Source organism: Leuciscus leuciscus (genome assembly GCF_965113295.1).
Source record: "Leuciscus leuciscus genome assembly, chromosome: 11".
NCBI lineage: Eukaryota > Metazoa > Chordata > Actinopteri > Cypriniformes > Leuciscidae > Leuciscus > Leuciscus leuciscus.
In genome coordinates this window covers 2,309,913-2,364,795 of record NC_138735.1, presented here as the reverse complement: position 1 = coordinate 2,364,795, position 54,883 = coordinate 2,309,913, and the positions used below count along the sequence as shown (strand labels likewise).

Here is a 54,883-nt window from a genome sequence, read left to right as displayed (position 1 = left end):
TTTTAGCTGAACTAACTCTTTAAGTGCAGAAACAGATGTTAACCAACAGAGGGCAGCAGCGGATTACAAATACAGTTTCTTACCAAAGCGATTGTCAACTAAATATCTAAATAAAGTGCGTATATTGTTAAGGGGGGGGGGGGGGGGGGGGGGGGGGGTATTTTGCTAACATACACATATGTGTGTATTTATTTGTTGATAATCAAGTGCATTCGTAGAGAGAAAGAAAAAGAAAGAGTCCTTTCTCCCAGAAACAACACAAGACAGTGGACAGTGTTAACACATCGATTCAGAGAGTTGTGGACTTATTGTTGCACAGATTCATTCATTATACACGAGTCTAGACTATGGCCACTGACAGCTAACGTCCACAACACACTGACAAGGCTACGTTTGTTCTATTCATTTACAGATGATTGTTGATCATTTACAGATTACCCTGGAAACAACACGCCATCGCATTTATCTGCTTTACCAGAGACAGCCTCTTACGAATCATACTAATCTTCAATGAACAAGCTCTTGCATACGGAATATGTGTTGTACTACATGTTATGTCAGCATTCAGCAAGTTATACTGGTTGTTTGTTCTTCTTTCTTACTTATCCAAGCAAATGAAAATGAAGTTATTGCAGTTCAGCTCACGCCTCAAATGACTCAGCTGCAACAACAACCACATATTTACCATCCATCTCACTGAGTAATTCATTTCATCTGAGCTATTTCATGCTCCATTGTTTGTATAGTCATGATTCATGCAATAACAATTGAAATAAGTTATGATTATGGTCATCATGAGGGTAATGCACATGTGACTCAGCTGTTGATGGTTCTTACTAAGGAATCCAATTTGTTGAGGAGGGAAAAAATCCAAGAGTTGGAATCTCCTAAAGGTGCATCTCATTCAAAGATAGGTCATATATCTCAAAAGAAGTGATATGGATGTCTTCACCTTCACCTGGTGAAGTGGTTATCTTCCCATATAGAGAATCTTGCTATCCACTGTTCTACACCAACCAAAGGAGATCTTACAGGTCTGTCTGTACACTTGTCACAGTGCTGTTCATTCCCAATTGTTCACAGATACAACAAATTACAGAAAACGTTTCATTTTAAATAAGTAGCCCTTTATTGAGTGTTTTTAGCAGCTTTCAAATCTTTAAAACCTTTACAAATCTCTTTTAATCCTTGACTAATGCTATCTGGGATAGAAAATAAAAGACTTAAAGACTTTTAGATCTTGAGACATTGTTCTGCAATTAATGCCCTTTAAAGTGCAAATGCCCATATTTTCCCTGGTTTTATTGAACCAAGATGGTCTCTTGAAGTCCGATATCGATTTTCTGAAGGAGTCTGGGACAATTTTATATTACAGGGACAGTTCAGCTTTCTTTCTTCTGTGGAAGCAACCTATGGAAGCTTGTTTCTGCCACAGAAAAAAAACAATTTAAAAGATAATTGTGAGTTTATATCTCGCAATTCTGACTTTATAACACACAATTGCAACTTGATATCTCGCAATTCTGACTTTATAACTCACAATTATGAGTTTATATCTCGCAATTCAGACTTTACAACTCAAAATTGCGACTTTATATCACGCAATTCTGAGTCAGAATTGTAAGATGTAAAAAAAAAAAGATGGTAACTTGCAATTACCTTTTTTATTTTTTATTCGGTGGCGGAAACTAGCTTCCATAGCAACCAATATATAATTTAAAGTTGTAATGTTTTGAATTGAACCATGTAATGTACAGACTCTAGACATAGACAACCAGCTAAAGAGCTTTTGTAGAAATCAAAACATAAATCAACCCAAACAAACATCATTCATGAAAACACCAGCTTACCATTGTACAGTGACAATAATGCATCTCTTTCATGTGATAAATATTATGATAGGCTATATATCATGTAGTTCTTTAATTGGCAAGAACATGGTACAGCTCTGGAAGAAGCAACAGGACTCACCAGATGTGTCTCAAAACCTCAAAAAGGAACTGCCTTTGAATGTCAAAATTGTGAGTGTTGTCAGTCTAATCTAATCTTCACGACACATTACTGTTACTGATGTTGTTGCCTATGAAGGCCATTTCAAATCAGTTTCAAGGTTGTGCTTAAGGTGTTATTTATGTAGACCAGGCGTGCCCAATCCTGTTCCTGGAGATCTACTTGTTCAGATCCAACCCTGATCCAACAATAAGTGCTCCTAATTAGTCATGTTTGATCTGAACTTTGCAGGACGGTAGATCTCCAGGAACAGGATTGGGAACCCCTGATGTAGACCGTTAATGTCAAAACTACTTTTGGAGGGCCTCCATTCTGCAAGTTTTGTTCCGACCTGCTCCAACACGCTTGCCCAGAAGTACCTAGTAATCCTGGAGTACTTTATTAGCTGCTTGAGGTGTGTTCAATTTAATTTAACTTCAACCTCAATTAAACACTCTTGAAGCAGCCAAGGTGGCCCTCCAAGAGCAGGATTAAGCACTTCTGCACAAGGTTTTGAGACACATCCACCATGTTGCATCTTTTCAGGCAGTCGTAGGAATGCATAAAGTATAAACATCTGTTTTTCAGAGGTCGACACCTCTTTCCCCTCAGTAGAAAGCAGGTATGGTGTGCTCGATCACACAGCGTCTGCAGTGCTGTCGGACGAGTCGAAGCGCCTCAGGTGGCACATCACACTCTTGTACGTTTAGTAGCTGTAGCTCGGGGCATCCCGCCGCTAGCGCCATTAGCCCTCTCCCCGTCAAACTCTCACAGCCCCTCAGACTGAGCCTTCGAAGGCCTTCGCAACCGCGTGCTAATGCTTCTAGCCCAGCGTCCGACACCAGCGGGCAGCGACCGACATCGATAGAGCGCAATCGGGGGCAGTTGCGAGCTAAATGGCTCAAACCCTGGTCCGTTAGCCCCTCGCAGCCCCGCGCATTCAGGTAGCGTAGCCGCGGACAGTAGCGTGCTACATAACGCAATCCAACGTCTGTTATGCGCATACAATGTGCTACGCTCAGATAGCGTAGGCGTCCCTCGAGGCGAGCAACCTCACGCAAGCCGAAGTCTCCCACCAGATGGCAGTCGCTGAGGCTAAGCTCGCGTAAAGAGGAGCAGCGCAGTGCTAAGTGTCTCAGGGACTCGTCTGTTAGGCGGCTGCAGCGACGCAGGTAAAGGTGTGTGAGATGCGGACAATGAAATGCGATGGTCCTTAAGCCTTCATCCTCCAGTGAGACACAGTCCGTCATGTCCAGGTGTCTCAGGCCGATCTGCTGTCCGTGAAGAGGAGTGAGCTGGAGACACGTCTCCTCGGTCAGGCTGATGCACGTCACTTTAGGGCAGCCTGAGGGGAAGGCAGGGAATGTTAGCGTTATTGTGGTTCATGAATAGAAAAGGAAAGTTAATCATGACAAACTTTAAAGGGTTAGTTCCCCCAAAAATGAAAGTTCTGTCAGTAATTACTCTCCCTCATGTTGTTCCAACCCCGTAAGACTTTCGTTCATCTTCAGAACACAAATTAAGATATTTGACGTAGTGTAACAGCGCAGTGCTTCTGGGTTGTACGTCAGAACGCAGGCTCACTATTGGCCGACGCTGGTCATGTGTGTGATGTGTGGGATGCTGGCCAATAGTGAGCCTACGTTCTGACGTACAACCCAGAAGCGCTGCGCGGTTACACTATGTGAACTCACTCAGAGAAACACACAGAAGAACATGAAGAGTTGAATAAAGTTGTTATTTTTGTTGTTTTTTGCGCACAAAAAAAGTATCGTCATTAATCCCATAAACCCCCATGTTTATGCTCTACTTTACAGCAGAAAATAATATGTTTATTGTTTACAGACTGGAATAAAAAGTGGTTTTGGTCTATATAGCTAATTTTGCCCATCATTACAATTGTGAGGGGGGTGAATATTTTTACAACTCATCCGTTTAAATTATATTAAGCCTTAAAGTTGTGTATAATTAAGGGCGTGGCCACTTGAGTGACAGGTGGATTGCCGCAGCTGTCACTACTAGCCGTTTGTCTGCTAGCGTTAGCATCACGTCACCTCAGCTAATCCGCCTCTTTACCCATTCTGTAGATCAAAAAGATGAATTTTTTTTAGAGAATAGAATTTCCATTTCATGTCAACTTTAAAGCCATACATTAAATACTTAAATTGTTGATAAGGTGTTAAAGGTTTTAAGTAGTTATTTGCCATTTGCTAGAGATTTATTGGCAGCTGCTAAGGTTTTGCTATAGGGTGAGTTGGTTATTATGGTAAATGAATACAAATTATAGCAATGGCTTATGATATAAGCTTTGTTTTGTCCCTATAACTATTCTGACCTTTTAAGACAGGGGGACATTAGTCTTATTATAACTTCCTGTCTAATATATAAATAAAAAACAGGCCATTTCTTGTTATTAAATATGTCCTCCTTAAATGTATGTATGAGCATCAGTTTCAGTTGTTTTGATCCTATTGAAGAGCAAGAGCATTGAGCAACAGGAAAACAGTCAACGTGAAATTACTTTAAAATTCTGAAGTTTAAAATCTACATCAGGTTTTCAGATCGAGGTGAATGAATGAAATAGACTAGAGTGAGAATAAAGGCCAGAGAAAATAATAGGGAAATAAAATCCAGAAACCTCATATGGAACCAAAACACGCTAGTATCTGTTTTTGCTCCTATTGCAGTTATACTACCTGCTTTTAAAGTTAATGTACCCAGAAGAAATTTGGGATACTTTTTTGCAACAAAGGGTGTATTGCTTGTGTATAGCAGAACGCATGCGGTGCCCTCTGCATGATGGATAACTGTACAGTGTGCGACTCGTACAATGAACTCAGCAGACGGACTCTTACACTTTGGTTGAGGTTAGCAGTCCATCTTTCAAACCGAGCAGACCTCACCTTCCCCCAGAGAAACACTGAAAGACTGGCAGTGATTCCTAGATCCCATAATGTTTTTCCCAGCCTTCCCAGAAAAACTTCACCACTATGAATTACTCCCTGAATAAATCCACAACCAAACATGCTATTCTGATGCATAATGTCGGCTAACCCATCACAAAAGCTCTTAAAAATAATCAAGACTTGATATGTTTTACTTGTTGACCAGGTCTCACGCGTAATGTGCCACAGAAATTAATGTTTGCAGCTCACCTGCGGCGCTTAACGTTACATTTACCTCAAGAAAGCTATTCAATGTCCATAAACTCATTAGTAAGCTAAAAAAAAAAAAAAACTCTAGAGAAGAGCATTTGGATAAATATATGCATTGTAGTAAGCAATGCAATGCAAAATAATTACATTTTCATTATATTTTTTTAGGGATGCACCGATATGAAAATTTACCGATAACTGATCATTTTTAATATTTGAAGGCTGATAACCGATATATTGGCCGATTAATCTAAATCCTGATTTTTTTTTATAATTTTTGAGAGCCTGATTACAAAAAGAAAAGTCTCACCATTAAAAGCCACGTCCCAAACACACAATTATAATGATGTACTTATTATAATTTAATGTAGCCGATATGACAGCAATTCAAAACCATCATGTTGAACAGTGCACATCTGAAGCGTCTCAGCTGAAGGAAATAATCCATTATTTATCGGCTTTAATATATCGGACTAATGTTTTTAACGGGCTGATAACGATAACATTAAAGATTAACATATATCAGCCGATGCCGATATATTGTGCATCCCTAATATTTTTACTTAACCTGTTAGTGATGTTTTTATTATTTAATGGTATAGAAAACAGGTTATTACAGTTTAATGTCACCAACAAACTATTTCACTAAACTAAACAATTCTGTTATTAAAAAGTTGATATAAAAACTGCCTTCTGTGCAATTTAAATGTTTGTACACACACACACACACACACATATCTATATATATATATATATATCAACACTTTTTACATAGTAATAAGAAATTGAAATACTGAAGATGGGGTTTTAATTTCATAAAAAATTGTCACAATGTAAAAAATGTTTATTGTTTGATCATAAATTGTCACTGGTTCTAAAATGGCCTTCATTCTCTTTTAAATTGTAATTTCTCATTTTCTCTTTTAAATTGGAGTAAATATTTCTTTTATCACATGTTCTTGACAGGTTTCATGAGATTCCCCCAATGGCATCAACAATTGCATTTTTTGCCAATTTTACCTGATACGTCTAAATGCTCCAGATTGGGACACTTGGACACCACATCAAACACGGCATCATTGGACACATTATAGCAGCCTGCGACCTCCAAACACCTCAGTTCGGGACAGCACCGGGCCATCACACGCAGCCCGCGGTCCGACAGCCTCCGACAGCCACTGGCCACCACCGTCTCCAGCGTCAGACACACGCTGGGAGTGTCCTGACACAGCCGATGGGTGAGCACCTTCAGGGCCCGGTCCGCGTTCAGCAACTCTCCGGTCAGACGGATGCAACTCCAGAGCCGAGGGTCCCAGGACAGGTTATACCAGCGACGACACACTCGAGCGCAGCGGCACAGGTGAGGAGTGGACAGGTAAGACAAGATGTGGAGTAACACAGGATCGGGAAGGATGTCGATGAGGGCGGTGTGAGGGGCTTTCGAAGGCCGTGAGCGAGTGCCTGGAGGCGGGTGAACCATGGCCACGGTTTCCCCCGGGACGGTGAAGGAGGTGGAGGACGTTTCATGGCCGTTTGGGACCGTTTGAGGGGAGACACGGGAAGGGTTTGGGTTCAGAATGAGGGCCGGACTGGGAGTGCTAAGCGTCCTCATGCTAAGGTCTGAATCTGAAACACAAGAGAGAGACATAGATTTACCCAGAGGAAAGAAAAAACAACTGTAACACTTTACAATAAGGTTCATTAGTTAACTACCTTAGTTGATGTGAACTAAGAATAAACAATACTTCTACAGCATTTATTAATCTTAGTTTATATACATTTCAACATTTACTAATACAATATTAAAATCAAAGGTTGTATTTGTTAACATTAGTTAATGCACTGTGAACTAACATGAACTAACAATGAACAGTTGGATTTTTTATTTACTAACATTAACAAAGATTAATAAATACTCTAACAAATGTATTGCTCATGTTACTTAATGCAATAACTAATGTTAACTAATGAACCTTATTGTAAAGTGTTACCAAAACAACAACTAGACATCAATGAGATTAAATGGAGAGTCCAGACAACTTTAAGCAAAGCAGCTTCACTGTAATAAACAGGAAAATAACAGAATCAATAATGCAAAGCATCAAATATGAGACAAATTCAAATTCTGCCAAATGTCTTTCAGATCAATTCAATGTTGATCCAGTTTTAAGTTCATCAATTATGAATTGAGTTCAATTAGCCATAAGCAGGTCTACAGAAGACAACGGTCTCGTTACTCAGCGTGAGTCGGTTCAATGTTGATTCAGTTCAGTTCAATAACACTGAATTTAAACATAAGAGTCAATTATGAAACAAAATTTGATTCAGCAGCTCTAAAGAAAACAGTAGTTTCATTATTCAGTTCAAGTTTTGTTCTCATTCAATAGAGTCAGAGCAGTCAAATCGATGATATTACTGAATATTAAGCGTATTTTAAACGCCAACTAAAGCAAGAGGCGGCGGTGGAAAGACACCCAAACTCCATCAGGCCACAGAAATGAAGAAGAAACCAGGCTCAGTTTTTAAAATAAAATTTGAACATGTGATTTACTGTAATAGGAAAAGCAAACCTGATTCCCATTTGGAGAGAATCTGATATCACATTAATCACCAAGAAGCACAAAAGACCTTAAATGTGGAAGCCATCAGTTGTTTTAAGAAACACATTTAGCACAAATGGTGTTAACTCATCCGACGCTCTCGGGCTCTTTGTTCTCAGAGCTGCAGAGATGTGTTTCTGATATATTGTTATTGGACGCTGATAAAAGTGTCAAGTTTATCTCAAATGCACTTGAAGTGCTTGCCATGGTTGAGACCCCATTAATGGTGAAGCTTTCATTCTTCGCAGATGGTTCACTGATTTAGATAAAGAAGTATGGGTGGTACGGTAGATCGTTTCATTGCTAGATCTCATCAAAACAGTGGCTTGCCACTATAAACCCTCTATTTTTGTTTTCTATTTGACACATGCTGGCTCGTAACTGGCTAAAATGTTTAGCTCAAAACTTTGACAATTTTTACCAACACCAAGGTTTGATTCCTAAGAAACGCATAGAGTGAATGTGCTGCAATTGTTTTGTATGAAAGAGTCTGCGAGATTTAATATATCCCACAATGCAACCTTCCATTTCCAAAGCTATATCAACCACAACTTCTTAACTTGGATTGACCAGAATTCAGGTTGTTATAGACCAAATGAAACCATACACTTTCAGTTTACAAAATGATAGCTTTTACTTTCAAGTTGATCAAAATGATCATTGTTTTGCAAATTTTCACGAACAAAATCCAATCATTTCTATAGGGCTTCACATGATTGAGAATTAAAGTTAGTGGCGAAAGATTTGCCCACGCAGACTTCTCAAGTTGTTTTATTCCACATGGTTTTGAAGAGAGCAATTATACATATAGAAATAGAAAATATATTACATCAGTTGTTAAACCTAACTTTAATTCCAATGTTTCTCTATAGGTCAGTGTGGTGATGAACAGTTTTACTGTCTAGATTTCCGTTTAGGAAACTGGTTCATAAGCCAGTCATAAACTGAAAGATAATGAGGAGAAATATTAAGGGGAAAAACAGTTTATAATAAGCTCTTGTCTTCCCTTCCTCTCTATTTCATGTCCTTGTCAAGCCTCCTCCACAAAAAGGATGAGGGAACGAGAGCAAAACATTTCCAAAGTCATGGATTCCCATCCCTAAGCTCTCGATTAATAGCTCTTTGCTAAGCTTCGAAATGGTCCTGCTGAGGAAGTGAGGGTTTATGTGCAATGATGCTTTTCGTACAGGAAATTTTCTTTAGTAAGGAACTTGGGCGGCTCAGATGCCTCTGACATGATGGATAAGCTTAGGCAAAATTTTCCTCTGCAAGACACTTTTTGCATGCAGGATTGCATTTAAAAACGCTACATTAACAGTCTTCGGTGTATATTTTTCATTCCAGATGAAGCGCGGCAAGAATAATTTAATATACACTATGTGGCCACAAGTATGTGGACAACCCCTCCTAATTTACAGGTTTGGCTATTTCAGCTACACCGATTACCAACAGGTGCATCAAATCAAGCCGAGAGCCACACAGTCTCCTTACACAAACATTCACCAAAATCAGTGACTATCAATGCAGGAAGCCACCAGCAAAATGGTTTACTTTACAAAATTGCAGCGACAGAAATATGATGAAAGAAACTAGTGTTCAAATATACCTCAAAGCAGCAATTATTGGGGTTCAAGCATTTTAAGGCCTTTATGCACATTCGTATAAAGGTATTATGTTTAAATTAGCAAACATGTAACCAATTAGATCATAGATGGATTTACAGCCAATACATGCAATTTACTAAGGAAAATATAGTAGTTTTAAAGATTTTTAACAGTTATCAATGTTGAGCCAAAAGCCTAAGACTAGTTCGTGAAATTTGGTTTTTTGAATAATCTCCAGTGTTTAACGAACGGTTTGATTGACAGCGGTGGTCCTAAAGGCAAAGTTGCTCAGAATGAGGAGTTCTACCATGTGGTATGAATGTCTCGCCAATGTGCGAAAAATCAAGTGATATACAATCCGTTACACACGTGAAAAACGCGAAGGCGCCCCCCTGTGACAGATTATTTATTTATTTTACATTTCTCACAGGCGTCTAGGGCCGTGAGTCAAACAGGCCCTGCGAGTTTCGTTCCGATCGGCCTCCGTTAACCTTGTCTGACAGCCGCTCGAACTTCATTGGACAACGGCGGCCGTGTTTTTCTAGATACACGAATGTCCTCGTAGAAAATCATGGCACCTTGGACCAAGACACTGCATGCCAGTTTTCAAGTCAATCGGACTGACTGTTGCGTGTAATTATTTATTTATTTTTCATTTTATAGCGCCACCAAGTGGCCAGTCACCGCGTCCATTTTACACGACCACAGACCGAGCCCATACACAGGTATACCAAGTTTGGTGAAATTATCTCATTCCATTCAAGAGGAATGGCTGTTTTTGTAAAAGTGTCCACGGCCATTTTGGCATCCCGCAATCGACATTTCGATCATTTTTGGATAATTATTAACATTCAGACTTCAGAGAATCTTTCTGCACTGGTTTGGTTCTGATCGGGTGAAAAACCCAGGACTAGTTCGCAAAAGTTTTTTTTTTTTTTTTTGAAAAATCCACAATTCCTGAAAATGTATGAGCCATTGCATACTTTTGAGCGCTGTAGCGCCACCATCAGGCCGATCGGGGCGAGCCTTGGTGACGTTGTAGACGGTGTGAGTACTAGCATCTCTCAAAGTCTCAAGTCTCTCCGACTTACGGTTCGGTCCTAATCACTTTTGGGGGAGAATGCTGATCCTTGGAAATTCTAACAATTACAATAGGGACAACTCCTAATAACCATTTTTTTCCCTTACATAAATGAAAACATAAGAGTGTACACACACACACACACACACACGAGTTGATAATACATTACGGGTCAATGCATGACGCTCATTTTATTTTGTCCAGATTTATTAACTTATTTAAAATAAATGTCAAAAATGGCCATTTCATGTACAGTAATGGCTTTGGTTCAGCCAATCATATGCATCTGCTATAATAAAATGTTATTTTAGTGCACGGGCTGGTCTTCACATCAATTACAGTACGACTATAATTCGCTTGATATGCTTTTGCTCCAGACAGTGAGACATTGGCCGTCCACATGTCTATCATACCATAATCATTCACTGCATGAATGGGACAGACAGACTCTTCTTCATGTGTTCTTCTTCAACACACAAAAGCCCTCTGCTGTGTAGATTTGTGCGTTACTGTTTTTTACGTGTGTGTGTGTGTGTGTGTGTGTGTGTGTGTGTGTGTGTGTGTGTGTGTGTGTGTGTGTGTGTGTGTGTATTTGCAAGTTCAGTAAGTCAAGGAGATGTGTATTCCAGGCTTGACCTGAGATCAGTTTGACTCATGGTCAGGTCATGATGACATACACAGACACACACACACACACTGCCTCTCAAGGGAGCTAAATGTCTTTGCATAACAGTAGACAGCATGAAACCCCATCCAGACCGCTCACAGACACACATACATACACACACACACACACACACACACACACACACACACACACACACACACACACACACACACACACACACACACACACACTCCACACCGTTACGGGAATGATCCAAGACAAATAAAAACAAATTGGCTTTATGTGACAGAATAAATCCATTATGCCTCAGGTTAATGTGTTCTTCTCTGCCAGTCCAACAAGGTAACGAAGGCCAGCAACCATTGTTTTCTCTACACAATCCTGCTACAACCTCTTCTCTATACTCACAGCAAAGGTATTTTTGTTGATCAAATTCATTTCAAAAGTCTGTGTCAATAGTGTGTAATTCAAGTAACTAAAAACAACATTTTCCATATTTCTATATTCCAGGTCATGCAATATTGGAGTGAAGAACAACGAATTTAAGAATTTATAAAAAATTAAAAATACAAAAAGTTTCACTTTCAAATCCTAATGGTGGCGGTTGGACGTCATATATTATTATTACTTTTAATTGAACAATTTGTCATCATGTAAAAACAACAACATTATGCATTACAACAGTAGTATCAGGAGCATAAAAGACGGGGTTAGCTCAAAGGGGAAATATTAATAATAACTCATAACTTGTCATGATTAATTATGAATGTGTGGGTCAGTTAATTGGATTAACTTGATGTAGCTAAATTAACATTACAATCAATTATTTCTAACTCGTTACACAAGGCTAGGGCTTTTCTTGTAAATCATGTTCTTCTATTATATTTAATAGCTTTACTGCATTTTTTTTCTTTTTCCTCACTTTAAGGATATTTTTATTAGAAAGAAACTCATTGTGAAATACACAATTGTATCAAACATCATTGATTCCCACTGACCATAGAAGAGAGTAATATTCACTACAGCGCCCCCTGTGGCAACACTGAGACTGCAGCACACACTGAACCCTGGAGTCCCCCTGTAGTCAATAATTGTATCCCTTAAAACTCATCTTTGATCACCAAAATGACATATTTAAATGTTTTTTCCTTGAAAAATACCCCGTCATGCCTTAAAATAGCTTGAATGAAACTCATAACCGATTCATTAAAACTTAAATCTCAGTGATACTAAAATAACACTGATTCAAAATAATGCCTTAAAATATCTTGAATATAACTCGACACCCTTGCCTCATTTAGTATGCGCGGTTCTATGAATATGCAAATGAGCCCCGCCTCCACTCACTCCCTCAGCTCAGAGATCCACTGGTTGACGATCACACGTTGATCTGATTGGTTACAAGGTAGTTTGTGACGTCAGAAACACCAGCGATTTCAAAGCGTGTGTTTGAGACTGTCTTTGGTTCACTGCAGTTTTAAGGAGGAAATACTCAGCAATGCTGTCGACTTATGAATTTACACATGGTTTGTGAACTCCACCGTTTTTTGAAATAGGGCTTATTCACCTTCTTTCCTACATTTAGGAAAAGGTGGGCAAATGCATTTTTGTCTCAGTGCATGCATTGTTTTAGTTTGACAGGGTTGGCGCTAGCTTAGCTTAGCATAATGAATGGAATCCTTTGTTGCCAGCTAGCATGTCCTGAGTAAAAGTGCACAACAAGCACAAATAGCGATGCAGATTAACACTAGGCGATTTCCTATGCAGATTTTGACTTGGGACTATATTAGGGGGAAGCACAGGCGAAGCACTGCTACTTGGGCGCAGAGATATCACGCCTAAGTAGCAGTGCTTCGCCTGTGCTTCCCCCTAATATAGGTCAATATAAGTCAATATCTGCCAAGGAAATCGCCTAGTGTTAATCTGCATCGCTATTTGTACTCGTTGTGAATACGCAGGCCACAAGAAGTAATTAGGTAGGGTTTTTTTTTTTTTTTTATATCACTTTTATTCAGGACATGCTAGCTGGCAACAAAGGATTCCATTCATTATGCTAAGCTAAGCTCACGCCGACCCTGTCAAACTAAAACAATGCATGCACTGAGACAAAAATGCATTTGCCCACCTATCTAAATGTGGGAAAGAAGGTGAATAAGCCCTATTTCAAAAAACGGTGGAGTGTTCCTTTAAAGCACATTAAAAACACCACATAGACACATAAACAACATTAAAAGCTGGATTTTCACCACAAGGGGACTTTTGAAAATCTCTAATCTAGTGCCAGTTTTAACACGCAGACTATTATGATGGAAATCATTGTCTCATCTATTAGTTCATATTAACGTTTCTTTTGGAAAGTCTAAATAACTGGTGACTTTAGTACTTGGCACAATGATACTGATGTGATTATTATTCCAGTCTGTGACAAACGTGGTATTTGTGGAACGGCTCCCACTTTTGCTCTATAAATGCACTGTTTGCATAACATCAATATATTAAAACATGGCCTGTTTTGATTGTAAATTGCTGGCTGTCCAACTGCGCTAAATATCCACTGCAGGACAAGTTGACAGAGCAAGTAAACACATTTTACAGAAGGGGTTTCTGAATTACTCCTCCTGTGACCTTCAGTACAGGCTTTCTGAGCGGCAGTGGCTCACAGATTCAATCAGCTTCAGGCTTACAGAGGAAAAACACCATGAAAGATTAAGGATTCAAGAGCGGCACCAAGGGAATTCGCTAGATCCCCTGCTCTGCGCTAAAGCTAGCCTAGCCTCCGCAACAAACCCTCAGATAGTGGGTGGTCCGTTCATATTGTGTTTCCCCGAGGACACGTAGCGTGCGATACACTCCGCATCTATGGATTTGGTGCGCACAGCTGGAATGAGTCCCGGGAGGTTTGTGTTCCCGGGTCATTACCAAACTACCCATCAAATATCACTAAAGCTCAAGGGACTGGGATGCATTTGCAGAACATTGCCTTTCATACTTGAGATTCCTGTGCAAAGATGACCATTGATCCCTGAGGCGCTTGTGTTTACTCAAGCTCTCTGTAAATAATGGAGCAGACTTTGGCTAATATCCAGTGTTTATGGATGTGTCTTTTGTTTAGGCAATATATCGACCCCCAGCATATTCAGCCTGACCGTGACCATTGATCCTGAATGAAGAAGCGTAAGATTTAATACACAACGCTTTCATGCCACGGGTCATTTTTGCAATTCAACCCACGTCTGTCACGGAAGAGCTTTACATCATGATTCCTCCTATATATGATTGAATGTTGTGTTTACTTGACCTTTAAAGTTGACTATTGACTTTTAGTTTCAGAGGGTACACTTCTTAAAGTCCCCCTGTGGTGAAAGACAAGCTTTTAATGTAGTTTATATGTATATGTGGTGTTTTTAATATGGTTTAAGACAAACCATGTGTAAATTCATAAGTCGACACCATTGCTGAGTATTTCCTCCTTAAAACTGCAGTGAACCAAAGACAGTCTCAAACACACGCTTTGAAATCGCTGGTGTTTCTGACGTCACAAACTACCTTGTAACCAATCAGATCAACGTGTGATCGTCAACCAGTGGATCTCTGAGCTGAGTGAGTGAGTGGAGGCGGGGCTCATTTGCATATTCATAGAACCGTGCATACTAAATGAGGCAAGGGTGTCGAGTTACATTCAAGATATTTTAAGGCATGAAGAAAACATTTTTCAAAAAAAAAAAAAAAACGTATAGACTTAAATATTAAAAGCTTATATATTTTTCAAGGGGAAAATGTAACCAATAAAATCTCTATCTTATAATGCCTTCACTAATACAAAAATCTGTTCCAGTGTTATTTTAGTACTATTTATATGATATTATGATATTTTGAATCAGTGTCATTTTAGTATCACTTAGAATATAGTTTTAATAAATCGGTTATGAATCATTTAGAATTAATTATTTTGTAGTGTGTTTTTGTCATTTTAAATCGTTTTTATATGTCTACATTATAATTTTTTTTATTTCAGTTTTAGTTATTCTATTACATCGTTAAACTAAATTAAAATTAGAAATGTTACATTGGCAAAGTTGAAATCAAATAGGTTTAAATTTTTTTTTTTTTAGCTTAGTTTAGTTTAAGTAACAAATATGTATTTTTAGTTAATTATAATAACCCTTTATCAGTAAATTAGCTTTATATTATATCAACTAGATTTATATTTTCAGTTTTCACTTAAATTTCACTTAAATATTTTTAATTAGCTTTCATTTATTTTTAATTTCAGCAAATTTTATTACTTCAACTTATTTTATTTCAGTTCAAATAATTGTAAAAATTAAGTTAAGGTTTTTCATCTAAAATGTGACAATTGCTTAACTTATTTTAATGAGTTAAAGCAATATAAAAACATGTTGTCATAACTTTTCATGTACTTCATGTACTTTTTACAGTAAAACTACAACAATTTAATTTATCTTATTTTATAAATTACCCCAATTTACTGTATATCTAAAATGAAAACAGTAATAAACAGAGCGTTTAACTAAATATTTTGCTATAAAAAATAAAATGCAGCTCAGAAACTTTATTCAGTGAATATTTTTTTAATTGGTTCATTTAAATGAACCATCCAAGCAAACTGATTTGCTAGAATGAATAATTCAAATGAATGCTTCAGATGAGTGAAATGATGATTACGGAGATTAAAACAGTAATAAACACAGCAAAACTTAAAAAAAATCTATAAAAATAAGATATAAATAAGACCTAAAATGGGACCTTTAAATGTAGGTGAATCATTTTTGTATTGGTTCACTTGCATGAATCATCTAAAAGAACTGATTCACTAGAATCAATCTGTCTGTTCAGAGACAGAGAGTAAAAATGGCTTAGTTAGTTGAACTAAAACTTGTAAAGCTTAAGTAAGTGCACTAGCTCAACAGTTCTGCAATGCTTCCCACATTTCTTAATGAATACGAAGCATCTGAATGCAAGACCCACTGCTGTTGATTGCCAGTAGCAGTTAATAAGCTATAAAATATGCGTCACTGATCAAGGGAATGTTCTTTATATAGCAAGAGTTAATTAACTTCCATTCCTCAAATGAATTTCAATTGAATTGTGGTTGCCCTTACATTCTTTAGCCTGTTTGATCCAAGGCCTAGAAACTAAGATCACATTCACTTTAAAAATCGCTATCAAAGCTGAACTACAGTAAAACAAATACACACTCGCTAGACAAAACACAGAGGAACAGCCAAAACATATTCCAGGCTTGGGAAAAGCGTCATATATTTAGCTAGTGATTCGCACAGTCAAAACATTACGGGAAGTGAGTTGGTACAATGCTGTCCGACTATAAACTGTGTTCATCTGTAGGCGAGTTTTCGGAAGCACGTGTGATGTTTCATTTTTGGCGACTTTCTCCACTTTCTCCAATCTGGTTTTGAATGTATAATTAGAGTCGTATCTCTTCCAGCTGCCTGACCTTGACGTGAACCGCCAAAGTCTGCATATGGTGGAGGAATCCACAGGCTGGAGATATCAGAGAAACAGGTTAACCATCTGCTCTTCGACTTGGACAAAGCATATGAAAGCAAAGCATGTGCATTTCAAGTGGGAAACCACAGCGAGATGATATTTCCCAGTGATGGACAAAACAGAACTGATCAAAAATGTTCAAAAGAAATGATCAGTCGTTAGCTAATCACTGGATGCTAGTCAATGCTTTGACCAAAATGAGATCATGAACATCTGTGCTATTGCGTGTTCTTGAATAGAACATCCACTGAACAGCAATGGGATAAAGACTGGGATATCGTCCCTGAAACGCCTCCATTGTAGTCTTGAGTTTCTTCCGGGAACGACTCACATTATTCCTCATTATAATAATTAATGAGCAGAATAAAGGGGCGGGGCCTGGTTAGTAGTGTGTTAAACTGCCGGTTATGGTAGGGGGCGGGACATTTCCCAAACACGCTCGAAGTGCTCGACCAATCACAACACACTGATCCAGCCGACCAATCAGAGCACAGTGTGCTTTTCGGAGGGAGGGGCTTCATAGAGACAGGAACTAAACAGGGGTGTTTCGCATACTGAGACGTCACTCGCTGCTTAACTACCAAAGTACAATTCATCATTGAAGAAATCAACTAGCTAGTCACGACTGTTTCCAAATTGGTCGTTCAACCACGTTGGTTAATGATGTCACGCACTTAGTGGAGTAATAACTCCACTAATAATCTGTCTTTTTGTGATTGAATTAATGCTAGATGTTCTGCTATAAATTACGGACATGTCAATTATTTGTATTATTCAATCATAGTCTCGTTCTTGCGTACTAGAGCTCGTTCACACATGCGCACTCTTCAAAAACGACGCTTTAAATCTCTTGACAAACTAAAAGACGTAAATATAATTTGTATGTATTCGAAATAAAAGATATAGATTGTGCTGAATGTCAGCTTGCTTATTTGGCTCAAGATCAGGATTTATTGAGTCCACATGTCATGCAAACAAGTAACTCTGCTTCTAACCACAGGAGATCTGTCGCTCCAAACACACAACTCTGCGATGCTGTTTGCGAATGTTTTATAGAACTAGGGTTTTGGAAAACACAGACTAGTTAAACTATGCTGATAACGACAAAACTTGAGACCATTGTTGGCTAACGATGCTTTCGGGAAACACAGTCCTGAGCGTTACTGACAGACTGGGAAGAGAGGAGCTGCAACAGTAGAGAATATGAGGAAAATATTCAACATTCACGCATGTAAACCTGTTCTACTTAAGCTCAAAATCAACATCAAGACTTTGTGAAAGGGCAAAAACAATTAGATGTTAAGAAAATATTTAAGAACATCTCAAAAACTGTTGGTCTGACTGTTTAGTAAAACAATTGCAAACTTTTCCTATCATTCATGTCAGTACCTCAAACATTGCGGGCAGGTTAGGGTGAGGTTTAATGCCTAAGATTAGAGTTTATAACAAACCCCTAACCTTAAATACGAGCAATAATAATATTGATTCTGCCTTTGCAAACACCACTAAATATACTTTCTGTGAAACTTGCTGCACATGCTGTGAGGAAACACACGGAGGGCAGAAGTGAATGATAGAGCAGGGAATAGAACAAGTCAGAGGTAATTATTAAGAAATGCAGATGATGAAGGAGAAAGAGTGGGGGAGGATAAATTTGGCACTGCAAAACTAATTTTCCCAAGGTCCAGGCAGCAGTAAAAAATCTGTTAAGTTGTTCTTCAGGGAGTCTGGTGATGAGTTAAACCTTTCGGGCCAAGATGACTCAAGTGTGTGAAGTGCAGTCGGTCTTATTCCTGCCAGTATAGCTTTAATGCAGCAATGCTTGGCTTCATCAAGTGCCCGTTTGATGAGATCCTTTCCATCCCATCTTTCCACATGTGCAGTTCTGCCAAATGAACACTGTTGGTAGAATGTGAGAAACACTATTCTTTACTCAATTGACATTGGCAATGTCACGCCACTTATTCAGAACGAGGGAAGTAAACTGTCCGGGATAGAAATGGTTGGTGTAGCAATGATTGAAAGTCTTGGTAACACTTTATTTTAAGGTGACGTAGTTACACACTACTATAGTAATAACAGTAAATTATGCATAATTACAAGTAACTAACCCTAAACCCTAACCGTAACCATAACTCTATAGTAAGTACATGTAGTTAATAAAGGAGTAGTTCACTTAAAAATGTCTTTCTTCTACTGAACACAGATATTTTGAAGAATGAAGAACCAAACAGTTGATGTAGTAACCCATTGACTTCCATTGTATTTGGTTTCATACTATGGAAGTCAATGGGGTCCATCAACCGTCTGTCGATCATTCTTCAATATATCTTCTTTTGTGTTCAACAGAAGAAACTCATACAGGTTTGGAACATAGACTGTAAAAAAAGATGGACGACGCCCCTTCGCTCTCTTCCATTGGTGAGAACTGAAGCCACAAGTGTCCCGATATGGTGCTGACATCTCGGGATCAGACCTGCGCAGTAGCAATCTCGGAACCAGACCTGCGCAGTAGTGAGCAGGAAGTAAAGCCGTGAAATCAAGGCCCCGCCCTCACTCTCGCAGAATGCACTCTCCCTGCACTTTTTTGTCTGCTCTGTTCCTCCGTTCTGCTCCAATTTGTATGTCTGTTGATTGCAGTACGACAAGAGGCTTGTTAAAATAAAGTAAATACAATCTCCTCAGTCCTCCGAAGATCCCGAAAAAAAGTCAGTTGGTGCTTCAGTGACTAATTCACTCAGAGAACCTGTCAATCACAGCTGTCAATCATAACGTTACACCACCGTTTTTATAGCATCGCGCAACTAACTAAAAACAAACTTATTTTAAAAACATACACTTGAACTTACATCAGCGTGATAAAAACTACAGTAAATGACAGAAACCACCTTTGGAAAAAAGATATTTGAAGTGTAATTTAATTGTTTAGTTGGTCTCACGACCCGTTGAATATCACGGGGAGGCGGGGCTTATGACCTATTCTAAGACCAGTCACCGGGGGGCGATCGAGACGTTTTGGCTTCACTTTTCAGGGCTTGTGCGGCACGCTTGGTTTGGACCAACATGAGGGTGAGTAAGTAATGACAACATTTTCATTTGTGGGTGAATTAAGTTGCTATGCAGTTACTAGGATATTCTGGTCTTTTTATATTGCTCGTGTATACCTCCTTCAATGTAAGTCTTTGGGTTTTTTCTGCCTATTATATGGTATCCCTGCATTCCAAAATGTGTAAGTCTGATTGCTTAGAGAAGAAATAGCACATTCCCTATCAACAAGTTGCGTCATTTGAAGGCTTAAACCCCTGACTATAGAGACAGAGCACATTTAGGCCACACAGTCTCCATTGACTTTGTATTGTAAGAAGCTGCCTCCTTGTCATTTCAGACTTATAACAAAAACTAAAACAATGTCTTAAAGCTGCTATGTGACAAGGTCTAAAGCAAACAAGCTATAAAACCCAGAAATACATTTGTATAAGCTGTCGACCCCAAAAAACGAGCGTTTAAGGACACAAAAGTGGATACAGGCAATTGAGACAGAGCGCAACGTGTCTCATTACTCTGATAACTAACTTACGCCCACTGGAGGGGAACGTAACCGGCGTCAGGGATTGCTTAGCTTACAGAAATATAATAAATAAAACTGACATTTGGATATTTTACTTACCAGTGACAAAATGTTTACTCTACACGTAGTGTATTTTTAGTGCATACTGAGTGTCAGGATCCCCACAATTTATCCATTCGTTCCAGCTGATGCTTCACGTCTTATTGCCTGTATCCACTTTTGTCTCCTTGAACGCTCGTTTTTTGTGGTCGACAGCTTATTAAACTTATTTCTGTTTTTTTTAGCTTGTTTGTTGCACCCCTTTGCTGTTTCTATTTGTTATAAGTCAGAAATGACTTCACGCCATACAAAGTCAATGAAGACGGATGGATTGTTCGCGTGTCGCTCTGTCTCTATTGAAGGTTCAGACAAGAACATGGAAAAGCATTTTCCCACCACCCTGAAGCACAACATAGTCAACGTCTCCCTTCACATCCTCATCGGAGAAGACTATTGGGGAAATGGGTCTTAACTGAGCATGTGCGACCCGGGCTTGTCCTCCTTCAAGAGAGTTCACCAAGAAAAACAAAAATACCCAAAGGACTTCCTCCAAGGCTTACAAAATCTGCTGCAAGGACATCCGATCCGTCCCCTTCTGCTCTCCACAGCTCATAGATCTCAACATGCTGCAGAGATATAAGGGCAAAAGCTACAGTACAGGCGAACTATTGTGTTTCACTTCCCTCCCAAACCGTATTTCACCAGTCAAGAGACCCGTTCCCACAGATCTGCTCTGTTTTACACCTAATCATTGGCTTAACACCTCAAACACCATCCGATTTCCATCATGGCACTGCAGTATCGTTTAGCACCTTGAAATACGGGCAATCAAAAGTTCCTTTGGACTCGTGAGCAGCGTGCCTGGAATATCAAAGATTGAAACTTAATGATATCTACCCCGACATGTGCACAGCAGACACACTCGAACTCTCGCAGATCACACAAATCATAATGTGTTTGCGAGATGTTCTGGGAAGGCCCCCTGCACTATATAGTTATGACAAGAAGCAAATTGTGGTGACTGCTGTAATGTGGTCATGGACATCTGGAGAGCTGACTGACTAAACCCGATCTGGAAACAGAGCCATTCATGAGGTAATGTTATACTGTCCAGATTCAGTCCGTAGATTCAATGCTCCAACATTCCTTGAACTATTATCCCCAAGCACATCGTAAAAGTTTGTTGTTTAGGAACCTCGCGGTTAAAACTGCGTCCCTCTATGGAGAGGTGTTGGATCATACGTTGGGAGCTGTGAGGTTTCATCAAAACCCAGCTCCGACTCGTGTAATGGTTCAGTCAGAGGGTAAGGACCTGCATATTTTCACAGTTGTGTTTTTAATGATTGAGAGGTTCATACCAACAGGGTGTCTCCTTTGAGGAAAGACCCAAACACAACAGGACTAGGCGAAACTCTGATTCTTGACTGAACCAAAAGAGCCAAAACCACAATTTTGACTGAGTGAAGCCTTTACCTTGCCCAGTGCATTTATAATACAAATATGTCAAATTTGACAGCTGACGGTAAAATTGTTTGGAGACTAGTAGAGGAATAGTTCACCCAAAAATATATTTTTTTGTCTATATAATGGAAGTCAATGGGTTCAGATGTTGTTTGGACCCCACTGTTTCTCAAAATATCTTCGTTTGTATTCTGCAGAAGAAAGTCATTTAGGTTTGCAATGACATGAGGGTGAGAATCCGTTTAGGACCTGTGTCCACCAAAGTGTTTTTTCAAGTGCCTGGCATATTTTTCCAATTGTTTTCAATGGAAGTGATGAGCGTAAAATTTTTTACAGGTTGCCAAGAGTTAAAGAATGTTCAACTTTGGGTAAAACGCAGCACTCATCACTGTCACTTTTTACCTAGACATCCAATCACAGTGGAGGAGGGGCGGGACTAATACCACACCGACCAACCGTCACATTCTGCTTGTACAACGTCAACAGATGACAACAGCTAACATAATAACGGAACAAAATAATATAAAACAAGACCCAGAGCAAATACTTAACATTGGATCGACATTTTTATATAAAAACAACACAAACTATCAGTGAAATGAGATACTAGTAACACTTCTGTGGATATTCGTATCATAGCAAGCAAAACGCTGTCAAGCGCCCACAGCTAGGTGTTTTCAGCAGAGCGACTAGCATTTTCAGCTGGCTAAAAACGCTTTGCTGGCCTTAAGTTGGATATTGTTTGGTACAATAAAGCAGAGGTTTATCCAACCCAGGTTCATTGGAAAAACGTGTCTGTGGTGACATTTCTTCAAATTGCTGTTTTGAGGCCGGAGGAAAACTGGGAGATAGGTCGCTATCTCAGACTGAGTACTGAAGCGAACTGAAATTGAGCGGAAGTACGAAGTCTGACGTAGTCAGGCTAATCATCCTGTGTGGTGTTTAAAAATGCTCGACTGTGCAATACTATGTTAGGTTTACCCTCTGGGTAATGTGAATGGTGAAATATTTAACTAAATAAAATGTCATTGCGTGATAACTTTGTCTTGTTCTGTCTGTATCATCTCAGTGAGCTTTTATGAGGGTTTACACATACGCTGTAAGATAAATTTAGTGTGGATGAGAAACTTTTGGAAAACACCTGAAAACGCTAGTGTGGACAGACAGCGTTTTTAAACGAAAACACAGTTTTCAAATCGATCCAGATTAATGTAGACGTAGCCTTGGTCACGGGTCTGGGTGGAGTAATTGAATCGCCAACACCTGCAGTCCATAAGAAGCAAATGAAGTGGTGCTTAACTGTGGTTTGGTGAGCTAATATTTCTTCAGTAGATGTTTTGCCAGTAACCGATTTTGGAGGACTTTAAAAAGAATGAAATGGAATATTTCTTTCCATCAGCTGCCTTCCATGTGCTCAGGATGGTCACTAGTGAACGGTTTACGACTGTGCTGTTTTTGTAGTAACGTCAGCTATAGTCAAGCATTGCTATGATGTCATTTTCCTGCAGAGTAATTAGTCACATTGCATTCATGGCTCATTCATCCATGCACATGAACACATTTAATCTGACATACAGAACATCTTTCACCGTCTTACGTAAACACGACTGAAACCTCAATATCTGTTTTCCATCAACTTCAGTGAAGATGATTGTAGAATCTGAATTATGATGTTGAGTTTGTGAGGGTCAGTTCAGCAGAGGCCGATCTTAAGAATGCACGCAGAGGCACACAGAAATTATTCCACCCAAAAAAATGGATACTACAAAACATAGTAGAATTATACATATATATAGAGAGATTTATAGATAACATCAAAAAGAGTATTTTACATTTAGCTGACGCTTTTATCCAAAGCGACTTACAATTGCTATATATGTCAGAGGTCGCACGCCTCTGGAGCAACTAGGGGTTAAGTGTCTTGCTCAGGGACACATTGGTGTCTCACAGTGGATTCGAACCCGGGTCTCTCACACCAAAGGCATGTGTCTTATCCATTGCGCCACCACCACCCTATATATAGGGTATAATTTAATATATGGCCAAATGTTGTTTGATTGATCTGAACAGATGAGATTTATAGGCTAGTAAGGCTGCATGATAAGCACTCCCTTAAAAACCTGATTTTACATTTGACAATATTGGCAGGGTGTTTTTACTGTGCATGTTATTTTAGAGTATTACTCTAGTACAGTAGATGACGTCTTTATGAATGAGTCATGGAATCACTGAATCAACCGTTTGGTTCAAAACCACTGATTCGTTCAGGAATTAAATAAGTGATCGTCTCTGTGAGCAAGTCATTGAATAACTCACTCGATTAGTTTAAAAAAACAAAACATTCAGATATTCATTCAGGACATGCATAACAGTTCTGCTTTTGGCTTAGTTTGGAATCATTTTCGTTTGCGGATAAAGACAAAGTTGCTAATATTTTGTTTTTTAATCTGCTGTATGAAATTAACTGTGTCCATTGCAAACCAAACAATGCGTATGTTTTATCAAGAGGAGAAAATTGCCATTTCACTGTTTTAAAGACATTGAAATCATTCATTAGTATTTGAAAGATAAGCAGTAAACCATCAGAGGGTAGTTTATGTACATTTTTGCATCATACACCCAATGAAATATCATGGAAATTACACAAAGAACTGGATATATCAAACTGCACAGGTTTAAGTTATGACATTTGACTTTGGTATTGTACAGTTTAATCCATGGCTAAATAAATCAGCCGTACACTCCCCCACTTCTCTCTTCATGCAATAGGCTATTTACTGAAGCTGAACGTCTTTGGCAATGCATTCGGTCGGGATAAGTTGATGAATAGCTTTTACTTGGGCTGAACTGTCCAATCTGCAGTTATTTAGTGCTCAGCATCAGTAATCAGTTCTGTCACTTGGCCTTATTAAAACCCCATTACTCCTCAGCGCAGGTCTCTGAGGCCGTGTATAACAAACCTGCACTCATACTTCTGTTATCTGCACTAGATGGACACTCACACCCCACACGTCGTGCAGATCTGAATGATGAGAACACATGAAGAGGGAATGCTAGTAATCAGGAAGTTTACAAACAACTGTTAATGACAGGAGCGCTTGACCGCCCATGAGGAGAGAGAGAGCTTGAATACGGCTAAACTTCACCTCAGCGTGGGCAGTGAGACAGAAACACCAGTTTACAGTGGGATACTAGATCACTCCTGCTGGGAATTCTCCCATGCTTTTGTATAAGGAAGGAAAATCCATTAATTTGAGATAAACTTTGAGATTTACACTTTACTCGCTGTGTGTAACAGTGGCTCTAATCTTTCAGAATGAGTTGAGATGATCACTATACAGGACCTTGTAAATGGAAGCAATTTGAACATTATAAAAGATCAATCAATATACAGTAACTATTTATTTTACAAAATAAAAGCTACAGCTACAGGTTTTATGTTCCTATGTATAGAAAAACAAAACGCTCACAGGACAAAACATATATTATCTACAACTTAATCAGTTTATTAATATGTCATTGGTTCTCTCTTGTTTTTGCATGTGTTCGTAATTTCTTTGTTTGACAGCCTGGCCAAAAATTACGTCTCACAATCTGCCATGTTTAATAAACATGAATGAACATCAGAAGGAACGTTGACGTGGAAAGACGTCAGTACACACCGTTTTTCAAGTCCACCGACATGAATCTACTAAGTTACTCTCCTGACTGCTTTGTCGGACAAAACGGCGGATTCGCCGGATGGCAGATTATGATTGGTCAGATCGCCTGCCAATCAAACTCCCGGCGAAGGGTGAACTGTGTTATCACAAATAAAACAATCGACTCCAAGCACTATTATGTTAATTTTCCTAAGCCGGACATCACTTCTGGCCACTACTGTATATCTATATGACATATAATAGATATATGATATCTATTGTTTCTTCAGAATTGTGTCTAATAATAATAAACATTTTCCTCTATTGATGGGAAACACACATAGAAGACATATTTAAAATATATTTTTCCATTTTATTTTTTCCTTGAGCTCTTTCCTTTCTTCGTTACCATAATTAAGTTTTTTATGAACATTTCATATTCTCTCTCTGACTTTTACAATTGAACCTTTTTTGTTTTTTTTGCTGCTGTACCTTTAAGATTCTAGCGAAAAGCACTCTTCGACACGTTCCTTTATCTGCGCGTTTCCATTACAGATTTGCGCAAAACCTTTTGGGTTTTTTTTCTAAATGTCGACAAAAAACTATTGCGAAATGACGGCGTTTCCATTAACCGATGTTATGCGACTAAAACGTCATTTTTCCCTCTCGCGATCAGTAAAATCATTCCAAAAATCATGGCGACGGACGTTGGTAGGTTTACGTATATCCCAGCCACTGCACTAGCCATTATTATTAATGGAAGGAGATGTAGGCCTATGTGTGTTATCCAAGCATTAATGGTAAGGAACGATCCTTATTATACTGTGAGCGGCACATATGAGGAGTTTCTGGGTGTTTCTCCCTCATTTCTGCTTCGAGGTCTTGATTGTGGCATTTATTTGAGGTTTAGAATCCATTATTCCTGTAATTCTTTTGTCTTATATGAATTTAATAAAGAACTCTGTCTCGTATTCTGTCCAAACACACCGCGTCGTCTACGTCAGGTGACCTGTAAATGCGCAAAAACTAGCTGCGTTTCCATTACCCATCAAATTGCGCAAATTGAAATTGCGAATTGAAAATACGCCCAATGAAATTTCGCAAAAACTCCCATTTATCGCAAAAAAGTTTTCACGCTCGCATGAGGAGGTTTGTCAGGCAATTCGAAAGAGAAATATTTCGCAAAACTGCAATGGAAACAGTTTTTGCGCATTTCCAGGTCACCTGACGTAGATGACGCGGTGTGATTGGACAGAATACGAGACAGAGTTCTTTATTAAATTCATATAAGACAAAAGAATTACAGGAATAATGGATTCTAAACCTCAAATAAATGCCACAATCAAGACCTTGCAGCAGATATGAGGGAGAAACACCCAGAAACACCTCATATGTGCCGCTCACAAGTATAAGGGTCGTTCCTTACCATTAATGCTTGGAAAACACACATAAATCTCCTTCCATTAATAATAATGGCTATAGTGCAGTGGCTGGGATATAGTACGTAATCCTACCAACGTCCGTTGCCATGGTTTTTGGAATGATTTTGCTGATCGCGAGAGGAAAAAATAAAGTTTTAGTCGCATAAGATCGGTCAATGGAAACGCCGTCATCTCGCAATTTTTTGTCGACATTTAGAAAAAAAACGCAAAAGTTTTGCGCAAATCTGTAATGGCAACGCGCCTACTGTTTCCATTGCAGTTTTGTGAAATATTTCTCTTTCGAATTGCTTGAAAAACCCCCTTCATGCGAGCGTAAAAACTTTTTTGCGATAAATGGGAGTTTTTGTGAAATTGACGTGTTTCCATTGGCCGTATTTTCAATTCGCAATTTCAATTTGTGCAATTTGAAGGGTAATGGAAACGCGGCTTTTGTTAGTTCAGAAGTAGAGAATCTTCTTGTGTTTTTTGGGGAATAATAACAGCCTAATTATTAAATTGTGCAGGTCAAATTTCTGATAAAAAATATTTTTGGACTATTGAGTAAATTATAAATTATAAAATGTACAGTATGTTTGCACACTACACATTAAACACTTTAAAATGATTTTTTGTTTTTATAAAAAGTAAAAATTCAATGCAACTCTTTGAAAGAAGTAAAAATATGTGAGAGCTGTTGAATTATTCACGGCTCAATTCCTCACTGAAGAAAACTGAGCAAGTAATACCACAAACAGGGTTAATAAACCTCATCATTTGTTATTCGTCCTTGAAGAATCTGTAGTGAAACCACACCTCACACACACGGGTAGCCAAAGAAAACTACCCAGGGACCACCATTTCTAGGCCGGGCCTGAACTTATACTGTATATTTTGAACCACATCCCAAATAAGGGAAGTGAACTTCGGAGACTGTGAGCATTTGAACTGCTTTAGCTCCTGAAATTCTCTCTCATATTGTATGGCCATTTGTAATAATCAAGCAGAGTTAAATTTAGCTATTCATAAGCTGAGAAATCTGTCTGTGTTGTATTTGTCTTGCAAACGGGAGACATGGAGATCCCTTTTAAGATGGCAAAGCAGTTCCTTCCATTGCCCACTTTTAGATGTTTTTTTCCATAATGGGAAGATATTTGAGATGTTCCATTGAGCATTATCTTACAGCCTTAAAGAGGTTTTATAAGCGTCATGGTGTTCTTTGAAATAAACTCTCAAATATCCCCTGAAGTTTAGATGAACGAGGGTGGTCTATCTACTGTTCCCTTTTCCAGCTGAACAACAGATGCCTCAGAGATTGTGGAAAACAGACGAAGACTGCAGGTGTGGGAAGTGTGTGTTTGCTACCGAACCTCCACCACACTGGATCAACCGAAACCATAGAGAGGAACTTCATCTGTCCTTACATTCAAAGAATGATGGATCATGAGTCCAGATGAAATGAATGATGGTAAGATGATTGGCAGGAGGTATTTTGAGCAGTTGAATTGTTGTCTTTGGGCATTTTATGGTTTGGTTCAAGACTTTCCCACACCAGTCAATGTTCAGTGTTAAATGGAGAAAACGGCATGAAATTGTGTTTTGTTTAATTGCATTATGTCATCTCAGTCCTCTCAGTGGCAGAAAGTGTCCTAATCAACCTGAGTTCACCCGATATATGAATTAAGATTAGAAGTTTATAGCAATGTTTTTGCTGTGTTTTTCTTCTCTTTTCTTTTGTGTATGTACATAATAATATATTAGTTTCACCTTTTATGTTGAATAACCTGTATATATATTATTTAGACTCATTACATGCAAAGTGAGATATTTCAAGCCTTTATTTGTTAATAATTTTGATGATTATGGCTTACAGCTATGAAAACCTTTTCACAATATTCTAATTTTGAATTTGGGGTTTTCATAAGCTGTAAGCCATAATCATCAAAATTATTAACAAATAAAGGCTTGAAATATCTCACTTTGCATGTAATGAGTCTATATAATATATTAGTTTCACCTTTTAAGTTGAATTACTGAAATAAATAAACTTGCACGATTTTCAAATTTTTCAAGTTTCACCTGTATATATAAATATATATATGAAGAGTTTAGATGCAAAAGCCTCTAAGTGCCGTCTGAAATTTTCTTATAGAATGTTCATTTTTATCAAGCTTGTATATTTAAGTTCAGTAATTTCACTTAAATGGCAATTAATAGGTAATTTTCATTGCCATTAAAGTGAAATTACTGAACTTAAATATACAAGCTTGATAAAAATGAACATTCTATAAGAAAATTTGAAAATTAAATTATTCACACACACACACACACACAGACACACACAGACACACACAGACACACACACACACACACACACACACACACACACACACACACACACACACACACACACACACATTCACTCACAAACACACATGCACACACACACTCAGTCACATACTCACACACTTACACACACTCTCTCACACACATTCACTCACAAACACACATTCACTCACAAACACACACACTCTTACACACACACTCTCTCTCACACAGACACTCATTCACATACTCACACACTCTTTCTCTCTCTCACACACACACACACTCACACTCTGCATTATGCAGATGTTCCCTCAAAATCTAGGGTTGGTTGCTCCACGTTATCTACTTTCCTAACTGGCCACATACTCTGTTTTATTTACTTGTATTCCCATTTTGTCGCTATTGACCTTTTTATGTGTGTTAGTGTTATTTTTGGAGCCTGTACAACCACAGGATCCCGTTTAAATATAATGCAATCATATGATTTATGTTTATTATGTTTGTATGTAAAACCCATAAGGGTAAGTCCTGGGTAAGTCCTGTCTCAATTAATGAAGACGTATGTTTTACTAAAATGAACACACCCAAAAGTATACGGTGAACTGCCTCCACTATATACACACACTGTATATGATTTCCCACAGAATTGGACATTCCCGATGCCAAGCCTTAGTCAGTCCTCCAGGCATTGTGTGTGTGTTTATGGCATGTCCATTCCTGGAGAAAGTACACATCACTGTGGTCAAACAGTCTCCTGACTGACAACATGAAATATCCTGACATTTCAGACACACTCGCATGTGTTTGTTATCCTGTGGGAAGAGCCGTCACACACAAGTGGATTTCATCCGTCCCTGAAGGCAGAAATATAAAGGGATTCAAGGTCTTTACATCGTGTGTGTGTGTGTGTGTGTGTGTGTGTGTGTGTGTGTGTGTGTGTGTGTGTGTGTGTGTGTTTGTGAGAGTGTACTGTGTGTGTGTGTGTGTGTGTGTGTGTGTGTGTGTGTGTGTGTGTGTGTGTGTGTGTGTGTGTGTGTGTGTGTGTGTGTGTGTGTGTGTGTGTGAGAGTGAGTGTGTGTGTGTGTGTGTGTGTGTGTGTGTTTGTGAGAGTGTACTGTGTGTGTGTGTGTGTGTGTGTGTGTGTGTGTGTGTGTGTGTGTGTGTGTGTGTGTGTGTGTGTGTGTGTGTGAGAGTGAGTGTGTGTGTGTGTGTGTGTGTGTGTGTGTGTGTGTGTGTGTGTGTGTGTGTGTGTGTGTGTGTGTGTGTGTGTGTGTGTGTGTGTTTGTGAGAGTGTACTGTGTGTGTGTGTGTGTGTGTGTGTGTGTGTGTGTGTCTGTGTGTCTGTGTGTTTGTGAGAGTGAGTGTGTCAGTGAGTCTGTGTGTGTTTGTGAGTGTCTCTCTCTCTCTCTCTCTGTGTGTGTGTGTGTGTGTGTGTGTGTGTGTGTGTGTGTGTGTGTGTGTGTGTGTGTGTGTGAGAGTGAGTGTGTGTGAGAGTGAGTGTGTGTGTGTGTGTGTGTGTGTGTGTGTGTGTGTGTGTGTGTGTGTGTGTGTGTGTGTGTGTGTGTGTGTGTTTGTGAGAGTGTACTGTGTGTGTGTGTGTTTGTGAGAGTGAGTGTGTGTCAGTGAGTCTGTGTGTGTTTGTGAGTGTCTCTCTCTCTCTCTGTGTGTGTGTGTGTGTGTGTCTGTGTGTGTGTGTGTGTGTGTGTGTGTGTGTGTGTGTGTGTGTGTGTGTGTGTGTGTGTGTGTGTGTGTGTGTGTGTGTGTGAGAGTGAGTGTGTGTGTGTGTGTGTGTGTGTGTGTGTGTGTGTGTGTGTGTGTGTGTGTGTGTGTGTTTGTGAGAGTGTACTGTGTGTGTTTGTGAGAGTGTACTGTGTGTGTGTGTGTGTGTGTGTGCGTGTGTGTGTGTGTGTGTGTGTGTGTGTGTGTGTGTGTGTGTTTGTGAGAGTGTACTGTGTGTGTGTGTGTGTGTGTGTGTGTGTGTGTGTGTGTGTGTGTGTGTGTGTGTGTGTGTGTGTTTGTGAGAGTGAGTGTGTGTCAGTGAGTCTGTGTGTGTTTGTGAGTGTCTCTCTCTCTCTCTCTCTCTGTGTGTGTGTGTGTGTGTGTGTGTGTGTGTGTGTGTGTGTGTGTGTGTGTGTGTGTGTGTGTGTGTGTGTGTGTGTGTGTGTCTTCGTGTGAGTCTGTCTGTGTGTGTTTGTGAGAGTGAGTGTGTGTCTGTGAGTGTCTCTCTCTCTCTCTCTCTGTGTGTGTGTGTGTGTGTGTGTGTGTGTGTCTTCGTGTGAGTCTGTCTGTGTGTGTTTGTGAGAGTGAGTGTGTGTCTGTGAGTGTCTGTCTCTCTCTCTCTCTCTCTGTGTGTGTGTGTGTGTGTGTGTGTGTGTGTGTGTGTGTGTGTGTGTGTGTGTGTGTGTGTGTGTGTGTGTGTGTGTGTGTGTGTGTGTGTGTGTGTGTACAACGTATACGTCTAAATATTGTTCATAAAAATAAATCACTCTGACTGACCATTTTCTGTGACAAAATTGAGATGGTCCAATTAATCAGAGTTAATAGATTATCAACCAAAGACAAAAGATACTTCACTGAGAATGAGAATGATCAAAGGCTGAGACTGACTGCTAAATTCATTAATTCTGATTTAAATATGCTGGATATACATTTTCACTATGCACAATAAATCAAAATTATAAAAAAAAATTTTTTATGTTAATTAACATTCCTCTAAATAATCTTTTATCAAAATGTAATTACTCCTCCTCTAAAAATGCTTCCCTTTTCAATAAATGTCACTAGTCAAAAGTCATGGTAAAGTAACCATGAAATAAAAAAATCTAAATGGATAATTCTTGTTTGTTTTTTATGGAATATTTCAGTGTTTATTATAAATGATTTATCTGTGCACATCATCATTATTGTGTTAAACTCCTGTTCCTGGTAATCTTGAATCAGAATAAGTTCCTCTTGCAGCATCTCTTCTCTTCTCTGATGATGAGGGCGGGGCTTTAACCTGTCACTCACATGAGATCAGCCAACAGCAAACCACCACCATCCAAACAGTTCCCTACAGACATAATCAAGCCCCGCCCACATCTGTTCTTGTTCCAGAAGCGTTTCACTCGGATATACGACACAATAGAGAAGAAAAGACGAGCACAACTACAGTTTCATGACACAATCTTAAAGTCTCCAGGTCTAGCTGTATTCTGCTAAAGGTGAGACACTACAGGTGAATAGGGTAACATTTTTAACTAGCAGATATCACTATGAAACTTTCCCAGTTGATTACCTACATTAAGATGAGAAAAAAATGTATTACAAGTTTTCTGTAATTTAATGTTTAAATATGCAAATTAGGCAATATCTAATTAAATATGCACTAATTTGCATATATTTAAATAAAAACGAGATCTGAGTATTGGATAAAGCCAGGTTAGAATTTATTTTTTCATTGTGTTCACATATTAGATGGGGAAAAAATTACAGAGGGATTTATGGATATCTACTTTTGTTATCCTGTAAATCAGAATATACTGTCAATAGCCTTAAAAAAAATATTTTCGCCATGTTTTTTGGAATAAAATGTTATATAAATCAGGCTAGGAATAATATATTTACAAATCCCTCTGTAAATGTCTTCATAATATAACTAGGTACAAGACTGGAAGGTTTGGTGTATATCGGCGCTACTGAAGTGGAGATTTCGGACTTGGAGAACGAGAGAAAAGTCATTTTGAGAAAACGGGCTTTAAAGATTTATATCAGCCAATGAGATTGCGCATTCAGCCCTTTTACATTCACGATTGGTTGCTGATAAAAAGGAAATGAGCATATTTGGATCTGACAGCATTGTACAGGAGAGAGAGAGAGCTTTCTAACGGTGTGTGTGATGACAGGGAGCAGACAGAGATCGCGGAGCAGCGGGAGGATTAAGAACGACAACTTTTGTTGAATTTATGAGAAATCTACAGACGCAAACAGACAAAGTGTAGTAGAATAAACACCTAAATGTGTATTTCTGACTTTTTTTTCACCACAAGTCTGAAAGAAGACATGTTATTGAAGACAAATATCCCAAAATCTCAAAATTGACCAGTAAAAAAAAAAACGATGTTTTTGCCTGCCGTGTCTCGCATTCTTACACACATCTTTTTACTTTTTTCCCCCTTTGAACCTCCAGTTTCACTTGTAAAAGAATGGGTTGCGAATGCTGTTTCATGTTGACTTTAAACAGCGGCTAGTTCCTTAGCAACTATAGCGTAACTCCCTTCCTGGATCCCTGTCATTTACAACGGCCAATACAGTGTGTTTAACATTTCAACTTTTTTATGTGATCACATTATTTCTTTGTTAAATTTAGGGGGAAAGAGTGTCCAAGTTTTTCACACAGCTTGCTCTTAATATTAACCTCATTTTCATTTGCCTAATGTTTTGAGCCACCCTCACTGAACCACACAAATTGGCTGCTTTACACACACACTATGTTCACCTCATTAATGCTGGGCGTTGCTTAGTGAAACGTCTGTTGATGTTCATTGTTCCCCCCGTCTAAGCCAAGAAAACGAAGAAATACTACAACCATAATCGCAGGTCACACTCAATTAGCACCTGCCTCACTCTTTTTCACACACACACACACACGTCGTTTTGGGGACAATATGGAGTTGGCCCTGACTGTCCTGGCGTGAAGCCCGAGTTGGGTGTGTACCAGTGTAACACGAACCGTGCCAACCGGGAAAACAGTTCTCCAGGGATCTGTGTCGGTGCCCAACCTCACACAGGCCTTAAACTCTAACAGTCAGATTTAAACATGCAGTATAAAGATAAGCTAAAAAGAATGGATTCATATACATTTATGTACATTCTAAAGTTAAGAATCTTCATGTATTGCAAAAACCTGTAAGAAGCCTCCAGTCCTCAAGAGGGCGATAGAGATAATTGTGCCATTAAAACACTGTGCCACATGTTATTATTAAGATCGCTATTTTTAGCTAATCTGACTACCGCTAACTACCTATAAACACTGTTGACGTCAACTTTGACTATATACGTGTTGACCGTTGAACTATCTTTAGCCATAGCATGTCAACAGTTAAACTAAGTTTAGCTATAAACATGCTAACATAATAACTAACTTTAACTAGCTACATGAAGACAGTTTAACTAACTACAACTTTAACTAGTTACAAAAATCTCAACAGTTTAACTTTATAGACTTGATGACAGTTGAACTAACTTTAACTATAAACATGTTCAAAGTTTGACTTGAGCTTTAACAAATCAACATTTTGATAACTTTAGAGTCCCCCTGTAGTCAATAATTGTATCCCTTAAAACTCATCTTTGATCACCAAAATGACATATTTAAAATACGTAAAAGTTTTTTCCTTGAAAAAAATTAGCTTGACTGTAACTCGACACACATTTAGTATTCGCGGTTCTATGAATATGCAAATGAGCCCCGCCTCCACTCTCTGACTCAGCTCAGAGATCCACTGGTTGATGATCACACGTTGATCTGATTGGTTACACCAAACATAGACATATAAACAACATTAAAAGCTTGATTTTCACCACAGGACGGCTTCAACTCTGAACATGTTAACTATAACTAGTCATACAAACACCTCATGTATTTTTCATTGCATTATTGATCAGGCTCTGACACATTTTGTAGTGCACTGATGTAAGATCAAGCTCGAGTAGCAAGAAGCATCTGTGTTCACATTCTTGGTCTAAAGCGTTGCATAATCATTCTGTAAACATATGCATGAGGTTGGCGACGAGGTGATGGTTTAACTCAGTCCTCAGCACACGGCAGATCCCTCGCCAGAAACACAGTTAAAATATTTACAAGCTTTTCGTAGACAAGATTTACGGTAATGAAACCAAAAAGGCTATGAAACCAATAAATGAAAAAAGTTTGTTTAAACATGCACTGATAAATATAATAAATGGTTTGCCAGAATGATAGTATCATGTGACAAAACATCTCTAATATAGAGTAATCTAATACGTGGAATATGTCTGTCCTGGATCAGCGCAGATTGTAGTATATTAAAATCTATGACGCATGAGCCAAGGGAAACTCACACAGGGATTACCAGATTTACTGTCTTTTTTTATGAGCTGTTTTTACAGTGTGGGGATGCAATGGGAAATATCCACACCACTGTAATGTCAAAACATCTAGATGATGCTTTCCTGAGAACGTACAAGGTGCTTACAGTACTTGAAGTGCTTTGAAATTTAAGTCCTGGATAACCCTTGAAAACAGCCATTTTTATGAAGAAGTCCTTGAAAAGTGCTTGAATTATTGAAAGACGAAATTTTTATTGATAAAACAATCTTTTCACACAAAATTAAAGCTGCAGTCCATCTGATATAGATATAGAGGCGTTTTGCATGGCTATGAGCGTGATATTACACATATAAATATATCCAAGTATATGATACAGTTTTTTTATTCTTCAAGTCAATCATATATTCATGGGAGAAAAAAATCAATTTGAATAAGGAAAGCGATATCTTTGTCATAATATCATTCAATGTTTAAAGTTACTGAAGTCATTGCTTGTGCTGCACTTTATTTGCAGACCATTTTGTTTTATTGGCTTATTTTTATTGATCTATTTACCTTTTTTAGAGTTAAAAAGATAATAAAGAAAGATTTTGTTTGTTAAGTGAGATCTCTGATTATAATCCTTAAAAAAAAAAAAAAGTAGTGCTTGAAAAGTACAGGAATTTGATTTGACAGTATCTGTACAAACCCTGTCTAAGAAAAACAGCCACACACACTGCGGTCTCACTGTTAGTTATGAGTTTGTTTTCAATCTCCAGGTTATCCTACAAGCACATAAGTTTGCTCCAACATGTTAAGCATTTCATAAAGAGGGAGAGAGGGCAAAAAGGAAGAGCCAATGGGAGTTAAGCAGGCGTTTTGGCTCATAATGAAGACCAGATGGTTTACCTTCACTGGTAGCCACATTCTTGGGAGCTTTGGTGGGTGTATGATCCGTGCCGGAGCTCACATCGGAGGAGAGACTGGAGCTTCCCTTCCCTGGGACACAAGGAAAGAAGGAAACAACATTGGCTACGTTTACATGTAACCAAATAATCCGTTAGTAATGGGATTGACGGCTCAATCGGACTGAAAAGCCTTCATGTAAACACCTTAACCGATCCGACTGAGCTCGATCCGAACAAAATTTCCATCGGATTGAAAGGGGGGTTTATTCCTTTTTTAATCCGATCGAGAGAACATGTAAACACTTGATCGGATTGAAAACGGAAACTGAGAGGACTGCGCATGTGCAGAAATGGAAATAGCGTAATGACATAGAAATAGCGTAATGACAGAAATAGCGTATTGACATTGAAATAGCTTAATGATGTAGAAATAGCGTAATGACGTAGAAATAGCGTAATGACGTAGAAATAGCGTAATGACGTAGAAATAGCGTATCGACATTGAAATAGCGTAATGATGTAGAAATAGCGTAATGACGTAGAAATAGCGTATTGACATTGAAATAGCGTAATGACATAGAAATAGCGTAATGACATAGAAATAGCGTATTGACATTGAAATAGCGTAATGACATAGAAATAGCGTAATGATGTAGAAATAGCGTAATGACATAGAAATAGCGTATTGACATTGAAATAGCGTATTGACATTGAAATAGCGTAATGATGTAGAAATAGCGTAATGACATAGAAATAGCGTATTGACATTGAAATAGCGTAATGACATAGAAATAGCGTAATGACATAGAAATAGCATATTGACATTGAAATAGCGTAATGACATAGAAATAGCGTAATGACATAGAAATAGCATATTGACATTGAAATAGCGTAATGATGTAGAAATAGCGTAATAACATAGAAATAGCGTAATGACAGAAATAGCGTATTGACATTGAAATAGCGTAATGTAGAAATAGCGTAATGACATAGAAATAGCGTATTGACATTGAAATAGCGTAATGACATAGAAATAGCGTAATGACGTAGAAATAGCGTATTGACATTGAAATAGCGTAATGATGTAGAAATAGCGTAATGACGTAGAAATAGCGTAATGACGTAGAAATAGCGTAATGACGTAGAAATAGCGTAATGACGTAGAAATAGCGTATCGACATTGAAATAGCGTAATGATGTAGAAATAGCGTAATGACGTAGAAATAGCGTAATGACGTAGAAGTAGCGTAATGACGTAGAAATAGCGTATTGACATTGAAATAGCGTAATGATGTAGAAATAGCGTAATTACGTAGAAATAGCGTATTGACATTGAAATAGCGTAATGACATAGAAATAGCGTAATGACAGAAATAGCGTATTGATATTGAAATAGCATAATGACATAGAAATAGCGTAATGACATAGAAATAGCGTATTGACATTGAAATAGCGTAATGACATAGAAATAGCGTAATGACATAGAAATAGCGTAATGACATAGAAATAGCGTAATGATGTAGAAATAGCGTAATGACATAGAAATAGCGTATTGACATTGAAATAGCGTATTGACATTGAAATAGCGTAATGATGTAGAAATAGCGTAATGACATTGAAATAGCGTATTGACATTGAAATAGCGTAATGACATAGAAATAGCGTAATGACATAGAAATAGCATATTGACATTGAAATAGCGTAATGATGTAGAAATAGCGTAATAACATAGAAATAGCGTAATGATGTAGAAATAGCGTAATGACAGAAATAGCGTATTGACATTGAAATAGCGTAATGATGTAGAAATAGCGTAATGACAGAAATAGCGTATTGACATTGAAATAGCGTAATGACATAGAAATAGCGTATTGACATTGAAATAGCGTAATGACATAGAAATAGCGTAATAACATAGAAATAGCGTATTGACATTGAAATAGCGTAATGTAGAAATAGCGTAATGACATAGAAGTAGCGTATTGACATTGAAATAGCGTAATGACATAGAAATAGCGTAATGACATTGAAATAGCGTAATGACATAGAAATAGCGTAATGACATAGAAATAGCATATTGACATTGAAATAGCGTAATGATGTAGAAATAGCGTAATAACATAGAAATAGCGTAATGATGTAGAAATAGCGTAATGACAGAAATAGCGTATTGACATTGAAATAGCGTAATGATGTAGAAATAGCGTAATGACATAGAAATAGCGTATTGACATTGAAATAGCGTAATGACATAGAAATAGCGTAATGACGTAGAAATAGCGTATTGACATTGAAATAGCGTAATGATGTAGAAATAGCGTAATGACGTAGAAATAGCGTAATGACGTAGAAATAGCGTATCGACATTGAAATAGCGTAATGATGTAGAAATAGCGTAATGACGTAGAAATAGCGTAATGACGTAGAAATAGCGTAATGACGTAGAAATAGCGTATTGACATTGAAATAGCGTAATGATGTAGAAATAGCGTAATTACGTAGAAATAGCGTATTGACATTGAAATAGCGTAATGACATAGAAATAGCGTAATGACATAGAAATAGCGTATTGACATTGAAATAGCATAATGACATAGAAATAGCGTAATGACATAGAAATAGCGTATTGACATTGAAATAGCGTAATGACATAGAAATAGCGTAATGACATAGAAATAGCGTAATGACATAGAAATAGCGTAATGATGTAGAAATAGCGTAATGACATAGAAATAGCGTATTGACATTGAAATAGCGTAATGATGTAGAAATAGCGTAATGACATTGAAATAGCGTAATGATGTAGAAATAGCGTAATGATGTAGAAATAGCGTAATGACATTGAAATAGCGTAATGATGTAGAAATAGCATATTGACATTGAAATAGCGTAATGATGTAGAAATAGCGTAATAACATAGAAATAGCGTAATGATGTAGAAATAGCGTAATGACAGAAATAGCGTATTGACATTGAAATAGCGTAATTATGTAGAAATAGCGTAATGACAGAAATAGCGTATTGACATTGAAATAGCGTAATGACATAGAAATAGCGTAATGACATAGAAATAGCGTAATAACATAGAAATAGCGTATTGACATTGAAATAGCGTAATGTAGAAATAGCGTAATGACATAGAAGTAGCGTATTGACATTGAAATAGCGTAATGATGTAGAAATAGCGTATTGACATTGAAATAGCGTAATGATGTAGAAATAGCGTAATGACAGAAATAGCGTATTGACATTGAAATAGCGTAATTATGTAGAAATAGCGTAATGACAGAAATAGCGTATTGACATTGAAATAGCGTAATGACATAGAAATAGCGTATTGACATTGAAATAGCGTAATGACATAGAAATAGCGTAATAACATAGAAATAGCGTATTGACATTGAAATAGCGTAATGTAGAAATAGCGTAATGACATAGAAGTAGCGTATTGACATTGAAATAGCGTAATGATGTAGAAATAGCGTAATGACATAGAAATAGCGTATTGACATTGAAATAGCGTAATGTAGAAATAGCGTAATGACAGAAATAGCGTAATGACATAGAAATAGCGTAATGACATAGAAATAGCGTATTCACATTGAAATAGCGTAATGATGTAGAAATAGCGTAATGACATAGAAATAGCGTAATGACATTGAAATAGCGTAATGACATAGAAATAGCGTAATGACATAGAAATAGCGTAATGACATTGAAATAGCGTAATGACATAGAAATAGCGTATTGACGTTGAAATAGCGTAATGACGTAGAAATAGCGTAATGATGTAGAAATAGCGTAATGACGTTGAAATAGCGTAATGACGTAGAAATAGCGTAATGACGTAGAAATAGCGTAATGATGTGTAATGCGCTGATGTGCTTCTTCCTGGTGAATAAAGTGTTCATATAAACGAGTGTCCCGTCATCCTATAATCCTCCTTTTCCTGCGTCTGTGAAGTGGAGCAGGACAATGGCCCACCAATGCTTGTTTCAGACTCCCATCCACATCCACAGGTTTTGGGCATTTTTACCGCGTGATAAATATAAGCAGCGGCACAACGGCTCATATGTTAATCGTCTCCAAATTATGACCAGAAATGGATAAATATCAAGTCTGATGTTTAAAACAAATAAAGAACTGATGTAGGAGATTGGTTATTATGCGCAAACAGCGGGAAACTGTATATTCGTGCAGTGTGCGCATGTCAAAAATATATATTCCGATTTGAAGCTTGTGACATATAAACGCGCACATCGACCCGATCACATGTTTAGCGTTCATTTAAACACTACATTCAGATTCATCAATCGGAATGAATTCAATCCGATTGAAACAGAAGTTGTGCATGTAATCAAAGCCACTGTGTGCTTGTTTTTGAGCTCATACTTGACTGCAAGCATTCAGTCCCATTGGCAGCTGTGGGAACGCTGGTGTGAACGGTGGGGTGCAGCGCTTCCCACTGTAAGTCAATATTTTAACAGATGCAATAAAAGTACCATCGGACATTCTGGCCCCATCGCTCATTCACTCACTGAAACGTTACTGAGAGCAAGGAAACTCCTCTTGTTCCTAATCCAGAGTGAGGTCTGAGGTTTTCATGATTAAAGATTTCGAGAGGAACTCATTACTCAAAACTCATCAGCAATGCGCCGAAGCTGAGCAAAACCCTTCGTTTCTTCCTGCCAAGTAAAGAAAAAGGCAATATCCGTGACTGGAACAATAGATGGAAGAAGTTGCTTTAGCATCTCCAATACTGGCAGAGTATCGCTGTGATCCTCCAAGACAGATTTATCTATCGTACATTAGGACATATTTGGCCACTGTGCAAAAACCATTCATGACGGCTTGTTACTTGCGTTTGGTTGAGGTTTTGTAAGAGGGTGAATAAGTTCAATACATGCACGTTAGTTCACATTTGTGTATTTGAATGTTGGATTGGAGTTGTAATAAAAATGTGGTCATTCATAGCCTGGAACGGAGATGCTTCAGACATAAATCAACAATTCTTCCACCATCCTCGAGATTACTGTCCCCCAGTCGCAGGGACACAGTGTTAAGAGCCTGATTTTCACTGAGGGAAAGCATGGCTTTCCATGCTTAGCTGGTATATCACCATAGCCATGCTAACCAGTAAAGCCTAACCAACCAGGGGTGCGTTTCCCAAAAGCATCGATAACCAACTAGGTTACAACATAATTTAACGATTCCTGAAATTGTAGTTCCAGCGTACATTCGCAAACAGAATCTCAACAGCTCTTGACCTGTGAATAGCAGCAGTTTCTTCTTAGTAAACGTTGGTTTTGAGTTAACTGTTGACATGTTCAGAGGTGAAGCCCTCCTGTGGTGAAAGAAAAGCTTTTAATGTTGTTTATGTGTCTATGTGGTGTTTTTAATGTGCTTTAAGACAAACCATGTGTAAATTCATAAGTCGACAGCATTGCTGAGTATTTCCTCCTTAAAACTGCAGTGAACCAAAGACAGTCTCAAACACACGCTTTGAAATCGCTGGTGTTTCTGACGTCACAAACTACCTTGTAACCAATCAGATCAACGTGTGATCGTCAACCAGTGGATCTCTGAGCTGAGTGAGTGAGTGGAGGCGGGGCTCATTTGCATATTCATAGAACCGCGCATACTAAATGAGGCAAAGGTGTCGAGTTACATTCAAGATATTTTAAGGCGTGAAGACATTTGTTTTCAAGGAAAAAACTAGATAGATGAGATTTAAGTGATAAAGTTATTGACTACTTTAAAAGAACCATTTTTTTTTCTTAGTGTGAAGAACAATGATCTAAAGAACCTTTTTTTCCACTATAAAGAGCCTTCTGTGCAACGGAAAGGTTCCGTGGATGTTAAATGTTCTTCATGAAACCATCCCAGACTCTGTGGCCCCCAAAGATTATTTGGACAAAATCCCCTGCACCATCACTATCGTTTGCTTTGCAGATGCTACTTGGGTTTGACTGATATTCTTACAGTTTTAAAGCTACAATGTGTAAGATTTTCTCCCATCTAGTGGTGAAATTGTATATGACTACCAACTGAATATTACTTTCTAGCCCCTCCCATTCCGAGGGTGTTTTAACTCCTAGAAAAGCATCCTAGACGTTGTTCTAGCGTTATGCACAACTAGGGCTGTACTCAAGTCCGGACTCAAGACCGTTTTTCTATGGTCTCGGACTTGTCTCGGACTCGCTGGTATTCGGACTCGGACTTGTCTCGGTCTCGGCCACTGGTCTTGCCAAATATGGCTTTTGGTCTCAACCGAGTCCAGGTGTCTTTATTATGTTCCCAGTAAGCACACATACGGCTCTTAAAAAATAAATGTTTTAACTCGCTGAAAGTCCACCGCTAGTGCAACGTGAATATTCACATTTTTAATTGTCCATAACAACCCGAAAACTTGCCTAGCACATCTAATTAATGGGCGGCGTCCTCCAATAGTACTGACAGCTGGGCTCATAGCTTGCAGGTTTGCTTAGTGGCAAACTTTTTTCATTTGATTGGTTCAACCGCCACCCGCCCGAATTTAATAAAAAATAAATAAATTTCGTCACGTCATCCGCCCGATCCGCGGTTTATCCGCATCTCTAGAGTGTGTGTGTGTGTGTGTGTTGGCTCGGCCCTCCCTCATGCAGTTTAATTGGTTGATATCGCGTGTATGATTGACAGGAACAGAATGTGAGGCTGATCAGACAGTCGAAACGAATGTGTGTGCGCCTTTAGGCCCATATAATAATTTTTTTGTTGTTCTTTGAATTAGTCAATTATTTTTAATAAAATTAAAATCATTCATTATTTAATTATTACATAATTATTTAATTTCTGTAGGTTATATTTTTAAAAATAGAGTCGGCTCTTTGACACTGTTTTTGCTTTTAGATCAACAAATAATAACCCAAAATGATTGTCTTGATAATGTCATGCATAACACTTTTTTTTCCTGTCCTGGACTCGGTCTTGACTCGGACTCGAACCTCTTTGGACTTGGTCTTGACTCGGACTCGAACCTCTTTGGACTTGGTCTTGACTCGGACTCGAACCTTTTTGGACTCGGTCTTGACTTGGACTCGACTAGTCGTGGTCTTGGACTTGTCTTGGACTCGACAAAGGTGGTCTTGACTACAGCCCTATGCACAACCATGCTATAGTTAGCCAAGCAACTAGAAAACTTCTAATGTACACAAATAGGCTGAATTACCTGTCGAGAAGAAAGCAGACGACTTCGGCGTTCCTTTTAAAATCCTTCCATCTTGGAAAAGCCACTCCAGTATTGACTTTGGTCTTGTTGATTTGTCTGTCGCGTTGTTGTTTTAATTCTCTCTTTCGCTTCCTTGGCGACTCTGTTACATGTCCTCGAGAATAGGCGTGATCCTCCATCTTCGACAGGCGTTCATATCTGCCGGCAGTCGAGAGTAATCTCCCCCTCGCATTCGTCTCGGTGCCACTGAGTGTAAAAGCGCGAAAGACGAAGCTTGAATTTCCAAGTATGTCCCTCTTTGGCTACTGTATTTTCAAGATGGAGGCGTAACATGGCTGCCGCCATTCGAGTGACTCACTCGTATGTATTCTGAATGGCAGATTCTACACTTACGAGAATACTTGATTAGTTAGTGGAAGTAATTACACATGAATGAGCACATATACTTTTGAAAGAACAAAGTGTTTTTTGCTAAGAATCAACTTTAAAAAATACACAGTGTAGCTTTAAGACTCACTTAAGAGTCCATATATGTTTTGTTGGCCACTGGGAAGATTGTCTTTTATACATGTAGAGTCTGTATTGTCTGTGAATGGGTATAAATCAAGGGTAATGTGTGCTCAGGATAGTCCTACTCGTTCAGTCTCCATCTGGAATACTTATTTTTTTTGTTTCTTTTTAAATCTCCATCAAGGTGGAAAAGAGCTCTTATATGACTTATGGATTAGGGTCATCGGATCAGAAGCAGGACTGGCCACTCCGGTTTGAAGGAAATCTCCTTTGCAGTCCTTTGTATTGTCTCCGTCTTCATGATGGGAAATGGCTGCACTCGAGATGGCGAAGGACTGACAGCTTAATGACTCAAATTTATTTTCAAAGTCCAGCGGAGCACTTTCCTTCCTAGTTTAGTAGGAGAGAATGGAGACTTTTGGATTTTCCAGTCGTCATTTTTACAGGTCAGAGTTCAGTCGTAGTTCAGCGCCGGTCTAGAAGGATCTCAAATCAATGATCTACTCATCTACATCAGGCACTCTTAAACGATCACAGATTCACAGATGCGCTCTGCTGAATCCCACTGTATCAGGAGAAGGATCGCGTACACTTTAATGTCTTCTCTCTCTCTTATTGACATGTCGCATTCTCATCTTCACATTTAAAGAATAAAGATACAAACAGATGAATGTTCATAAACTGTTCACACAAAAATTTGGTGGATCATTCTCAAAATATGGAGGTAATTGTGCCGTGATATTATAGTCATAAATGGCATAGTTCCATCATTTTATAAACAATATACAGTAAGTAATATGAAATAATTTGTCTCTATTTGTTTTGCACTTCTGTAATTCTTTCTTTATTTATAATTTTGTTTTCAAAGGTTAAGCATTAGTGCAAGATCCAACAAGTATGCAAAAAAAACCACTTATTTTATTATGTGAGAATTTGTCAAATTGTCCTTCATATTTAGTAATATTATCAAAATGTTAAAAATACTTACCATCAGCTTTTATGGGAGAATAAATAAGCTTAATTAAAAAGTACAAAATTTTGTAAGTCTTAAAATCAGCATCTTGAGAATCTGTGTTTACGCCTATGTGTGTTCGCCACAATAAACGTGATTTCTGTGCATCATCATGCTTATATCATACATTTTAGGTCACATATGTCAATATTTGGTATTGAGTTGAGAAAGTCGGTACAAAAGCAGATCTTTCAGCAAATCTCAGAGGTTTTAGCTCTTGATTCTGACTAAGAACCGTACATCGTCTCTTTTAGCAGCAAAGCAATACAGTTTCCTCATCCATTTTGATTAAGCTGAAGACTTTAAGCTTTGTGAAAGCTTTGCCTAGCAACATAATAATAACAGCGTTGGTATCTGGCCGTAACTCGAGGCGTGCGAAACACATGGGGTCCAGTTGAGTCACGTTCTGCTCACTACAACAGGAACCCGAGCAGATGTTCTGGATCAGTGATGTCACCGCAACATGTTGTCGCAGTGCTTAACAATGTGTTCGGCGTGGGTCACGTCATTCTGCTTTGGAAATCATCGTTTTCCCGTTGTGGCAGAGGTGATAAGAGTTCATTGAGTCGTTCAATGCATCAGCGGTAATCTGACAGCTTGTTTGAAAGCTCTTCACACAACAGCTTTCCTGCGACGTATGTTGGCAACGTTTCACCAGAGGCGTGTAAAGGCATATAGCAACACATATGACCAACTCAACAGCGTTTCTAAGTGTTTATCCTGCATGGTTGTGTGATAAGAGGAACTTGTTTACAGAGGAATCGGTGTTTGTGGGATGAATGCTGAGCTGTACTCATATGGAGTCACTTGTGGTTCAAGTTTATGACCTGACAGAGGATGAAGAGCCATAAACCAACCCTTGTAAATTAACACGCATACAAACACTCACATCTCCTCCTGCAGAATTAAGAACTTATCCAAGGGCCTCAACTTCATTATGGGTTGTTTCATCTTGCTATTTTGAAATATAGGTAAAAATGAGTCATAGCCATCATATTTACACACACTCACCCAAGTCCCACACATGTTTCTATAACTGAATATCACTCAGAAATTCGTCACATTTACATTTACATTTATGCATTTGGCAGACGCTTTTATCCAAAGCGACTTACATTGCATTATCCTATACATTTATACATGGGTATGTGCAATCCCCTGGAATCGAACCCACAACCTTGCGTTGTTAACGCAATGCTCTTACCACTGAGCTACAGGAAAGCCACATTATGGAATTAAAATGAAAGACCATGCTGGGGTGTGCTTACGGTACAATTATGTAACTTGCTGCTTAAAGTCGGTAGTTGTGCTCGTCTTTTCTTCTCTATTGTGTCGTATATCCAACCCGATCTTATGAAATGTGTCTCTATAGCATGCATTGTATTTATCGTGAAAATTATACGTGAAAATTTGTTTTTACGTACATATGATACGCACTGTAAACCCCTTGGGATTAGTGGAGTACATGCCATAAAGTGTGTATCAAATTGCAATGCGTGCTATAGAGACGCATTTCATGAGATCAGGCTGTTATATCCGAGTGAAACGCTTCTGAAACAAGAACAAATGTGGGCGGGGCTTGATTGTGTCTGGGTGGAATTGATTGGATGGTTGAGGTTTGCTATTGGCTGATCTCATGTGAGTGACAGGTTAAAGCCCCGCCCTCATCATCAGAGAAGAGAAGAGATGCTGCAAGAGGAACTTCTGATTCTGATTCAAGATTCAAGAAAAGTACTGCAATATTCCATGAAAACAAAATAAGGAGTGTCCATTTTTGTTTCATGGTGACTTTAAGTACCACAGTACAATGCATCGTAGAAGAAATTAACTAGCTAGTCGTGACTGTTTCCCAAAATTATAGAAACTTTGTGGAACATTCATCATTCAAACCACTGTTGTTAATGACGTCATGCAGGGGTCGAGTAATAACTTCTGCTAATCAATCGGTTTATCAGATTGCTGCTGTAAATAACAAAATAGAGGTTTCTAGAGCTCATGTGCACTCTTTTCATTCTCTTGACAAACTAAAATTCAATGAAATCTGTATAGAATGAAAGATATATATTAGCTTGATTGTTTTGCTAAAGAGGATCATGAGGTTTAGGCTGATTTAAAGCCCCTGTAGTCAATAATTGTATTCATTAAAACTCATCTTTGATCACCAAAGTGACATATTTAAGCATTTTTTCCTTAAAATTGTTTTGTCATGCCTTAAAATATCTTGAATGTAACTCGACACCCTTGCCTCATTTGGTATGCGCGGTTCTATGAATATGCAAATGAGCCCCGCCTCCACTCACTCCCTCAGCTCAGAGATCCACTGGTTGACGATCACACGTTGATCTGATTGGTTACAAGGTAGTTTGTGACGTCAGAAACACCAGCGATTTCAAAGCGTGTGTTTGAGACTGTCTTTGGTTCACTGCAGTTTTAAGGAGGAAATACTCAGCAATGCTGTCGACTTATGAATTTACACATGGTTTGTCTTAAAGCGTATTAAACACACCACATATAAACAACATTAAAAGCTTGACTTTATCATGGACTTTGAGAACTGTTCACTGAAAGGTTATTTAGGGAACCAAAAATGATTGATTGCTGTATAAAAAACATCCTTTTGGAGCCTAAACAGGGCAGAAAGAGTCAAAGAACAGTTTAATGCTTGTTTTTACTGTTTTAAATTGCAAACTGTTTGGAGCGACTGCAACTGCGTCCAGCATTATAGACAGTTGTTTTATTTCATTGTCCTTGAAGTTCAGATGTGAAGCTCATAATTTCCCGAGGATCCGTGTCCTCATCCCACACCTACAGCACATGAGGAACACGAGGGCAGGGAGTTTAACAACACTTACTGGACCCTCTCGAGCCTCAGTAGAAATTGAGTTATCAAAAGAGCCAAGGCTGAGGGGAGACATAATTGTTTTCTGGTCTGGAAAACAACTTCTCAAAAGCTTTCATATGTTTCCTGTCCTGTGCTTACGCAAAACACACGGAGAATTTCACTTCGGCGGTCCAGAGTCCTAGATGCACATATATTTATGAACTTTTTATATGCGGTAAATAGAGTTACAGAGCCAGAATGTCTCATTCGCCATTGTTTAGCAATTAAGCACTATATAAACACGATCACATTTGTGCACTAAATACCATATTACTACAGGATAGGGAGTTATTGCATTTAAACAGTTGCAATGAGCGAGAAGTGAATTCCAAGTAACATCTGTTTTACAGAAATACTTCGCACCTGCTTAGATCACGGTGGTCCGAAGAAAGAAAGAAAAATGTTTTTGTAAATGTTGGATGAACACACAAGCACTCGCATAGTGAACCACGAGTAGATCAATTAAAATCGTAGAGAAAACGACAGCTTTATTAAAATGATATTCAGCTTGAATCGTCACGTTTGTGGTGAGGTTAAACTTCAGCACTGACGTACAGTGAAATCCTCCCCTATAAATGCAGTCACAGGTGTTCCATGATCAGGTAACGCACTGATCGAATCCCTCAGGACAGATGTTGATGGCAGATGTAAACTAGGCCACATGTGCTGAGTGTTCAAAGCTGCATAAACATCATAAAAACCCCTGTTTGTAAATATCCGCTGTTACTTCTGGGATCAGAAACATCTCTGTGCCATTAGGGGAACCACATGAAACTGCACAAATAATGACTGTTTCCGAACAGGTTTCCCAAACGCTCCACGTAATGTTCAGACCGAGGAAGTTTATAATAGGCTAACTGGAGAAAGTTATCCGTTAGCATTTCCATTCATCTCAGTGAAAGTTGTGTGACCCAGATGCCACTCTAAATATGTGTCATGACTGATGACTTCTCAAAAGCAGTAGATAGGGAAGTAAATCCAGTTCATGCTAACCCTAAGCCTGGGTTGTTAAAGTTAACTTCGGGAGTGTTTACACGACACCATTTTTAACTAAAAACGCTTTGGCTGCATGTTCATTTACACAACAACATGTTGGGCCGAAAACGCTAACTTTTGAAAGCAGGTTTCAAAGTGCAAGTATTAGAAAACAAAAAGAAATGTGTGAAAATTATGTTTCTTTACAGCGAGACATCGCCATCTACTGGCCTGGCAGCAGAATACAGAGATTTTTGATCATAATCTTGATACCAACATTTCTCATTTTCATTTTGTTTAATTTTATTTAGGCTACTAAAATAACTTAAACTGAAATAAAAATACTAAAAAAGGGCCCAAACAAAATAAAATTAGTACAAAATGAAAATGGAGAAAATAAAAATAAAAACTATTGAATCTAAATGATACTAAAATATCACTGCCTATACCTTTAGCAAACTTCAGGATATGACATTTACATATAAGAGAGTTGTAGAGGCTTCAACAAGTACTGAAGAGTTTAAGAATTAAATAGACTTAACTCCAAGAAAAATGGCAAAGGAGGGAATCCTGTTGTATTTGATGCAATAGTGGGCGTGGTCTGTGTAAAGGGTTCTTTACAGTGGGGGTGGGCGTGGTTGGTAGCTTGTTGTGGGCGTGGCTGTAGTCCTAACGCAGACACATTACCAGGTAACCACGCCCCCTAAAGCAGTCTTTCTATTTATAACCAGCGCGCGAGTTGCAGAATGCAGATTGATTTTGGCAGTTTTAGAGGCAGGTGTCTCTTCTCAGGATGACTTCTGTATCTGTCAGGTATTATTTTTTGAAATACCACGTTTTATGGGTGTAACTAAAATTACATATGCAGCTTCAATCACTAGCCACATCTCATGAATTTAGCCATGTTTTAATACACTTTGTTTGTACCATTCCCTCATTAATTTTACTTTTTACTATTACAATTTTTTTTTTTATGAACAAAACTGCACAATCCCCCTCCTTTTTAGCTGAGAGACATTAGACATGATCAAAATTGGCTTAAATTATTACAACTCACCAGAAGCAGCTCGGTAGGCTATGGATATTTCTACATTAAACATTATTATTACAACAACCAAAAGACACCAGTGCATGACAGTTGCTAAAAAATAAATAAAATAAAAAATAGAAAATAAGATATGCATCGCATAAAAGTTCTCAGGGAAAGATCGCATACCTTCACTTCCAGACTGTTTGCCATTGTTCGCACCCATCCTGAAGAACACATAGTCTCTCCACACAGTGAAGCGGTAGTGTTACACGGGGAAAGTCCTCGAGCTGACACGATATACATCCATACGTCAAAGTCTTCTTTAAACTGCAGCATTCAGAGAGCAGAGCAGAATCCAGATGTTCTCTGTCTGAGAGAAATGCCCATTATCGAGGAGAAGTTGATCTGGAGCGGGCGGATCCGACAGATGTGTGTGTGTGAGAGAAACTAAACCACACACTCACACACACTCACACTGAGACCAGAGACTGTGATGAGGGCTGGACCAGCTTTAAAGAGAGAGACCCTCAGTTTAAAACCACACAGATCTAAACTGTAGTGTTTGGGGACATCATAGCTGATTAATATAATATAGGCTAGATAACATAATATGATCATATAGGCTAATATAATAAAATTTGTGCTAGGCAACGATTAATCGTGATTAATCGTATCTAAAATAAAAGTTTGTCTTTACATAATGTGTGTACTGTGTATAATTATTTAATATATAAATATACACATACAGTATGCAGGTATATTTAAGAAATATTTGCATGTATATACATTTATGCATAATTTATATTATATACTGTAAAGATATAAGTATTTTAAATAACACATTTTTCTTAAATATATACATGCACGTATGTATTTATATATACAAAACACATATATTATGTAAACACAAACTTTTATTTTGGATGCGATTAATCATTGCCCAGCACTAAATATAATATAATATAATAAAGAGTATTGGTCTCTTAAAGGGTTCATAATGCCATTTTTGTACAAGCTAATATGATTCTTTAGGGTCTAAATTAAAAGTTTGTAATATACTTTAATAAAAAATTCTCATTAGTATTGTAAGAAAACACTAATTTTACCTGGTCAAACACAGCTCTGTTTTCAGCACGCCGTTTAAGTGCATGTGTCTTTAAATGATAATGAGCTTTGCTGACCCCGCCCCTCTGTTCTGTGCGGACACGTTTGTTATAACCATAACACAATAACCATAACGCTGTTCATTATAAACGTGGGATTATGAATTATATTGAGAACGTCGTACATAGAAAACATGCCGTAATGTACCCTGAGTGTAAACAGCTGCATTCATCGTGAAGCGTGCAAGCAAGCGATTTGCAAAGATTAATATAAATATTAATATAAAGGTTTAATAAAACGTTACACTCACTTCAGTTCTTCTGGAGGTGCAGCAGGAACACGAATAGTTGGTACCGATCCTTTTTTCAGGAGCAGCTTCTTAGCAAATCCAGCTTTATACTGACCCTCGTTTACAAAGCAGTCTGGTGTGTGAAATGATTTGCGCAAACATGAAAGCATTGACGTTGATCGTGGGGAATATTCCCTTCGAAAACAAACTCATCCACTGCGTCTTCAGCGGTTTGGATTTAGGAACATCAGCATGACTGTGTTGGTTATTACACCCAAGAACAGAACACCACACTCGCTTAGACACCATTCTGCTCATAGACAGTGCTCCAGCGTATCAACAATGACCGCGCCGGTCCGCGCGGACTATGATGATTGACAGCTCGCTCACGAGCGAGGGTGGGACTGTGTTGAAACGCTGCTGTCAATCAACAATCGTGGGAGGGGCGTCGATTTTGTGACGTCACAAAATCGAACGGCTTGATTTGAGATGGGGGGGAAAACATACAAGAAGATTTAAAAAAACAAAAAACACTGGATGGATTTTTAGCATTTTATGATGGTTGTGTACAGGCACTGCCAACACACATGTCAGTACAATCAACTTGTAAAAGTGCATGTACCATTATATGACCCCTTTAAAGAAACACTCCACCGTTTTTTGAAATAGGGCTTATTCACCTTCTTTCCTACATTTAGATAGGTGGGCAAATGCATTTTTGTCTCAGTGCATGCATTGTTTTAGTTTGACAGGGTTGGCGCTAGCTTAGCTTAGCATAATGAATGGAATCCTTTGTTGCCAGCTAGCATGTCCTGAGTAAAAGTGATATAAAAAAAAAAAAACCCACCTAATTACTTCTTGTGGCCTGCGTATTCACAACGAGTACAAATAGCGGTGCAGATTAACACTAGGCGATTTCCTATGCAGATTTTTTATATCACTTTTATTCAGGACATGCTAGCTGGCAACAAAGGATTCCATTCATTATGCTAAGCTAAGCTCACGCCGACCCTGTCAAACTAAAACAATGCATGCACTGAGACAAAAATGCATTTGCCCACCTATCTAAATGTGGGAAAGAAGGTGAATAAGCCCTATTTAAAAAAACGGTGGAGTGTTCCTTTAAGAAGCACTTTAAAATGTATGAGTGCCATTGCATTATTATAACCACTTTGTGGTTGTCAAATGTTAGTGGATCATGTTCATAGTTCTTATAGCCGAAACATGTGTGATCGTGTGGGAAACTCACTTCATGTCCTCTAAAGATCACAGCCACACCAACAACGCAAAACTGGCTCAGAAACGTGAAGCTAGTTCTGAGAAAACCCAGTCGACACTGCAATGTACAGATGCATCTGAACATGTGGAGCATTAATAAAATAAATATTAATATCAGTGAAGGGCATGAACCAAACCAGTCTGCATCCTCACCGTGTGCTTGTATTGTTAGTTAGAGACTTCCTGCGCAGAATAAAGGCATTCGGGACTATTAACGGAAGCCTTTTACTCTGAACAAAACAGGAATCATAAGGGTATTTTTGTCTAGGAATTACTTCCATGAAACTCCCATAAATCAGTAAATGCCCTTGACCTTTATGTTGTAGCAACAATACAAAGCTCCTTATTGTTTGCAAGTGCCGATGGACTTTTATTGTCTTAGAAGTCAACATCTCTCTCTTTATCAGATTCATATTATATGACAAAGCTGAATAGACTAATTCTCACAAGATCTTACTACTTTATTCCTGGACCACACATTTTTTAAAAAGGTCTTTCTAAATACCAATGGCTGTTGTTAATTATGTATTCATTTATTATCCATCTATCAAACGCAGATCTGAGCGGAGTCTGTAAAACATGTTGAGTTGCACAAATGTTATTTTTCTTGGAAGCGAGTTTGAGAAAACGTTTAGCGTCTGCTTTTGACTGGTGTGTTGGCTTGCATGACCAATCAGAGTCTGTTGGCTGTGTGTGTGTGTACGAGGGTCAAACGCCAAGCCGGAGAGTTTCTCTCTCACACACACACACTCTCTCTCTCTCTCTGGACGAGGGTCAAACGACAACCTTTACAGCCAAATACTCTGCAGCCCAAGAACACTATCTACTTCCTGTCTCTGGGGCTCTATTGATGCAGGCTGGCACACACACACACACACACACACACACACACACACACACACGTGATACCAGAACAGCAGGAAGAAAACCTTGAGCAGCTGCTCAGTATGTGGTTTTGAAAATGCTGTGAAACCTGAGACCTGAAGAGAAGTTGCAGCGATTAAAGTTACAAAATGTGAGGTTTAGTTTTATGAAGCATTTGTTCCTTTTGTAGGATGAGGTGCAAAACATTGCAGTCAACAAAAACACACACTTTTGAGGAGGCGTTTTGACCGGGACACCGAAGCGTGTCGGTCAAAAATGACCAAATTTGTATTTTTTATTTTATTTAAATTAATGTACTATATTTTAGTTCGATAATGTTTTTTATTTAATATTTTGTATTTTTAGGGAATTTTATGGTAGGCTACTAAATTATATTTACGCTGTATTTATAATCCATACACTGTTTGAGCGTAGACCTGAAAATGTAATTTCCAGCTTAAACTGTGGTAAATCTTGAATGCTTTAGAGCGACAGACTGAAGTTTGATCTCGTCAAAGACGACACTCGGCAGATTATTGCTGAAGTGAAAAAAGTTTAAAAAATGTACTTAAAAAGTTACAGAATTTTACGTTTGTTATGAAAAATGCACAAAAATACTATTTAAATTTTTATATGAAATATATATTCTCAAAAGCACGTTTAACTCTAAAACTGCAAGAAAATCTAAGCCATGAACCTAAACAAGTTGTGCTCCAAATTTGAGGTTGACATCTCAAAAAAATGTCTTTCAGTGAGATTGTGTTCGGCTGCAGTACCAAACGCTTCCACTAGAGGAAACTCGTCTCCCATTTATTTCTGACGCCGTGAAGCACAAGTGGGACTATTTTATTCATAACCAGTAAACATTTTCAAATCATGTGCATGATTTTGTTTTAGTGCCAAAACCTTAACCAAGTTTCGTACCATTCAGATGAAGTAAAAAAATAAAAATAAAAAAAACTTAAAATTTTTCTGTCAAAAATGACTGAAGAGCACTAGAGGGTTGAGGAAGTAATTTTGCCATTTATGGTCATGTGACCGAGGGCGATTCATTTTAAAGCTAGATGGCAAGAGAGTTTGAGTTAAGGTTGTTTTGTTTGATATATATCTTACACACACTGCTGTCATGCATTTAATAAGTTTCATAGGTAAGAAATGTGTTCGATAGTAAAACGACTAGGCTACTTGCAGTGTCCAAACAAGAGACGGCAAGTTTACAAAGTTGAGATCAGAGAGGAAACACACACTAAAACTAATTTATAAAATGTATATTTATTTGCAACAATTATAGGCTATTAACAGCAATAATAAGAAATGATTAAGAAAGCAGCTAATGGGCTGGTGGACGCCACGTCACATGGTCATTAATTCCACACTGTGCAAAAAAAGTTGCTGCCTTAAATTTTTAAGTTCAATCAACTTGGATGTTTAAGTCATTTCAACTTAAATTACATTAAACTGGCAAAAAAACAAAAAACAAAAAAAACTCATTTTGATGAGTTGAAGCAATGTAAAACATATGTTGCCATAACTTATTGATCATGTAGCCTAATTTTTCACAGTGAAAGATAATTTTTGAAGATAATGAGAAAATTACATTGTCTTTCATCGCTCTCTTCACCAAGCGCGTTTCATACGGCTACTTTAAGACACACAAGCCCTGCTAATGTAACCGGTCCTGCTCGACACGCTCCGAGTGGGATTCGAGCCGGCGTCTCTGCCAGGTGAGGTTCTC

At 38.3% G+C, this 54,883-nt stretch overlaps 1 protein-coding gene across 2 annotated transcripts; it reads right to left on the bottom strand.

Moving 5' to 3' along the window:
- Positions 1-1,299: 1,299 nt before the first annotated feature.
- LOC309509213 (F-box/LRR-repeat protein 7) lies at positions 1,300-50,084 on the bottom strand. Of its 2 annotated transcripts, none has more exons than XM_082183815.1 (4): positions 49,800-50,084; positions 36,000-36,089; positions 6,165-6,770; positions 1,300-3,334 (listed from the first exon to the last, which is right to left on the bottom strand). In XM_082183815.1, exons 1-4 carry the CDS (start codon positions 49,834-49,836, stop codon positions 2,598-2,600), a joined length of 1,470 nt encoding a protein of 489 aa, XP_082039941.1. In that variant the 5' UTR covers positions 49,837-50,084; the 3' UTR covers positions 1,300-2,597. The 2 variants fall into 2 exon arrangements, with proteins under 2 accessions (XP_082039941.1, XP_082039942.1); XM_082183816.1 differs by lacking the exon at positions 49,800-50,084 and adding an exon at positions 43,206-45,510.
- Positions 50,085-54,883: the final 4,799 nt, after the last annotated feature.

Bases quoted from the DNA above. Each gene is read 5' to 3' on its own strand.
- LOC309509213 (XM_082183815.1), bottom strand. From the start codon at position 49,836: ATGGGTGCGAACAATGGCAAACAGTCTGGAAGTGAAG. The intron at 6,771-35,999 runs GTAAACCATCTG...CTTGTGTTTCAG, and splicing joins GAATGTGGCTACCAGTGAAG to ATTCAGACCTTAGCATGAGG. The intron at 3,335-6,164 runs GTAAAATTGGCA...CCTTCCCCTCAG, and splicing joins GGAGCATTTAGACGTATCAG to GCTGCCCTAAAGTGACGTGC.